At 45.6% G+C, this 72,089-nt stretch overlaps 1 protein-coding gene across 1 annotated transcript; it reads right to left on the reverse strand.

Moving 5' to 3' along the window:
• Positions 1-1,527: 1,527 nt before the first annotated feature.
• On the reverse strand, positions 1,528-42,586 carry TTC34 (tetratricopeptide repeat domain 34). Its single transcript, XM_065421150.1, has 7 exons — positions 40,983-42,586; positions 39,231-39,456; positions 33,652-33,844; positions 24,999-25,165; positions 13,721-13,991; positions 12,454-12,668; positions 1,528-2,049 (listed from the first exon to the last, which is right to left on the reverse strand). The coding sequence occupies exons 1-7, from the start codon at positions 42,584-42,586 to the stop codon at positions 1,528-1,530; spliced, it is 3,198 nt and encodes a 1,065-aa protein (XP_065277222.1).
• Between the last annotated feature and the right edge of the window lie 29,503 nt (positions 42,587-72,089).

The following is a 72,089-nucleotide window of genomic DNA, read 5'->3' on the forward strand; positions in this document are numbered from 1 at the left end:
TAATTATATTGTCCCGTTTCATGGACTCATTGGTATTGGAGATGGAATAGGCCACCTGGAGTCACTGGTTACACCAGTGCAAAGTGAATATAAAGCACTGCTATTCTGGGGCCCCGTGTGCCATTGCTCTGCACTTTGTACACTCACTCTAGATGCAAAGTGGAGGCCGACCAGAAAGGGTTTTGTCTGGTCCATTCCCCAGCCAATGCACCATTCTCTGCACTATGTTTTCTATTTGGTCCAGTGGAATTCCATCAGCCTGTTGTGTCTTGTCTCTTAGATTGCAAGCTCTTTGGTGCAGGGGCTGTCATTTGCTATACAATTGTACAGCCCCTAGCACAGCATAGCCCTGACCTGATTGCCCACCCCTGATACAGACCAATAGCCTGAGGTTATCCTTATATAACATTCATATAGTGGTATTCCCTAGAGGGCAAACTACGGCCCGGGGGCCGGATCCGGCCCTTCAGACGTTTGAATCCAGCCCTCGAGCTCCCGACAGGGAGCGGGATCCGGGGCTTGCCCTGCTCCGCACGTGTCGTGGGTCCGTGCGGCTCCCGGAAGCAGTGGCATGTCGCCCCTACGCTCCTATGTGTAGGGGCAGCCAGAGGGCTCCACACACTGCCCCTGCCCCAAGTGCTGCCCCTGCAGCTCCCATTGGCTGGGAACCATGACTATTCACGGCCTGCCATACAATTTCCATGCCCAGATGTGGCCTTCGGGCCAAAAAGTTTGCCCACCCCGGTCTGTATATTGAGCTCTTTCTATGATTGTCCTGTGAACCAATGAATAAGGTATATTTTTAAATTGCTTATTTTAAATTTTCCTTGTCTCTTTAGCCTACAAGCAATTGTCTCTATAAAGCATTTGTGGTCTGCTCGGTAAAGGTGCTGAGCACTCTCAAACCCATATGTGGAGCTCCCCTTCTCTCAGGATTGGGTTATTGGCATGACTGAATACCAATGATAAACATAAAATGCATAGCAAATGTCTTATTTGCTGCAACAGTCATAATGCTTCCATTTGACCTCCTCATTTGACATGTACCGCACAGGACCTCTTGAGACAGCTAAAGAATGTTAAAGGTAAAGAAAATAATAGCAGTCGATAGTATATTAATACAGTAATTATTCACAAACTTTGCACAGGCATTTAGAATTTCCCTTCAATCTGATAGAAGACTATGTGCTAGCCAGAATTAATTTTTAGACTATCTTAAATTTTAATAAATGTGTCAAAAATAATTGAAAAAGATACTGGATATTGAAGTTTGCACTCCTTGATCTTTCCTTTACTTGAATTTCTTGGTCAGTTTTGCTCTAATGTTTGTAACTTGCTGCACTGAATCCCTTGATTTTGCTGTACAAAGTACAAAGTTCATATTGTGCCATGCAATGCAGTGTGTATATAAAAGATACTCAGAACATTAATTGGATGGTGCTGTATATGGTAAACTTCTAACCCTCTCCTTTGTTCTCACATAAACAAAAACCACAGCCAATGGATCCTTGGGCAAAACCGAACAGATTAATGAACGCTGCACCCGGATGCCTCTCGTTTAATTCTTGTTTTTAGTTTCTTGAGTTCATTATTGTTTTTGTCAATGATTAGACCATAATCCACAGTTTTCCAGGCCTCTTCATAACGGGGAATTTCAAAATAATGTCGTGCAATTTGGTGAAATGTTTGGGCCAAAAATTTCCTACCGGGGCCATTAGTGATGCTGCACAAGGCCAGTGACTGGTCTAGTTGCAATGCCCGAATGTACTGTTTAACTGCGGCTTCTGTGTCTGCAAGTGATAAGAGTATCTGACCCTTTGAGCAGTGATCCTCCACTTGAGCTCTCAGGCCATGAGACTCGTGTTTCTGGATCACCTTGTCCACGTCCTTTAAAGCCTGGCCATATTCCTTCAGGTGCATTAGGCAGGCAGCACGTTGCCGAAGGTAGCGTGGATTATTGTTGCTTGTTAAGATAGCCAGTGAGTAATAATTTAGAGCCGTCTCATAGTGTTGGTCCTTAATCAATGCATTTCCTTCCTGGGCGGCTACCTATAGACAGAGAAAGTGCTGGTAATTATTCCTTTAAAAATGAGCCAAACAAGTAGTATTTCAGCTACTATACACATCCATCCATCTGTTTAGTCTTTGTATGCTGTGTTGTTTCCTCTCTCTAATACGTTTATGGTTGAAGTTCTGTTTACTGCCTTTGATAGAGTCTGTTCTACACATGAATTAGTTTCTGCACGAAGGCTTTTCTCCTGAGCACTTTCAGTGCTGACCCATCTCTCCGTTCCATCGATACTATCCCTAACTTTAAGCATGTGAGTATTCCCAATGACTGCAGTGAGATTACTCATAGGCTTAATTTAGGCATCTTGCTGAATCAGGGCTTTAGAGTCCGCTAGCTTCTTCGTTAGCTTTGTCCATCACAGTCCTTTGAGCCATATCGCCTCCATAAGGCCCTGATTCACAAAAGTATTTAAGCACATGCTTAACTACATCCCTATTCATCTAAGCACTCAAGCCGGTCTTAAAGGCAAACACCAGATGCACATGGGCTGGGAGAGAACATGGGTATAATCATTCAAATATCAGCGTGGAAGTCCCAATCACATTCAAATGTAAACTTGAAAGGAATTTTGGTCTTGGCAGCCAATCCCCCATGGAACAGGGTCAGCTGCCTGCTCAACACAACCATGGGCCCGGACGTCACTCTGCAGGACCCTGCCTCTGCTCCCCTCTTCAGGGCCCCTTAATAACTCAGTCCAGAGGGAAGTTAAACATTCCTCTCCTGGGGTCCTGTTTCTTTGGTCCTTCCACACTGACCTTCCCGGCCCCAACCCCAGTTCAGCATCTCTGTCCCCTCCGGTGGGAGTCCTGAGCCCTTCTTCCCAGAGCTGGGTCCTTATCAACAGTCACTCCCAGGCTCTGACTTCCCAACTCCCCTGGGGTCAGTAGCTTCCCTGCAGGAGCCTTCCTGAACTCCCCCTCTCCCCCCATCTTCCTGCTGCCCTTTATAGGGGAATCGCTTAATCCTCCATCAGGCCCCATCAAGGTGAAGCACAGGTGGGCTGAAGCTCTTCCTTCTGTGATGAGGTGTTGGCTGGCCGCTGGCCTCCAGCCCTTAAGGGGAAGCCACCTTGTTACCCCCTAAAACAATCCTCTACAGAGTGTGTGTTACTAAAGAGGTTAAATGATGCATTATTTTCATCCAGGTTGTCAAAGAGCTTTGCTTTTCTGTGCCTTGTTTACCCAGCTGTAAAGCAGGAACAACACTGACCAGTGTCACATGGTATAGGGGTTTGTTCATATTTGTAAAGGTGCTTAATGTCTTTCCTACAAAACTAGACCAGACAAAGCACTAGAAAGTCCCTCATGCAAAAGTCCTATAAAGTATGATGGAAAAGGACCACATTAGATTTATAGAAATTGTTGCAAACCATAGAATTGAACAGAGCGTGGTAATTTATCCATGGGTTTTTGACTGCTTTTATAGAATCGACAACAGGGGACATTTTTGTGTGTGTTAAAGTCTATAGGGTGCTGAGGGGAAAAAAAACTACAGAAAAGTCGTAATTTTCCATTATACGGTGGACTTTCTCATAACGGCTAGATTAGACCTCAGAGGTCTTCTCGATCTCTAACTTCAAAGATTCTATGGAAAGACTAATGAATAATATGTAAAAATGGACCCAGACTTGCAGTTCTTGATCATTAGAGAAAGTTATTAAAAATGTCAGGATATGTCCATAGTGGAACCCCTCCCATCTGAGACAGCAAGTCTCAGAGCCCAGCTCAGCTGACTCAGGCTCATGTGGTTTGTGCTACAGGGCTAAAATTAACGGTGTAGACTGTTGGGCTGTGGAACTGGCCAGGGGGGTGGGTCTCGGAGCCCAGGCTCCAACCCGACCGGGAACATCTACACTGGTATTTTTGGTGAGCCCGAGTCAGTTCGCCCCGGCTCTGAGACTTACTGCCACCGGGTTTTTTGTTTTTTTTGCAGTGTAGACACACCTTCAGTTTTGTTCACTAGAGGTGTCATGCACGATTTTCAAGGATTCTAACAGGTTGTGTCCGTGTAATCTTTCCAGGAAAGTATCTTAATTCTCTTCATTCTCGGATGAGCTTTTGGCGGTTACTGTGAGCTGTTTGTCACCCTCGGCTGACAACAATAATTACCTAGTTGATATTTTCTTCCTGCCCCTTGGCTAAGACACTTTCCTGGAGTCTCTGTCTATAGTAGCAGCACAAAGGGTCTGTAAACCTCTTGTGAGGGCTGTCCCATGGGAGTTCTGAAAAGGTTAGCCTGGGATTCAGTGAATTTCACAGACTGTATTCCAAACATCTGCTGATAAACCTATGTTTTGATTTGGGAAAGAACATGCGCTTAGTTACTTCGATTTTTGCTAAAATTTCCAATGGCATTTGATAACTAAGAAGCCTATTACTGGAAAAGTGTCTGGAAATGTAGTCTTGTATCTCTAACGCTATTATTAGTTCAAATCCAATCTGTCCTGGTCATAGGCATTGACTTTCTAATGTGCCGGGGGGTGCTCCCCCCGGCTCCGCCCCAGGCCCCGCCCCCACTCCACCCTTTACCCCAAGATCCCCCCTGCCCAGTCTCTTCTTGCCCCGTTCTGCCCCCTCCCCTGAGCACGCCCCGCCCTCGCTCCTCCTCCCTCCCCCCCAGCGCCTCCTGCACGTCGTGGAACAGCTGATGGCAGTGGGCAGGATGTGCTGGGGGAGAGGGAGAGGCGCTGCTGGGGGGGCTGCTGGTGGGTGTTCAGCACCCACCATTTTTTTTCTGTGGGAGCACCCTCGGAGTCAGCGCCTGTGGGCCTAGTAGTGACCACAAACTGTTACCTAAGATATATTGAGAGACATCTTTCCAATGGCGAAATGATGAGCTACATTCCTATGTATCTGTTTGGTTGTGGGAGCAGTGAGGGTATTGTGCAGGGTATTGTGCAGTTAAGCTTGGTATTGTGCAGTTTTGCAAGTTTCCTCCAGGGACAAGAACGCTGCTACCCAAAAGAATCAGGGTCTAATGGGAATGACCCTGTACTAACAAAATCCATAGGCACTTTGCCATTGACTTCAATGAATGCAGAATCAGGCCCTATTTTGGGGATGTGTACTTTTGCTATTTCTTTCTCAGTGTGTTCCTTCTGAAGTCCAGTTTCCTCTTTTTAAACTGCTATGCGCAGAAATGAAACCCCTTTAATGGAGGAAACAAACCACGAATCGCAGACAGAGCTATCTCTTGATGGAAACAATTTGCTCCTCTCTGTTTAAAGTGCGGTTCTGCTCTGAAAGATGACTGTATACAAATTACTCCCTTTTAGTCAATTGCTCTGTGCCTTAGCTGTAGACAGAGTTGTATGCTCTCAGATTAGGGATAATAAAAAAAATGTGCTACTTTTTACTTCTGGTCACAGTGCAGAGCCAGCCCAGCAGTAGAATGAGCTGAATTATTATCTGATTCACACACCCTCAACAGGTGGAGGTTGAAGATAATGGGGCTGCACAGATTCAACTGGGGATAAAATCCGATTGGCAGAATCTTTGTCACGAGTGATGATGCATGAAGCAGAAAGACCCTTGACTCTTAGATCCTCAGTTGCATTTTAAGTCTGGTGGTGAGAAACCCCTTCAACACACCAAACGAAGGGTCATTGAGAGATGATTAACGTGCAAGCTCATCACGCCACATTTACCTCGTCACTTTTGGGACAGCTCCAACAAGACAGAGAACAAACAGATCTTCTGAGAACTGTTTGGATTTTGCTGTTTTCATCTGCTTTCGGATGGTTTGCATAAAATTATTTAAGTAGTTCCCATGCATTATGTCCCTGTCACAGTTTCAGGGCAACTGTGCCTGTACTCCTCCTCCATGGTCCATCAAGGGCACTCCCTTTAGGCATCCAGCTCTCAGCAGCACCACACTTAGGTGGACGCCAATGTCACACTCCATCCTGACCAGGGATTTTAAGTCCACACAGCTGCCTGTCTTGCACTCTGTTATTCCCAGCAAGCCAGTGTTCCTGAAAAGGCCAGCACCTGCACTTTGCTTTCTCTCCCAGGGCAATGGCCAGTGTGTCATCCGCAATTACAAGTTATCACACAACTCCTTCTAAGCAAGCACATTTATTATGAAGGTAAAAGCATTATAGAGAAAACATATAAAAGACAATAAAGAACCTACATGCATGCTAAAAACCTTAACAGAGGTCACCCACCAGCTCCAACCTGGAGTTATGGTAGATTTTAGTCCTTCAAAACCCACAACTGGGTTTTCCTGGTGGTTACCAATTAATCCATCTTAAATCCAGAACCAGAACAAAGACTGGACAGATCCAGCCATTTCTTTATACAGCTCAGGCCTTTGACCTTGGCTTTCTCTAACAGGCAATCAGCAGACAACGACCCTCTCCACAGAGCATAGGTTCAAACATCTGGGTTTTTGCATAACTGGAGTTGGGGAATTTGCATTCACCTTTCCCCAGAGATTCCCCAGGAAATCCACTTAACACGTATTGTCCCCAAAGTCCTCACTTGTCAGGCACATTTTCAGTATAGTCTTTGGAACTTAATACAATAAGGTCTTGCAAGGATATTGCAGGAAACCACCATATCTGTCAGAGTACCAATTCTGCTGGCTCATTGTTTTCATTCAGCTATACCTGAAGCAAAACGTGACAAATAATTCTGAAGAACCCATGATAAGAACACAAAGGGGGAAATCTCCATGTAAACACCCATGTCTTTGTAGCAAAGATGGATCTAGACTGAGAAAGAAAGATTCGGGTTTCAGGGAAAACTGGCCATCTGATGGTTTTGCTCACCATTATTCTTGAACGCAAGTTAGCTATGAGCCCTTGTCAAAAGGAAAAAAAACAACAACAAACAAACAAACAAACAAAAAACCCACAATCCAGCAACACGACTCAGAAGGCTGAAAGAGCCACATAATTTTTTAGGTTCAGAAAGATCAATAAGGAAAGTTCCATCAGAACTATGTGCCTCTAATGCATTTCTCATTATTGCTAATACTAATAAATGAAGCAATGCTTTTACATGCTGTAGCAGAGGGAATACTTAAGTTATAAACAACACGATCACAAACGTAAGTCTTAGGCAAGGCTCGGCTAAGAGCATTTAAGCCCTGGATGGCTGGTTTCATTAGTGTCATCATGAATTGAAGCAGATGTTTTAGCCTGTGTCAAAAAGCTGGCAGTTGGGGAAAGCATGTAGACTTCTCAAGTGCTACTGGTGAGCAAACCTTCCAAACAGTGGAAGATTTCAAAAGTTATGTCACAGTGCTTCTTGATATGATGTAATTATTTCTTCAATGACCCGTTTGTTTTCAGACTGGCCCAAGGTTGGCTGGCCTTGAACATTCCAAACACATGTGGCCCCTCTGGGTGAGGTTGCTTCCTGATGAGTTTCTCTGAAATTTCTATCAATGGCTCCACCTGCAGAATCTTTCGGTGGGAGATGGATGTGCTCAGCTGGTCACAGGACTGGGCCCTCTCTTAGGCCTGATGCAAGAAAAACTTTAGCCCATATTTAACTGTATGCACCTGCTTAAATCCCATTGATTTAAAGGTGCTTAAAATTAAGCATGTGCTTAAGTGCTTTCCTGAACTGAGGTGTTAGGGGAAAAGGAGGTAACAAATGCTGGCCTTCCTTATTCTCTTCCAGCAGCTTTAAGCATTGTTTTCATTACTTGGTGTGAATTCTAGTGCTAGTGGAAGGCTTTTGACTAACAGCTGTGGAAAATGGAGTCCTCTACTCCAATGGTTCTCTAACTAGGGCCGCTGCTTGTTCAGGGAAAGCCCCTGGCGGGCTGGGCTGGTTTGTTTACCTGCCGCGTCCGCAGGTTCGGCCGATCGCGGCTCCCACTGGCCGCGGTTCACCTCTCCAGGCCAATGGGGGCTGCGGGAAGGGCAGCCAGCACGTCCCTCAGCCCGCGCCACTTCCTGCACCCCCATTGGCCTGGAGCGGCGAACTGCGGCCAGTGGGAGCCGCGATCGGCCGAACCTGCGGACGCGGCAGGTAAACAAACTGGCCTGGCCTGCCAGGGGCTTTCCCTACACAAGCGGCGGCCCTAGTTTGAGAACCACTGCTCTACTCATCCATAGTATAGATACAGCATAAACAAGCTTGCCTCCCACCAAACATTTACCCACTTCTAGGGTAGATTTTTTTGTGCACCCAAAAATTCCCTTCTATGGAAAGGGCCAGGACAGGGCCTATTAGGAAAGCTTATTTAGGACTTCAGTAGTCTATAAGCCCTTTACTGGCTCTCTGAATTTCACCGCCAATGCATGGCTTTTTTTGAGGACACTGCCAGTTGTGATGGTGATTTTTATGTCACACTGACATGGCTCAACCAGGAACTGGGTTGAAACCCCACCACCTCATTTCACACAGGTTACTGCATGGGCACTATATGGGCATAACTTCAAATTATTGCCAGCCGGAGCTGGATTAGAACTGGTTATGACTCAATGAACCCACTTAAAAGATGCGTCAACATCCGTGGTCAAATCTGAGAGCCTATAAATACTCCTTTTCCTGATATGGAGCAACTCTCTGCTCCTAATGGTCTAGGCAGAACTCAAGGCCAGTCATTCCTACATTAAGAATGTGGAATTCTATTATGACCAGGCTCATCAACACGGAGACTCACACGCCTGCACCTAGAAATGCATGACTCGGGGCCAGATCCTCAGCTGCTGTAAATCAGTGGCACTCCATTGACTTCAATGGATCTGGCCCTAAAGGTGCCAGGTGGTTTATCTGAAAACATGTCAGACCTCTGTTTGCCTATACAATGTAAAGGTCACCAAATGTAACATATTTAGAGCTCTTTTGAAAGCAACTATCCAATATATTGGGATTTTCTTAGCTGCCAGATTTTAACAGGAGGTCAAGATAGAACCAGGAACCAAAAACCCCGCAGCTTTATGTCAGGAGCGTCCTAACACGACAGAATTTTTCCCCTGAGTGCTAGATCACATTGCCCTAAAAAGCACAGGGCATTTCTTTGAAATACATGTTTGTACAGTTAAAAGACAATGCTTCACCCCTTTAAGGATAAATATTTTCTCAATGACAGAGAAACCACCTGTGCACATTTCTGTTGCTGTCTTGAAGACCTTTTCCTGTTGGCTCCAATCTTTATTGATTAACTTTGCATTGAACTTCGTCGAGCAGGAATCAAGTTAAGCTCAATACAGCAGAGGCAGCTCCGATTGTTAAGTGAGTTTCTGCTTTCACTCCTCCGACAGAAAGCAGGTATCCCTGACATTGCTGGATTAAACAAGCTGGTTGGTGGGAAATTATGAATTACTCCCCTCAACCAAACTCACAGGAAGAGTTTGTGAGAACTAAATTATACTCTTCTGTTTCCACTACTGGAATAAACATGTTTATTATAGTTTATTATAACGGAATGGCAGAGGGCCCATTTGAATGTACAGTACCGATAAAACACACTCATTAGCAGCCCAGTTTGTACAGCTGCTTCTGAACAAAGACACTTATAAAGCAACTACAGAAAGGGTGTGCAGGAAACACCATGGAAAGCAGGCTTAACTTTGCTTTACAGCAAGTTGCTTTGCAGTCAAGAAACATCTTTCTTTTTTCCCCATCACCAACCTGACCTCGACTGTTTAAATGTTTGCACCAGGAAAAATTAGGGTGAAAGCAGACTGCCAACTCCGTATGCAGATAAGCTTCTGTCCTCTTTCAGATTGTTGTTAAGGCCTTTGGCTGAGATTTTCAAAGCAGTTTGGGGCTTTGAATTTCAACAGGACGTATGTGTCTAAATCCCCTAGATTGCTTTGAAAACCAAACCAAAACCTCTGTTTTCCCAATGACTAGCACTGCTCTCAAAGCCAGATCTGAGTTTTCCTGCATGCAATAGTGTGTGGAATGGGCCAGCATGCTGCCTAACACTGAGAGCCAGTTTCAGATGTTGCTGGAATCACACCAGCTCACAATGGGGCTCCACTGGGCTCTGAACGTATTACTGTGGGGATGCAGTTGCAAATAGCTCAGGGGAAAAACCCAACAGCTGGTAACCAGCAATAAATTTTTAACCTCTGACATCAGAAACTGCAGGGTCGGACAGAGCAAGCTCCTTTTCTCTGACCTTCTGGAGTCAAATAAATCTTTCAGTCTCTTAGGCCCAAATGACCTTTCCGCTATTTTCAGACTCCTCAGCACCGGTATTCTTTGACTGTAAATACCCTCTGTAGTGGGAGGGTTTTATTATTTGTAATTACTTTGCTTAAGTTTTTAATAAGGGCTTCTTGCTAAGTGTCAGGGGATCTCTTTTCACCACCCTTTCTCATGCAGATAGCTTTTCATTTGTTTTAACTTCTTGGACCAGACTCCAGGATAACGACGACATATTTCTACAGCCTCCTTTGTCCCCAAACACTTTAGCATCAACGTGTGCAATAATACTTTTCTTTCTGAGTAGTTAGAGCAGGGACTGGGGGAGTGGGGTCAGGACTCCTCAGCTCTATTTCCAGCTCTGCTACTGATTCCCTGGGTGACCTTGGGGTGACTCACTGAATAGTTCTATGTCTCAGTTTCCCAGTTTATAAACTGAAAGTAACAATGGAACCAACCCCACCAGGGGTTTAATTAGGATTAACTGATTCATCTCTGTAAAGCACTTTGAGGTCCTCTTTTACTTATTTTAGCACAAAGTCTGTCCAATCGTTTCTGTGCTTTTACCAAGAACTTCCTTTCACACACGGGTATTTAAATTACCATGTGTGCCCAACAAGGGTTTACAGGTAAAACACCTGGAAAACAGCCCAGTGGGGATTTCAATCACTGAACCATCCGGGGGTGCTTAGTTCACAAGTTTCATTCTGGGCTAATCACTAATAAAAATAATTGCAGCAAGTTGAAATCAAGACGAGTGTTCTGTGAAAAGACCTCCAGGTGGCTGAGGTCCAAATGTGCACCCAGTTCCACCGTGCGTGAGATTACAAACAAAATATTCAGAGAGTCTAGTTTTATTTTTAATACTCCTATCAACTTGCTTCTTTGAAACCAGCCCAGCTGCCTTCTCTCTGGCAGGGGAGAGGAATATTTCAGATTAAATCAGCCACTGGCAAAGGTTTTGTTCCGGACCCATTGCCAAAGCTGCCCACAAAAGGCAGGAAAAAGCTGGCTCTCCTGCTTCTGAAGATTTCATTATCTGTAGCACCACTGAGTGCCCCAAAAGTCAGGCTGGTTTAAACTGTGCAAAAAGTAGATTTTTCTTATCAGCAACTTGAAGGAACTCCTGTGCTTTCAAAGCAGTGAGCAGGGATATAGCTATGAGACTCCCATACAGACAGAGTGACCTGGCCACTTGGGGAATTCAGCTGTAAACCTTATCTTCACTGAGAGGCACCTTCTCTTGGGTCTCCACAGAAACACTTGATTGCACCTTTATCTTCTTTATATTGTTGATGGTTGCAAATTACTTCTAATATCTCCTAGCTCTTCCCCCAGCAGAGTGAACTTTGTATATTATCCAGAGGAGAGAGGCTTTTTTCATGGTAATGGAGTGTATCTAGGGACTGGTAAATTAATACTTGTTTACTTATGTCCTCCTGCTGGTTCACTAAAATACATACAAAGTACTCCTCTCAAGATGCATTTAGAGTATCAGCATGTTCCTTGTTTTATAACCCAGGAGAAAGCATAACAATATAGCTTCCCACCAGAGCGCACACAAACCACAGTCCATAAATTGAATAAAAGGAAGCAAACTGATTCTGATTAGGAAGGAGCATTCTCAGAACACAGAGATTCTGGGTAATTGGAATTGCAGATGCTCAAGTGAATATTAGCGCTGCTCATCATCAGACTGACCTTCTCCTGGTTTATCACTTTTCAGAATAAGTGATGCCTTGATGCATGCAATACCTTGGGCAATGGTCTTGTAAAATTTCTATTTATTGGTCCGTTTCACCCTCCCACCCATATGGCCCTTGTCACCATAGTATTTGAACTAAATAGGGTTAGGGTTGGTCAACACTTGGAGTGGAGACTTCCAAGGAATTCCCATGAATGGTGCAGGAGGTGGTGCTGGTGACTCAGTACAGACTGAATCAGGATCACTGATTATACTCAAGCAATAAAAACAGTCATTGGGTTCAAACTGAGACTCAATCTCCCCTCCAGAATCAAGAAGAAGGAGGAGGAGGAGGAAGGCAACTATTCAGTCCTCCGTTATTTAACCCCCTCTCACTCCTCGGCAAGCTTGGAGTTCTGCAAATCACAGGGCCTGGTGCTAACTAACAAAAAAAGTCCATATGTTACCCACCATGCTGAGCCTAATTTTGTCTCTTTCCCAAGCCACTAGCAGTCGGCACAAGGCTCCCAAAGTGGATCTGTTTATTGTGGCTTTAGAGGAGGCATCAAAGAAAGATGTACCTGCGAGAGGTTCTGTCGTTGCTTAGCGTCTAAAAAGTTCAAGAGGAATCCCAGCTCCCCGGGGCCTTTCTCAGCTAAAGTGCTCAAGGAGCGAGCAGCCGGCAGCATGTTGCTCCTCTTCAGTTGCAGCACCGCAAGTCGAGCATTGGCAGATTTGTCGGCTATCGCCTGGCCAAACGACTCCTGAAGATGTAGAAGGGCGTCCTCGTACCTCCCTGTTGGTCAATACCAATAAAGTGACTAATTAACATAAACCCAGCCCAGAAAGATACACCCAGGAAACCTACAACAATTATATCAGTGTTACAGCCAAAGCACTCTGTTGTTCTAAGCTGGCACCGAGGGTTTTGATTTTCACCTTCTACTTGCAATAATCAACTTTTAGACTATGGCAACAGATGTTAAGCATTTGGAGTTCTTTTGTAAGTGAATTGGTTACTATGGAACAACTAACTGAGAATCTGTAACCATGTCTGATTGTCTTGGGTCTTCTAAACATTTCCTTTGTTTTCATCAGTATAAAAAAATGTGACTTTCTCAACCAGTTCCCTGTGACTCACTATGCTGTGACTATGATCACGCCATCTCTAGCCTGTTAAGTTTTGGGACTGGAAGGGACCAGGTCTCATCTATGTTCAGCACTGAGCACCACACTGGCACTAGTCAGATGCTACATAATCCCTCTTTTCAGTGCAGAACTCAACTCAGCTTTAACTATGAAGCTGCCACTGGCCCCCCCATAAGAGTAAACACCTGCCAGCCTGTTCAGTAGTTAGGTTGGGAGGTCTCAAGAGAAGGGCCCTGTCTGAAGTGTAGCTGGTGATGGCTTCTGGGTCAGCACTGGTGATGACCTTGCATGGGGATAATAGGCACCTTTCCCATTCCAACGCTCTCTTGGAAGAGATATAACACGGAGGTCATGCCCACTGAAGATTTCATAGCCTTTTCCCAAGAGGTGGGGTGTTAGCCTGAATGTCCATCCCATTCTAGTTTGAGTTCTCACCTTCTGCCTCCTTACATTCACCTGCAATTCCAGGGCGATGAAATATTCTGACATTTCTCTCCTAAACGGTTGTATAGTGTGGCTGTGAAACACTTGCTGCCTTCTATCCCAGGAATCTCGACATTCCCACAGTAGGCAAAGTGATTCCCGCATGCAGCGTATGTAAAGTACTTTGGGGGTACACAGTGATGCATAGTATCATGGTATCTATAACCGAACTCTTACAGTTAAAATGACCTGCTGAACAGGAGGAAAAGAACTTACCACCTGCAATTAAGATGTCTGTATATAAGATGTGACATCTTGCTTCCTTGCTGTTAATTTTAATTAAAGATCCACCAATCACAATGAGATCCTTGAGAGTCTCTTCCTTTGGAAGGTCCTTATTGGCAACAAGTTCGGTTAACACAGTCCTGCAGTGGTCAAGTAGCCACTGAGTGATGAGCACTTGGGCTTCATGCTTTAAGGATAGGATCTCTGGGATTACCACTGCTGCATCCTCTTTGAGGGCTGAAGTCAAATCCTGCACTGCCTCCTACATGGAAAACAAGAGCTAATAATAAAATAATAATAATAACAACAATAATGATATAATAATGTGTTAATAATTGGCCCCTCTCTAGTGACTTCTATTCCCAAATCTGACACTGGCACACTGTGGGATCTTGGGCAAGCTGCTTAGCCTTATTGTGCCTCGATTTCCCCATCTGCAATACTGGGATCATACTATTAATAACCTCACTGAGGGGTTCTCAGATTCAATGAACTACTGCTTGTAAAGTGCTTTGAGATCTTCAGATGTGAGGTGCAAGAGAAGGACAAAATGTTATTTCTGAGAAAAGAATAAGCTACGTAACCAGAGCCCTAATTTTGCAACCAAGAGATAGAAGGAATAGAAATTCTTACTAGTGACCTGCTGAGCTGCTTCCTAAATGGAGCCATCAGCAGTGTGGACTTCGGATCTGTCTACACTACAACTGGGAGCGTCTCCCCCATCACTAGCATATGTCTATCTAGCACTAGCAAGGTTCAAGCTAGCACGCTAAAAATAGCAGTGTGGATGTTCCAGCTTGGAGTCTCAAGCCTAGGGGTGATGGGGTAAGTCTGCAGTGTAGACATACCCTTAGTGTCTGACATTCTGCTGTGCTCCAGGAGGCCTGATAGGGTGTGTGCATGGGAAAGAACCAGCTAAAATTCCTCACCACGGCATTCAATTCCATTCAATGGGTCAGCGCATTGATCCAATGGCAGTAAAGCCCACCAGCTTTAGAGATCTTCTTCACCTCGCTCACACTTTGGGTAGACAAGGAGAGAGGAGGAAATACAGCATAACCGTGCGAGTCAGATGGAGTGTCTGATGACCCTGGATTCATTAGAATTCCAGTCCTGGTAGTTTCTCTCTCTCTTTCTCTGTCTCCCAAATCTCAGTCTGACTCCATCCAGACACTCCCCACCCCCACCGCTAGGAGAGAGATAGTAGAGGACAAGGGGAATGAGTAGCAAGTAGCTTATTCCTCTGGTAGGCTGGAATGGATTGTTACTCCACCATGCAGTCCATTAGAAAAACACTGTTTGAAAAGTTTAATTAGATTGAACAAGAAAGATCATTACAGTTCACTTTTATGCTCCTTTAAAAAAAATTTCCAAAGCCAAAATGGTATTTAATTAAAGCTTTTTAAATTAGTTTGTAAACCAAAGAAACAAATGCCTTCCATTTCAATAAACCATTCAATAAGTAATCTGACTGGCAAAATTAAAGCCTATTGCTTATTGTGATGTGCCTGCTATCTCAAAAAGCAGGCAAGCAAGCAATCATGGGACTATCATTAGGCAACCACTGGGGACCTCTTATGTGGAATATTTTGCATTTAAAGGCCAATTAATAATAACATTTTCTATATCAATTCTGTTTAATATTCATAAAGAGGTTTTTGGAAATCACCTTCATAACGGTCTCTTTTGGTAGGATCTGGGAGGGAGTATTTCTCCTCATCACCTCTACACTGTCCTTAATACATTCATGGAATCTGTCTGTAAACGTAACCTAACTCTGTTAGTCCCAGGACAGAGAACGTCCGGAGTGCTGTGTAACAGTACCGGTCCAGCCGTTGATCTGTGGATAATGCTGCATGTTGATTCATGCAAGGGACTTGGGAGCTAGGACACTTGGGTTCAAGTTTTGTCCATCACTCACTATCTAACATTGTTATCAAGTCATTTAGTCACTCTGTGCCTCAGTTTACCCCTTTTGGTATACCAGTAATATCTGTCTACCCCAGAGGGTTGTTCTGAGGCTTACTAATGGTTTGTCTATGTTGAAATAAAAAACCTATGGCTCCGAGTCTCACACCTCAGGTCAGCTGACTTGGGCTTGCGGGGCTCAAGCCACAGGGCTATCCAATTGCAGTGCAGACGCTCGGGCTGGAGCCCGGGCTCTGAGACCCTCCTCCCTTGCAGGGTCTCAGAGCCTGGGCTCCAGCCCAAGTCCAAACATCTACAATTCTATAGCCCTGCAGCTGAAGCCCCGTGAGCCTAAGTCAGCTGATCTGGGCCAGCCGTAACAGTGCCACAGGTCTTTTAACTCAGTGTAGACGTACCTTTAATGTTTGCTAAGGGCTCTAGGAATGCAAAGTATTGCTGCCCTTTCTTCTGCCGCAGGAACTGACTGTGATCAGAGTCTAAGGCAGGCAGCAAACTCAACTGCTGCTGACGCAGCTCCCTCTCCAAGATCCTGTCTACAGAACCTTGAATGATTAAAAACTAACAGCAACATAGCATGTCTTCCCAAGACTGAACATTTGCTCGCATGCTAAGAAGACAAACTCGGAAGACCACGTGTAAGTACCTTCTTGTGATGCCTGCCATGACGGTATTATGCCTGCCACAAGTGGAGCTAGTGCACGCCCCAGCTTTAACTAGATTCCTCCATGGCAATTGCACCGCTACACAAAATGTGCCTGTCCTTATCTGTGGTGATTAATGTAGGAAGGCTGGGAATGATGTAGAAATGGACAGTTCCATTTGGCAAGCTTAGCCACCTGCCATACATCCTCTAGCACATTTTAATGAATGATTTCCGTGCAGTGTGTTCATATCTGGCATGTACACAAAAGGGCTCAGACCCAGAGCCTGGGAGAATCTTATACAGTATGGGTGAAATTCATTCCTGCATAGGAGCTAGTACAAGTCCTAAACATCAGTTCAATTAATTAATTAAGTGGGGCATAGGTCTTGCATGGGGCGTCTGCATAGGGGTGACTTTTACCCTTTGAAATTTTTCTCTGTGCCTATCATTTTGCAAAGCTTTGCAAGCAGATGCTAAAGATCTCTGGTCTCGGCAGGTAAATAATGTTAGGCAAGCTGTTCTCTATGGCTGCAGGGTTGTCCTCTTATGAAACAGCTTGCAGGCTCAGAGTCTTAAAGTGTGGGCTCCTCAAGCGTGAGGCTTCCCCCCTTTTTTGTCTATCCAGCACTGAACATACACTCTGAGCTTTAATAATCGTAATAATATTTCTTGCCTAAATTGGAGATGAAATCCACTTGTTCCCCTGCCCCTGGCTTCCCTAACATCCACATGAGCATTTTGCAAATTGGGTTTTAAAGGAGTTACAACAGTGCATTTGCTGTTTTATACTCTGAACATTTGGGAAACGGCAGGCTTTTAACAAGCAGTTGAGATGACCACCCAATGGGCTATGAAACATCTTGCCGAAATTGAAAGCAGACCTTCCAAAGACCTTGAAGGGGAAAAGCAGACAGCACGTGGAGAACTGGAACAGATTGAGCACTAAGCAGTACTGCTAGCTAGACAGCAAGTCCAGGGCTTTGTTTCTGAAACTTTCTTATCTTAATGGCATCTTTTATTTCTTTCTCTTTCCTCAGCCTTGAGCCCTTAACAAAATCAGTACATGCTGCATCAGGTCCGAGATTTTATCCAGCAAAGGATCAGATTAGGCAGCTGGTTTCTATTATTTCCCCCAAGCTTTCTTTTACATGGACAAGAACATTCCCTGTAACAAACAAACAGCAGTTCAGATTGCTGGATGCCTGTCTCTGTACAGCCACAATTTGTACAGAAAGGGAGCGTGATCTAGTGGTTTGAGCATGAGACTGAAAGTCAGGAGTTCTGACATGAAGTCTCTTCCCCACTCTCCTGCTGACTTACTTAGTGACCCTTGGGCAAATTACTTAACTTCTCTGTGGTTTGGTTTCCCCATCTGTAAAATGGGGATGATAAATACAGCCCTACCTCAGGAAGGGGGTTGTGAGGGTTGATTAATTAACCTCTGTGGAACACCTTGAGCTCCTGGGATTAAATGCTTTATAAATGCAAAGCATCATTACTATTTAATATGGGTATTGGAGTTGGTCATGATATAATTTCTAAATACTTAGGCTGGCACATAATCTGGCCCTATCACAGCCATGCAGGAGAGTAAGGGGGGAGTAAAACACCTCCCCGCTTGGCCTCCCTAGATAGCCATGCTAGCACTCCCCATATCATGGCTGGGCCATAGGGATGAGGGGATAAAGGTGGGGCTGCCTTGACCTGTCTCTGAGTAGGTAGATGGGGAGGGTCTGAAGGTAGTTGGAATGTTAGTTCCTTTGCCTCCATGTGCCAGGCAATGGAACTGGCAGGGCGTGGTGAGGAAGTCAGCTGCACCAGTAAAGCGGTGGTGCAAATGATTTCCCCGTGGGAGAAAAAAAGCATCAGGGAAGGAGCTGAGACTGAGTCACATTTACTTCCCAGAACTCCTCCTGGGGTGCTGCAGATGTGCACTGCCCCTTGCCCAAAGCTTTCAGCAAATGTGCAATCTCACCCTTCATAGCTACAGACCCCTGGGGTTACAGGGCCACAGCTGCAATAAAAATGCTAATGACGTGACTTTAAAATTTCTCACCAATAACCCCTTAGATTACTAAGCCTAACAGAGTGGTCAGATTCTAACTGACATAATAGTTTAACACCCAATTCTACAGCACTTACTGATGTGCCTAGTTCTATTAACTTCTCAGCCTAGAAGGATGCTTCTGAATATAAATCACAAGAAATAAGCTTCATAAAGAGTCAGGAAATATTCATTTGAGGGCTGCAGGTCTGTTTAGTTCCTATTTGCATTTCACTCCTGTTGCACAATGAAATTAAAACTACTCAGTTTCACATTTGTTTACAAGATTCTAGTCAGTTTCACTTTCTAGTTCTGGCACTCTGAGGGTGGTGCAATTTTGGGGTTGCAAGCTTACAAGGGAATGCGTGAGCTATTCAAATATTTTCACTGACTTTTTGTTTTTTAAAAGAAGAAAACATTCTGGTTGGTACTCTTTGTTTAAAAAAAACCAAAAACCTCTTACATTTTATTGAAATGTTTGAGTAAGACTGCAAAAGGTATAGTCACAAGCCATCAACAGTGACAATATTTTTAAAATATTCATCTGGAAGAAGGGCCAGTTGTTATAAATGAGGCATCTTTCTTCCAATGGAAAAAACAAGAACAAATCAAGAGTCAGTTCTTGACTTGATATGAATGCTTTGGATAAAAAGCAGGAGGGTCTGTCTATATGAAAGTCTATGATGTTGGTCCACGTATCTGTTTTTTCCTTGTTTACTCTCATCAGTTTAATGAACAAACCACAGATCATACAGCTTCAAGCACCTCCTCGTCTCATTCTATTAGTGTCTCTGCATAAGACACTGATCAGTTTCCATCTTTCCAGGAAGCGGCCCTGATCCTATAATGAATCCCATCTCCTGGGCTTCCTGTAACGTCCTTAACCACATCATAATGGTGGAGTTCCCTTGGATAGTTGAAATACTGCTATGAGTACAGGCTGTAATGGTTTGTATCTTTGAACTTGTATCTTTCTTTGTTAATACTCAGAAAAGAAGTGCAGATGTCTCCCAAAACACAATGAATAGATTTTCCGTAAAATTGAATCACAGAGATATATTGCATTTTGTTAGCAATTTGTCTCCAATAGCTGGCATTTGCCCAATGTATGGGCATAGTTTCTTGCCTGAACATATCTCCTTCAAGGAAAATGTGCATCAATGGTGTTATAGCTGGACCAAGCAGGGAAGGAGACGAACATAGACACAGAGAGAGCTAAGAGAAACACAACTTCCCACTGTCCTCCTTTATTGTTCTGACTGCAAAACACAGTTGCCAACTTTCACGTGGTAAATAAGCCCCCCGACTTTCACAATAAGCCAAAAATCAAGCTAATCCCATTTCAAAACAAGGCCAAAACAAGCCAATCCCTAAGAATCCCAACACTCTCTGTGACTAGATCCCCCCAGCGTGCAGTCAGGGACTGTGGTGGCCCTGCTGTGCACCCCTGACTCTCTCTCCCCCTTGCCCCTACTTGCCCCTGCTTGCCGGAGCCGATCAAAAAAAAAAAAAGAAGCAACAAGCTACAACAAGCAACAAGCCAAAAACTAGCCAACAAGCAACTCACAAGCTAATTAAGCCAAAAACAAGCCCAATTTCTGTGTTTTTTCCACGGGTTTGGCATGTCTGCTGCAAAACTGAAACCAACACAAAAATGAGGCTGTACACTGTGTGTGTGTGTGTGCGCGCGCGTTCAGACATTTAAAGGGACAGGACATCAGAAATGGGAGCTAAGTTTTGGACAGTCATATTTGACCAAAATAGCTGAATGATTAGTATAGATGAAGAGGGGTGGCACAAGGTCATGTAAATCCAGCATCAGTCCTCAGAATAGGACCGAAGAAAGTACACAAGTGGTGCACAGGACTTGTTCTCACACCCTCTGCATAGGGGTGAATTTCACCCCACCAAAAGAAATTACTAAAGCAAATTCCACTATAATAATTGCTCCAGTTCTTCAGAATTAAAAAACAAACAAAAACCCTTAAAAATATCACACAGAGCTAATAGTATTGATATCAACCAGTGTGGAACTACACAGCGACAGATTTACAGGGATCTCCTCAAACCTAGACATCCTTCCTCAGAGACCTTACCCTTTGTTGTCATCTTTTTAACATCATTCCTGGAGTCACCACTCCTTCAAGCAATAGCTCCCTGGATCACAGCACAGTATCTGAAAATCAGTACCGGTAGATGCCATCCAGCTATTTGTACCACTAATGGGTAACAGTGCTGACAGGGACACTCTACACCAAGATGGTGGCATTTTTGTTATATATTTTGGAAGGTGATTGATTGGGTGAAATACCTAAAAATCTGTCTTTGGACACACATGCCACTTGTACTCAAAAGGAGACATTGCAGCCTGCTCGTAAGTGTTAAGAATGTTTGGTATGTTAGTTCTCGACTCTGTGAAAACACAAACGTCTCTGAGCATATGAAATGTGGCAGAAGGAGGGTCACTGGATCAGCTTAGGCCAGCGTCTTGTTTTAATAACAGAGGGGCTATTGGCTAAAAAGGGATTTTAAGATTGTCAGGAGAAATCACATCTCTGCAATGTAAACCATCTTGGCTTGGCTGCTTCTGGTTACAACTTGTTTGCAAAGTCAAAGGATATTAAACCTGCTTCTAATGAATGTGCATACAATGTTCCCGATGTTCATTCACTTGGGAAAGGTTTTTGCATGGATTGATAACTGCAGTCCAAGCCAAAATAAACATGAACACTGTGGATCACTTTCAGGGGGCTTTATATCATGTAGTTCATCTCCCGACAGAGACATTTTTCACTTTTTACAAGATTTTGCTCTGACGTCAGGCAGGTGGTTCTGCTGCACAATACCCATGACTAGGGTGTTATTTACTTGTATACAGAAAGGTGGCATGATTACAAATAGGGGAATTGTTAAAGATTAGAAGTGGACAACAGAGAAATCACAAAAGAGTCAGGACATCTGGGTTCTATTTCCAGCTCTCCCATTGACTTGCTGCACCACTTTAGGCGAATTAGTCAACATCTGTACAGTGCTTCAAACATTGCAGGTGGAGTTTCAAAAGCATTTATCATTGATCAAACTCCACTCCCACTGAAGTCAACTCCCATTAACCTCAGTGGGAGCAGAGTTAGGCCAATGCTGACTGCTTTTGAAAAATGCCACTCCTAAAGCACTATGCAAATGCTAGATACTACTAGATAGAGTGGGGAGGGGCAAGCATCTTTACTTTTTTTTCATTTCACCTCTCACACATAGGTTGCCTGCTGAATTTTGAATACGCCAATCCCCGAGTTGGAATATCTTTGATGGAGACAATCATATAAATCATACAGCTACTGGAGGTGAGCAAATTCACAAATGCACCCGTGAATCTGAAATTGCCAAATTCCATCCGAATAGCCATACATTGGCTCAGCTCTGTGTATGACCTGGGGCAAGTCACTTAGTCTCTCTGTGCCTCCTTTTAGAGATTTAGAAAAAATATGTCAATACTAATACTTGTCTAATTATTATTGTTATTATTAGAATTGCAGGATTACCTAGGGACCCCAAGCATAAACCAGGACTTTATCGTGTTAAGCGTGGTACAAAAAGACAGTCACTATCTGCAAGAGATTACAGTCTAAGCAAGGACCTCACGAGGGTGTTGTGAAGCATTCTATAGAAAACATTGATGGAGCCAAACCAAGACCCCAGATCCAAATTCTCCTGGGCGGGAATTCATTAAGGATCCCATTTAGAGCCCACTGAAATCAAAGGAAAGACTCCCATGGGATTTGGACCACACTCTCAGTACTTCACTACCAATACCTTGCTCCGCTCTAGTCAGACCCATCAGAGGGGTTTATATGAACTGAGTGTGTATCCGTGTGGGGGAAGGATCTTGGTCCATTCCCTAGTGAACAGGTGTCCATATCCTAGCTGGCCCCCTTCAGGGCCAAGAATTGAATAGGCCATGGAGCCTGAGCTATCTTTGCACCACTAGAGGTGTTTTTTTCCAACTGAAGGTTAAGGAACACTGGTTAGGCAATATGTAGGGGGCTTACATGGATGCTGTCTAGGCCAATGCTGACCTGTGGCTAAATCAAGGATTTTAGTGTCTAGCTCACTCAGTCTGGCACTATGCAGCTAAGCACAAAACGTGACATAAAGCCTGTGCTTTGTTTGACTACATACATGGCAGCACATGGCTAGAAGTTCTGCACGTTTTTCCCCTGCAGAGAGCGTTGCTGTTTCATCAGTGAGAGAGAGATGCCCTATGGACTCTCTATCAGATCTCTGAGCCTTCTCTCTGGTATTTCATTCTGCAACCTACAGGAAGGACTTCATGGGACAGTTGTGTGAGAACTACGTGGGTCTACACCATACTCAGCATGAAGTAAGCAGCACAGGGCGCATGCTTAGCACAACCGAACGCCTGCACTGGGCAAAGCTCACCTTGTGCAGAGGGTCAGCACAATGCCTATGACAACCACTCTGCTCCTTAAACTGGCACTTGAGCGAGCCTTACATGGGGTCTGAACCTGGCACGATCACTCTGATGTGTGGAATTGGTAGGAAAAAAGGCTTCTCAATGCCCTATCATACACAAATAATTACTTTCCATTCCCAAAACCCAGGATGTGCCCTGTACCATGCTAACCACTTCTCTTGGATGGATGTCTAAAGGAATGATCTGCCAACAGCCCGGCAGGGTTTGAGACTCAGATCAGAGCGTTGCTCAGATAGAATAATGTTCTTGATAAAGTGCTTCCCTGGCTGTGAGACTCCGTGCACTGGAAGAGCAGTCACAGCATTCCAACAGCCAATACAAACATGATAAAACGCTGGAGGAAAATGAGGCAACTCCTCCATTGCAGAGAGTGAGGGAGAGGAGCTCTGCGGATGCCAAAATAATTGGATAAATAGACCAAGAAAAATATTCCTGGTGGAGGCAGGAAAACACATTTAGACCTAGTAATTCTAAGCACATAATTCAGGAAGGAGTTGCTGTCATGAAACAGTTTCTGTTCTGCTCCTCTGGTATAAATCCAGCGTTAAGCCACTCAGGCCAATGGAATTACTCTGGACTTACAGAGGAGTAAATGAGTGCAGAATTTGGCTCAGCAGGTGTAAATTGACATAGTTCCAATGAATTCAATGGAGTTGTGCCAGTTTATAACAGCCAAGGACCTGGCTCAGTACCTCCAATGTTGCTTTGAGATCTACTGATGGAAAGTGCTATATAACAGCCGGGTATTATTATTATTATTAATACTGGCCCTGCAAGAGGCAGATGACGCAGGCAAAAGTCTGACATGTGCCACTTAGCTTGAGGGTAATGAATGAAGCCCTGAAGTGTGACATACCACAAATCATACATGGATGTGCTGTGTAGATGTAGCAATATTGGACATATTATGGTTTGGCATCTAGTGCTGCTATCCTCTTTTTCCACTGGAACAGACAATGCAGCAACAAATGTCAGAGGGGCTTTTTTGTAGCATTGCATATGATTGCATGGTAGTGACTTAAATGAGGATGTGACTATGAGTTCTTCTTCCTCTCCTATAGACACAGGCAGTTGAGTTATTAATGGAGGGGGAGGAAGAGCAGGATACCGCTTTGAGCGATGGCTTTGATCTTGCATCACATGCTGCCTGAGAGCAGCATGTTTCTGCTTTGGAGCCTAGGCAGTGAATGATGGGGGCAACAAATCTACAGAACTACCCTGAGCCACATTGGATCAGGCCTTTTGCATGCAGCAGAGCATTTGAATAATCTCAATGGGCGTCTGCACACACAGCCCACATATTTGACCATTTACAGGACATTTTTAGATCTTAAAATAATATTTCATCTTCTTGGCCGTGTTAAGTGCAGCCCACACATACACAGTGTGGCGCTCTGGCCCCTATAGATACTGAGCCACATGTAGAGGCGAATGAGCCTGCTATGATCTTGGCGCTAACATATCCGCCTTTTTCCGCTCACACAGGTGAGGCTTATGCGCAGATCCAGAGATGCTCCGTTCAAGCTCCATTGCTAACAACCCATCCAGGACATTGTGCAATACAGTGATTCTCACCCAGGGGTATGTGCACCTCTGGGAGTATGCAGAGGTCTTCCAGGGGGTACAGCAACTCATCTAGATATTTGCCTAGTTTTACAACAGGCTACATAAAAAGCACGAGCAAAGTCAGTACAAACTAAAATTCCATACAGACAATGACTTGTTTATACTGCTCTGTATCCCGTACACTAAAATGTCAGTACAATATTTATAGTCCAATGGATTTATTTTCTAATATGGTAAAAATGAGAAAGTAAGCAATTTTTCAGTAACAGTGTGGCTGTGAAACTTTTGTATTTTGATGTCCGATTTTGTAAGCAAGTAGTTTTTAAGTGAGGTGAAACATGGGGGTACGCAAGACAGATCAGACTTCTGAAAGGGGTACAGTAGTCTGGAAAGATTGAAAGTCACTGGTGTAATATATACACGGACTTAGGCCCAGGCATCAATACATATAGGGCCCAACCTTCACCCCACTTGAATTCGATGGCAGATTTCCCATTGATTTCAGTGGGGGCATGGTCAGACACATGGAGCCTGAGATAGTTCTTGCAAATATTTTATATTTATTGGGCAACACGTGACATTAATCCAACAATACCTTTTGCTGGTTCAGGGCAAGGTAAATGAATCCCCTTCCGCTCAGGGCCTGTACGTTTCTAGGGTCCTCTTTCAGGATGGCATTAAAATCAAAAATAGCGGTTTTCTTCTGGCCAAGGCGTCCATAACATCGGGCCCTGGTGAGAAGGGATTCTTCAGCGTGGCCACCTGGGCAAAAGAGAAATGTGCAAATCAAACAAAGGATGATACAGCCGTCTAGTAAGAGAGCTCCAAAACTGGGACTGTGGGTGAAATCACACCCCAGGCAGCATGCTCTGCTCCACAAAAGCCCTATTTAGAGGACTTAGGTGGTACGTGGCCCTTTTGCACCCTCGTGTAGCACGACGTAATGCCAGCCAGCTATTCAGCTCTGAGCCTGGGGTAGAATAGCAGGAGACTGTGTTGGGGCTCGGTCCTCAGTGGTTGGAAAGCTGGGGAAAATATTTAAGCAGAATGGTGATGAAGAAACCTATGCAAAATTCTCCCCAGTGCACAAGAACCTAAACACCCCTTTCAAGCCCTCAGGATCTAATCCTACTTCCCACTTAACTCAATGGGAATTTTGCTGTTTGATTCAGTGAGACCAGTATCCAGCTCTTAGCAGAGTGTTTAGTGGTTCAACAGCGCCTTTCACCTGCACGAGGGGAATTACATGGGACTGAAGTGGTGCTTAGGGTTGGGCTGGCTCCCCACACCGAGGTGACTTTCACCCTTCAAGACTAAGTGTGTGAGGGGCACTAAAGAGATTATTTTGCACATGAAGCCCAGCAACATGATGGCTCCAATGTTCAGACTCGCATGCAGTGGTTTATTTGCACTCAGTTGCCAAATACCGATGCTGCAATCAGCATTTGCATCCTGTATTTCCTTGTGCTTTATCCTGTTGCTAAGTTTAGTTCTGCCCTCCTTATGCTGCGTGGCATCCAACTCTGCGACTAACACCATGGACTCAATAGATGGCTCCAAGTGAGCAGAGACTGCCTCTTGGACAAGTGAGACTTTACTCTTCACTTTCCCAGTGATTGTTGCTCTTTGGAGTTTTTATCAAGTAACTGTCCAAGGTCTCTTGGATGTCTCCTCTGAAAGCATAATTGGTTCTTAATGCCTATTTGAACAGTGTAATTTGTTTTGATAATCTCCCCACCCCTCCATAACCTGATGTGTCTGAAAAATGAAGGAAGGAAAACGGTAACTTCCTAAGTGAAATTTCTAAAATGATTCCACCCCAATGGACATATTCCTGACCTCCCTCCCACATTGCTGCACTTGCTACAGTTACGATAACCACAGGGGACTTGAAACCTTGAAAACATCTGGGGCGGGAACTGCCCCGGCATGGAGAGACGCAGCTGTTTGGTTTCTGTCAGCTTCAGCATTTTCAATCCGCTGTTAGCTGCACCCCTGCCATCCCTGCTGCACACAGATAACACATGATGCAGCCAGTTACACGGAAAAGCGATCACATCTCTTGTGAGCTTGGCTGTTTGCATTTTCTCTCTCTCCAACCTTCCATATGGAAATGGCTCTTGTCACTGAGGATGAAAAGCCAGTATCAATAGCGTGGGCTAGATTGGGGCTTGGATTTACATATCAGTGATGTGGGGTAGGAGCCCCCTTACTTGCGGAAGCTACCCGGACCTAGGGCAGTAGATAGAAGGAGAGTGGTTGGGATGCGTGGGAAACGGGCAGAGCCCCCTATGCGCTGGCTGGCACAGGGGGGTGGTATAGGTCAGCCATAAATTACTATCCCCTGGAAGCAGCAAGGACGCAGGCAGAGAATCGGGACTCAGTTGGGGATGTGAGTATAACCTCCATTCTAGCTGAGGTAAACAAAAGTGTTCACAGCTGTTCCACCGCGCTAGAGATGGTGGCAAGGTTCATATCCCTATGTTACATCATGATCATATCACATGGCTGTGGAATCTCCAGAGCCATTTTCCCCGTAGCCCCTCACCCAAGCTCTGATTGTCTCAGCTGCTAACCAAAGCTGCTTTCCCTTAGTGACAGCACTTTTACTAACGGCATGTTTCTTGCATTCCCCTACTCAATGCCTTGGCCAGGATTCGTACATCAGCGGAATCCTCGTTCCCCAGCAGAGGTGGAGAAACCAGGCTTTGCACATCAGGCAACGAGAGAAAGAAGAATATAGAGTCTGAGGCAGAACTCCAGTTAAATACAGCAGTTGAAATCAACAAGCAGCCAAGGTGTGCACTACCCAGAGAACGGCTGTCTGACCTTCGGAGGAATAGGTGTGCCCTAGCTCCTTAACTGTAACGTTGGGGGGGAGGATCCTTATCTCACAGTTGTGAAAATTAATGAATGCTTGTGAGGTACCCAGATATTTAATTGATAAGGGCCATATAAGTACCTAGATGAATAGCTGCAGTAAACTTAGCCATTAACATTATGATTTATTTCACCCGTTCAGTAATAAAGTAATAATAAATGCACAGCTTCAATGCTTTCCCTTAAAACGTTTACAGCATCTGGCTCAGTGATATTTAACCAACAATTATATTTTACTCAGTAAAACAAAACAAAGACATTGGTGATCAAAGGATTTAAAAAACTAATAATAATGTTTTAGCTTTTTAAAACATTTATTTTATTTGCTTTTAAAGTGTGTACATGGGGAAAATAAGCTTTCACCGAAGTTTTCCATAAGGATAGAGGATGATTTACTGACACCTAGTGGAGATCCACAAATGGAGTGCTGCAGGACAAGTTTTATTTAAAGTCTGAGGCATTCAATTTTAGTTAGATCAGTGCAAGCAGATCCCTGTGTCTGTGTGGATCCAACTACAGGACTGGGCCCTGAATTGGTAAATATGGACAAATTACTGATTTCTCCCTTCACCCAAAAAACAACTTTACCTGCTTTGTAAAGTATTTTGAGATCCTTGAATGAAAAAGCAACATGCAAAGTATTTTTGTTCTAATTTGGCTTTAAACAACAATAGATGATGTTCATACAAAACCCTCTAGGCCGCCTCACAATTAATACAACTTGCAGTAACATAATGATGACCATCCGGCAGTTTTAAATAATCATACATGGATTACAAATGATCGCAGCCAGCCAACAAGAGAAAATCCCTTTCACCACCCCAGAGACATACCCTCAGCCTTCCCACAAAGCATGCCAAACAACTGGATTTTGCACGGTGTCCAGAAGGCCATTAAGCCTAGACTATATTGGACCAAGGTGGGGACAATTTATTGTTATTACTTAAAGGGCGGCCCCACAGGTGTAGATTTGTGCAGCTATTTTCATCTGTGTTATGTTTTAAAACAGATATATAACAATGAAAAGAATAATTGTATTTGAAGAAGTTCCATAGAGGCAGCAATCCTTGTCCTTTTGGTGGCTAGTACATAACAAAAAGGCCTAGCTCTTACGTAGCACTTTTCACCCATAGAGCTTAAAGAGCGTTACAAAGGAAAGTAAAAATAACTGACACTGGGGCACAGAGAGGAAGTGACTTTCTCAAGGTCACCAAGCAAGCAATGGGACCCTTGTCTGCCTTTTCCAGTGCTCAGCCCACGAAGCCACACTGCACAACTCTGCATTTGCCAAGAACTGTTTGTGAAAGGATCTCAGAGTGCCACAAAAGTCTTATCTGAGCCTGACAGCACCTCTGACAGGTCTGCAGGTCCAACCATTTAAAGCCACTATACTAAAACCGACAGGTTAAAAATAACATGTACAGCAAGTCGGTGGCTGAGCTGGCATAGAACACAGGAATCCCACAATGGTAGTTTTGTTTTCGTTGATGCTGTCATCGCATAGAATATTGAACTGTAGTAGCATTCATTTCAAAGAGCAGCTGAGGATGGAGACCAAGATGGAAAATATTTACTAAATCATCCAAGTCCAACGCTCTCCATCTACCTGCCATTATCATAACATGTCAGTGTTTGAAACGTCCTGTCAAAAAGCCAGAGCCAGCTAAAGGCTCCTGGTGAATAAAATGAGCTAGCACTAAATAAATAAAATAATATTTTACTTCTCAGATGAGCCTTCCCACATGAAATGCTTTGCCAATTAGTCTTGGGAGAATAATTTCAGCATGCTGTATGCTGGAGATAATCAATTTCTGAAAGTGACTAAGAAGATATGGGAAAAGGCATCTCTAACAGTGATCTATGAAAATAGATAGCGGCTGCTTTTCTTAGAGCAGATGTGTAGCTGCAATTTGTGTTATAATCTAATACTTTGATTGCAGCAGTGCGCTACATTGCCAGTCAGAAACAGGGGCCCCAGTGTGCCAGATGATGCACAAATGCAGTCCCGTCTCCAAAGAGTTTACAAAGACAAAAAGCAAAAAGAACGTTGTGACAAAGCTGGAGAAGGAAGGCAGAGGGTACCACCAGTAAGATCATGCAGTTACATAGATCAGTCAGGGGCACAGATTGCTGGCCCTAGATAAAATAAACAAATCAATACATAGTGGATCTCCCCAGCTAGCTGTCATTGCTTTCTGATTATGGGCAGGTGTCCCAGCAGAAGTGGGTCTCCTGAAGGGATTTGAGGGAGGAGCTTGTAATTAGCTACATATGAAATTTTCAGATGAGGCCCATGTTTTTTGTTGGCTTATTTGACACCCAGAGTCTCTGAAAAATTGGGGCACCAAGTCAGCAGCCACATTTGCAAATGTAACTGTTAGGAGAGAGGTGCAGTCAGTGGAAGTTCTGAAAACCAGGCCCAAGATCTCTGAAGCTGGGCACCCAGAACTGAAACACTCAGAGTTAGTAGATCCTCTAGAAAATATAGGCCTAAGGGAAAGACTCACATTGACATCACTGAGCTTGGGATCAGGTCTTCAGTAACCTGCCTAAGGCCATACACACTGGGCAGACCTGGAAGCAGAATGCAGGTCTCCTGGGTTCCAGGCTTGGGGCCTTGTCTAATGGAGCACACTACCTTCCTCATACATTAAATACATAGATACTTTATTTTCTCTGTTTAATTTTTATTGCTTGCAATTTTAAAGGTAGGGGAGATTAAAAGGGTTAAAAAAAACGTTTTTGCTTGACAGAGATGACCACCCAAGAGACTCAGAACAGACAATAATCCCATTGCTTAATATGCCACTAGAAAGTGTTCAGATATCATGGTGCTGAGGGCGGTATAAGAACCTACATAGAAGAGAAGAGAACCCAATTCTCTTCTGGTACAAATGAAACCAGTGGCGCTGTGGTCATTCACCCAGCAGTAGGCTTAGAGTTTTTCCAACACTTGCTTTGTTGAACTTCCATCTTAGCACTCCGTTGGCCCTCATTTTGGTGGGTTGTTGGTCAGTTTCCATTTCATGTTATTTCATTTGATGGCCGCTGTTTTAGTCAACATTTGCCAAATTGACAACTAGCAAGACCTGCTTTTCAGAGCAATGCAGAAGGCTCACAAAGGTGACAGCTGCTCTTTTGTGGCTGTATTTATTTATGTACCAAACCCTCTTAGGTTATTTGAGGTTCCCTCAGAAGAGGGATTGCTCAGCATTCCTTTTCTGCATCTTTGTCCTTGAAAATGTCTGCATGCAGTTAAGAGAAATCCCACAATTGCAGTTTGTTTGGTTTCTGCTATGTGTCATGAAATTGCTTTGATCAGGCAGTTTGGGTTGAGTTTCCTAGGAAACCTGGAAAGCTTCTCTCTAGGAAGTTATAATGGTCCCCTCTCCTCCTTCACTCATTGGTGGGAACTGGACCTGGACCTGTCAGAGGAAACAGTGTGGTGCTGCAGCCAAGGAAATTAGAGGTGTTGTTGGTATTTGGCACCAAACCAAGAGGGAATGGCTTGAAAGCACCTCACCATTATATCCTAGCAAAGAGCAGCGTTCCATTCTAGTGCATAGCAAAGGGAGACACACTACCTAATGTAGCTCCAAAGGGGCATGATATGGCAACTTAGCCAGCTAGTTAGGAGGACACCTCTGAAGGTTTAGTAGATATAACCTACAAGTGGCAGGAAATTGGGAGAAAGAATACCCTGGATGAGAGGGGATACTGGGAGGCAGAAGCAGAGCCATTTAGCAGTGAAAGGAGTTGGTTGGATCAGATGGGATGGAATCAGAAAATGTACACTACTCTGGTTTGGATAGTAACCCAGAGGGGTCTGTCCCACTGTCTCGCCATATAGTGCCATAGGTCAAGACGTGTGAATGTGTGATATTAGGATTCCCTTTCCTCTGATCCCCAAAAATCAATCATTTGGCTATGAAATGTACAATATATTCATCTGAAGGCTGCAGAGCGTGACTCTCTCATTCATTCACACACCTCCTTCCTTTCAAAGCAATTTCGATAAGCAGCTTCATGTACTAAGGATTGTGATCAATAACAGTGGTGTCCCCATATTGGATCCATTGTCATTTTTTTTCCCTTGGGAGGTCAGTGAGTGCAGCTTTTTGCACAGCTGCCTGGAGAGATGTGCCAGAGGATGCCCATTTAGCAATTCCTTTTCAGTTACAAGACGTTCACCCTCAAGCTATGCTCCAAACTTCCTCACCAAATGTTATTAATATTTGTGGGGCTGTAATGATCCGCGCCAATAAAAGACCATGTCCATTTCTTAACAAGCATCTGCACCAGCAAGTGGGAAGCTGATAAGCCAGAATGCACTGAGCTACCTCAAGGCAATTAACAGTTTTCCTTTTCTTTTCATGATCTCACTTCTTCTAGATGCTACTGTCATAACATTTGCTCTGAGTGAAAGTCAGATTTCCATAAGAATAGAGTTCTGCTTAGAATGTGCCAGAGACGTTTCCAAATTAGCTCAGCCCCTGTCTTTGGGGAAAGCTGAGATAATGTTTCACCTCTAATGCATACAGCCAGGTGTGTAACCTTTTAGCAAGGAATGCAACGCAAAGGAGCAGGGAAGCTCAGCAGTGGGTAAGCAGGATTTGGGTGGCATTTACAATATTTACCATACGTTAACACAGAGGAAACAGAACATATCCCATCAACATTACTAACATGGGAGGTTTCAGGGCACTAAATGGTTTAGCAAACTGAGAATGAGATGTGGAGCTTTCTCTGGCTACGTAGTCTGGTCCAGACTGGAACTAATCCAGCAGCCATTCCAAACCACTTGCCATCTGTGTGAAACAAACCCTGTGTGAAACAAGGCAGCGATCATGGGGAGAAGTTTCAAAAGTGATTTAGACACTAAGGACCCTACGTCAATAGGACTCCACTGTAAAATTTTCAAATGGGCTTAAATGACATAGGTCCCTAATCCCACTGGTGAAGTGGAGCCTGAAACCCTGGGCTCCTCAGTGACATACTCTATGAGCCAAAGTGAACAGATGACCACAGCCTCAAAACACCATTACAATCATTTATGAGAACAGCCAGAGTGAGTCAGAGCAATGGTCCATCTAGCCCACTATCCTGGCTTGTGATAGCAGATGGTGTCAGATGCTTCAGAAGAAATGAACAGGTGATCCATCCCCTGTTGTCCAGTCCCAGCTTGTGGCAGTCAGAAGTTTAGTGACTCCCACAGCATGGGGTTGTGTCCCTGACCATCTTGGCTAATAGCCATTGATGGACTTATCCTCCATGAACTTCTCATTCTTTTTAAAATCCAGTTATACTTTTGACCTTCACAACATCCCCTGGCAATGAGTTCCACAGGTTGACTGTGCGTTGAGTGAAGAAGTACTTCCTTATGTTTGGTTAAAACCTGGTGCCTATTAATTTCATTGGGTGACCCCTGAGTCTTGTGTTATGTGACAGGGTAACTAACACTTCCTTATTCACTTTCTCCGCACCTCTCATGATTTTATAGACCTCTGTCATATCCTCCCCTTAATCGTCTCTTTTCTAAGCTGAACAGTCCCAGCCATTTTAATCGCTCCTCGAATTATTAATTACTTATTTTACAGCAGTGTCTAGAGGCCCCCATTGTGCTGGGTGCTGCACAAGGACACAGAGAAACTGTCCCCTTATAGAGCTAGCATTAGGCATAGACAAGATGTGGGAGGGGAAAGAGAGGTGAAGTGACTTACCCAAGGTCATGCAACAGGTCAGCAGCAGAGCTGAGAACAGAAACCAGATCTCCTGAGTCTTAATGTGCTGCCCTCTCCGCTAAAGGATGATGCCTCCCTCCTGCTAGCCGTGGCTGGGTTCTGCAGGGGAATGTCCAGATGACCAGGATGACCAGCACGACTTTTCACAGAATCATAGACATGTAGGGCATTTCAAGAGTCATCAACTCCAGCCCCCTGTGCTGAGGCAGGACCAGGTAAACCTAGACCGTCCCGGACAGGAGTTTGTCCAGCCTGTTCTTAAAAACCTCCACAACCTCCTTTGGAAGCCTATTCCAGAGCTTTACTCCCCTAATATCTAACCTAAACTGCTGGGAACTAAATGGAGCCCAATCAACTCATTTCACACCAGCCACAAAGTAGTTGTTGGATGTTAAGGACTTTGGTCATTGTCTATCTGGGCCACTTCAAAGCCAGTAACTTGGAGGAGCGTGATCATGGCATACAGAACCCTTCTCCTGAGCCACTTACACCCCCCCCCCCCCCCCGTAAAGATTTTGTTTGCATTTTATCATCATATTTAGAGGGAAGCAGAAATAATGGATGAGGATTGACGTCTGTCCACACACTGGCCTACTTCCCACAGAAGGAAACCTCTCATAAGCCTACCTGATGCAATGATAGCAAAGGAAAGGTTGGCAATAGCTTCTTTGACGTAAGTATCTCGCTGCTTATTCTTCAGGATGGTCATAGCCCTGGAGTGGCAGTGAGTTTGCATCAGCTTCCGGTCTTCATCTTTGAAAATATCCATGATCAGCAGGAGGCAGGAAGTGTCTCCGATTTGGATCACTTTCTTTAGCAACTTAAGAAGGACAGAGAAAAAGGGGAGGAGGGTTAAATTGACATACATGGAAATCAGAAAGGATCAGAGGCAGCTGGAGTCTAGGGTGACCAGATGTCCCGATTTTATAGGGACAGTCCCGATTTTTGGGTCTTTTTCTTATATAGGCTCCTATTACCCCCCACCTCCTGTCCCGATTTTTCACATTTGCTGTCTGGTCACCCTAAGCTGGACTGTGGGCATAGACGTAGGTAAACACTCCTGAGTCTGACAGTCTGGGATTGAACTAGAGCAGTATTTCTCAACCAGGTCTCACGATCCCCAGGGATGGGGGTGGGGTGGAGGGTCACAAAGTGTCAACATTTTTATTCCAATTCTAAAGCAAGGAAAAAAACATTTTCCAAATAACTTCAGTGCAGCCCAAACCTTCAAAGTATGTGAGGTCAAATACAGGAGTTGTAACTTCGCCCCTTTCACATCCACACAGGGGAGCTTGCCACCTTGCTCTCCTACCAACCCTCACCCTTCAAGGTCAAATATTCCCTGTCAATCTCTTGAAACACACACAAAAATAAATTCGATGGGCTTTGCATTGCTATGGTTAACACACTTTTTACTTTCCCCTTTATAATAAATGTAAAGGGGAGGAATGACATAAAAATGTTTGACTTTCCATAAGAGACTGTCAACCTTTCCAGGTTGACAAACACTGAACGAGAGCCTATCATTAAGGCCTGGACTACACTATGACTTTAATTCGGATTTAGCTGCTTTAATTCGAATTAACGCTTGACCCGTCCACACAACGAAGCCATTTAATTCGAATTAAAGAGCCCTTTAATTCGATTTCTGTACTCCTCCTCGACGAGAGGAGTAGCGTCAAAATCGGTATTGTTAATCCGAATTAAGGTTAGTGTGGCCGCAATTCGAAGTTATTGGCAATTCAATGTTATTGGCTACCCACAATGCAACGCTCTGGAAATCGATGCTACTACGGTAGCTTGGACGCACACCACCGAATTAATGGTGCCTAGTGTGGCCGAATACATTCGAATTTATAAAATCGGTTTCCTAAATTCGAATTATATAAATTCGGATTAATCCTGTAGTGTAGACATACCCTTAGAAGGATCTCCAATCTCAAAGTAGACTCCACAGCATGAGGAAATAACCAGTTTGGCAATGCAATATTTGAGCGTTCAAATGCAACAGCATGTTATTTTCAGGATAATCTCATGTCCTAGAAGAACATAAGAACGGCCATACTGGATCAGACCAAAGGTCCATCTAGCCCAGTATCCTGTCTTCCAACAGCGGCCAATGCCAGGTGCCCCAGAGGGAATGAACAGAGCAGGTAATCATCAAGTGATCCATCCCCTGTCGCCCATTCCCAGCTTCTGGCAAACAGAGCTGATGGACACCATCCCTGCCCATCCTGGCTAATAGCCATCGGTGGCCCCATCCTCTGTGAATTTATCGTGTTCTTTTTTGAACCCTGTTATAGTCTTGGCCTTCACAACATCCTCTGGCAAGGAGTTCCACAGGTTGACTGTGCGTTGTGTGAAAAAAATACTTCCTTTTGTTTGTTTTAAACTTGCTGCCTATTAATTTGGTGGCCCCTAGTTCTTGTGTTATGAGAAGGAGTAAATAACACTTCCTTATTTACTTTCTCCACACCAGTCATGATTTAACAGACCTCTATCATACCTCCCTTAGTCGTCTTTTTTCCAAGCTGAAAAGTCCCAGTCTTTTTAATCTCTCTCTGTGAGCACTACTCTCTCTTGCTCTGGATGGGCCATGAAGCATGGAAACAGCAGACATTTTGAAATAAAGGCAGGAAAAATGTTATCCAAAATTCCAAGCTTTGGAGTAGATTTGCTTTGAATTTGGGGAGAAAGCTTGGGTTGGTTCTTATTAGAAATGGTAAAGAAAAGGGAAAAGAATTGTGAAAAATTTCATAACCTTCAAAGAGAGCTGAACTGTACCATAATGGCCCCCAAAGAGATTCAGTCTGGTGGAGAGACTGGGGGAAGAATCTCAGTTACTTATCTGGGCCACAAAAGCAAAAATCAAGGAGTTGATGAAAAGTCATCAAAGAACCACCCCTGGGTAGTGCTTTTTACAGCTGAACTGACAATTAGGGTAAATGTGTAGGTCCAATTATCACAACAGAGGGACTCTTCCCTCTCATGTCCCCTATGGTGCTGAAGGCCACTGTGCTGCTATCTTTTGGATGATAACACATAAACCGATCATTAAAGATCCTATTTACAGTAGTCACAGGAAGAACAATGTTCTGGCTAAATGCCAACTCAGAAAAATCACATTCGGCTATGGTAAGTTCTCTGTGCACTTTCAGCCAGGTACTGTACTGACTGTTCAAAAAGCGGCTTTGCTCTGTTACACTTCGCCACAGGTGAATGCATTTTAGTGGTGGCTGACATGAACTTCATTTCATTCGCAAAGGGCTTTGGGATGGAAGGTTGCTGGGTAAAGGTCAGGTTATCTTTATTACCTCCTTTTAGAAAGTGTGCTTTCCACTGCACCAGCAAGGCAAGTCCACCACTTGGATAGGCATTTTTTCATATAAAACATGGTGCAAATAGAATAAAGAGGCATTGAAGTCAAAATGAACGTAGTGATTTCAGATGCTCCCTTCCCCCCCCCCCCCAATTCTGGTGAGAAAAAGGTACCAATTCTGATGAGAAAAAGCTGACACTAGGCTCCATTCTTCACTGCCATATGCATGCAGCTGGGCATGTGTAAAGCAGATGTCAAATCTCACCACCTGAGGATGGCACCTACCCTATACACTTCTGCAGTGATTGACACTTGCTGCAAAACAAGTGCAGGCGGAGTAGTGCAGGCATGTTTGCTGCCACATTATGGGGCAGGTGGCAGTGAGGGAAATCTGCTGCTGTCTTTCAGACACTGATCTTCAGGATTTTCTCAGTGTTCCTGATGGCTATCAAAGCTTGCAAGACTTGGAAAATTGTGGAAAGGAAAGAAAATCTTCCACAAGAAGTTTTATGCCATCAGTTTCAGAGTTCAAGTGTGATTCCATCATGGAATATGCCCCTTTGGGTAACATGTCCTGGCCAAAGAGTAAAGCAATGGATTTTCAACCACTGTTTTTGTGCACATCCAAAAGGAAAAAAAAATTGTGACTCCAAATAACAAGTACATTAAAAAGTTTGTTCAAAGTCAGACTTTCCAAGGACTATATGTGAACTCCGATGAGTGGTATCATTCACTCAGAGCTCTCACATTCTCAGCACATAGCACAGACGTTTTATACTCCACAGGGAAAAAATAACACATTTGGTTTGGTGGAATACTTTTCTCCTTCTCATCCGGAGGATTTATTACATAGTTTAAAAATGCAACAGTGTCCTCTGCTGGCAAACTCCGGTCATTTAACTGTTTAATCTTGGCAGTTATATCTACTTAGCAGAAATAAAAATTCTTGAATCCCTTCCAATTTAACAAGCAATCTCCTTACGCCCACAAGCATTTGTCTCTTTTATCCAAGGACCCCAAAACACTTCTGCTAGTGATTATATACTAAGCTGAATATTTTTCTTACTCTATTTATATTTTAGTGGCACCTGCAATATGATAGGCTCCGCCTAGATCTGCAGGAAGACACACTTTCTGACCAGGGAGCTCCCATTCTAAAGTAGGCAAGTCTTATTAATTATTATCACATTTGGATCAAATGAAATGCGGAAGTTAAAGAACTTGTTAAAGTTCATGCAGCAAGTTAGTGTCCATGAATCCCAGGTGTCCTGAGTCTGAGAGCTTTGCCGTAGCCGCTAGATTCAGTGCCACTGCTTCCTCTGTGTATCATGGTCACTGATTTCCTCCTCCATACATATATGTGTCACTGATGCTTTCCCCCTGGGATGCCATACATTGTTAGGAAGTTACAATGAGTGGATGCGGTTTTACTGTGGCAAAACACTTCTTCCTAGAGTTTACAAACTTGGTTTCAGTGGGAACTGTGTGTATGCAATGAACATGATAACCAGTCTGCAGGTGCTGAGAGGAAGATTCTGAATATCAACTTACCTTGGAACTTGGGTGCTCTTTAAGACAAGCTGTTACCTAAAACCAGAGAAGGGATCTCTGGTTCTCTTAGTAAGTACCAACCAGGGTCTGAGCTAGAAATGGAGTTCATTGTACCCCAGTCACTCGCCTTCCTGGTAGCTTTTCACCTGATGGGTCAAGTATTAGGTTTCCTAGGTGGGGTTGGTGTGAGAATTAGATATTCTCAGATTTCAGGTGAACGTAGGATTTAAACTGCATTTCTCAATCAAGGATTTTCACCTGTGAGTAGAGTGAATCCACAGAGACTTGGTGGCAGACAGTAATTTTTTACCCATCCACTAGGGAATAGATTTCATAAGATTACTGCTTTATTTGCAGGGCCATAAACACAGACATGTTCTCTGCTTTCGAGAGACATGAACCCGCTAGCCTGTGAGATCCTAAAATAAGGCAGCAGTTCGCAGATCTTCTTGCTGCCTCATGTAGGCACCAGGAAAGAGGCACAGAGACCCATTAGCAAGACTAGGTAGCTGCAGAAGAAAGGCAATAGCCTATTTCCTTCCCTTTTAAGGGAAAATTACCAATCCCATCAATGATATTACCACCACGGCAGCACATTCAATCATGCTCTATCTAGTTAAAAGGCTCTGATGAAAGGTGTCATTAAATGCAATGTGATGAATGGGCTGCATTTGGTTGCATCCTTGTACAGCCTGTGTTACAATCCAAGAGCTTCCCCTTCCAAGCCTGAATTTGGATCATAAAAGTTCTGTTAGTGGCTGGGATACTTAAATCTAATTTTAGCTCTGAACTTCACCATGTCTCCAACCCTGAGTCTGCTGCTATGGAGTCTTGCTGCACACCAGAGATTTTAATTTAAGATGTGAGATGCACTTGACCAGGATTGTATTATTTTTGGTCACAATAAGGATGTTATCCCACATGTGCATGGCACTATTTGTGCCAAAGGCTCCACACTGCTGGGTGAAGGGATCTGTAAGTAGGTCCACTGTAACTATCCACAGGGAAGTGACGAAACCCTGGGAATTCATCTGAAACTTTGCACTCCCCAGAATTAGAGCGGGTTGACAAGTTTTGAATTTGAAAATCTCCAGCAAGAAAAGGGACTCATTTTTCACGAAAATGTTCATGAAAGATGAACCCGTTTTCCAAGCAGCTCGCCCCAGAACTTTGCCAATATCCCAGATCACGACGCACGAATTGTTCATTTCTCGCAAACACCACTCAGTGCGTACATACGGCATCCCTAACATCAGCCAACGAGAACTGTGGACTCCCCAGTCATTTCACCCACAGGACTTTGTCTCGCCCGTGTTGCAAGCCAGATGTTTTTTACCTGAGTCCCATCATACAAGAAGCCTTTCTTCAGCTGCAGCAGCGCCAGCCTTGCTAGGATGGGAGACCTCTGGGGATTCCTAGAGAGGGCTACCAAGAGGATTCTGTGAGCTTCTTCCACCCGATCCAGCTGGTACAGGGCATCGGCACACAGGATCTGAGATGCTTCATCAGAAGGGTCCAGCTCCATCAAGAGAGAAGCCAGCTGGTGAACCCCGAAGGCATCCCTGCATAAACAAAGGAAGAACTGATTGTAGTTCTGGTGGTTCTCTATCGGTCAGACAGTGCAGCTGGTGCTGGATAAGCCCCGTACTAAAATGGCGGCCAAACTTCACTGTCTCCAGCAATGGAGAACTTCCTGTCGCTTAAAGCCACATTGTAAACATTTCATCAAATGCCTATTTATAAACGAGCTTATAAGTACAGGTAAAAGCATGGCTCCAAAAGAAGGTACAGGTCCATGATGGGGACTCCTAGACACTATTCAATACAAATAATAAAAATAGTAGGTAGAGAAAATCATGTATTATCTCAGTTGAAGAACTCTATCCTGCTAAAAATTGCTATAAAACACTAACACGTGTATATGGGAACAGCCTTGTTAGACAGCCTCCTGCTTTAAGAACACTGGAGTGGGACTTAGGAGATCTGGGTTTTAGTCCAGGCTCTGCCATTGGGTGACTATGTGGAAGTCATTGCCTTTCTGTGCCTCGGTTTCCCAATTTGTAAAATGGCGATAATGACACTGACCTGCTTTGTAAAGGGCTTTGAGATCTACCGAAGCAAAACACTATATAGACTTAGCTATTATTAATAAGAGACCTCTCTAAAGTATCCCCAATTGTATAGGCCAAACTGTGCTGTCAGAGTGAGGTACTCCATTTGCCACCAAATTTTTAACCCATTTCTTTTCCAATCTTTAGAGCTGGTCAGAAAATAGTTGAGTATTTTCCAGGAAGAATATAGAAAGAAATGAAAAAAATAGTGGTTTTGAAAATGTTTTACAGCAATTTTCTGTTTCTTTGGCTGAAAAACTGAAAACTGGACACAAATGTTTTTGGTTTTCAATTCATCTTTGAAAAAGTCGACAATTTATAAAGAAATAAAATTTTTCACAACCCCTTCTGCTCCCCCCTTCCCCCCCTCCCCCGCAAAAAGCCATTAAAAAAATCAACTGAAAAATACAACTAGCTCTGCTAATCTTATTTATAGCACCCTCCCTGGGAGAAAGTGGAGCAGAAGCTTAAATGGATTTAGATGCCTTAACTCTGCTTTGATTTGTTTTTCCCCTTAAGTGTTACATTCATTAATTTAGCATTGGCCAACGGTACCAGACTGCCAGCCCTGGATAGGAACTTACTCTTTTATCCTCAAACCAGGTGCAGCACAGATAGCAGAAAATCAAGCCTCCCCTGCAGTCATTCACACCTGATCTGGTAGGACCTCTTTTAGGGCGCATAGGGGAGTTGTCTCCATGGCCCATTCAGTGCTTGAACTCTGCTGTGAGACTTCCAGTGAGGGGGCCTATTAGCACCAAAAATGACTGTTTTGGTGATGTGGATATCTACTCCATGAGAAACCAGAGTGAGATCCCTCCATCTCATTTCATCAAGGACACTGAGCAGCCCTCAGATGTTAATGGCTTTTGCCCACTACCAGTTTAGGCTGGGTTCCCACCAACTGGTGGCCTAGACATGAAAGGGTCTGTATCCCATTCCCATCCACCTGAACAATCAACCCGCCCAAGCCATACCCTTCTTTTGTCAGGAATCCATTCAGTCCTGCTCCTTTCTTTTGCCTGAAGGCTGAGCTGCCTTTTGGAGATGGCTTTTTCTGGAGTATCTTCTGCCCTTCTTCCTGGAGCACCTTCAGGAGCAGCCCTCTTTGGTTCCAGGGCACATAGGACTTGACAGTGAGGATGGTTTCGTCTAATCTCAGTCGACAGGCAGTGATATAATCCAGGGCCGTGAGGTAAGGACTGCCACCCAAAATCCGGATAAGTCCCCGCCCGCACAGGGCTTTCACACAACTGTTGGGGTGTGGGGAGTCATGCTCGATGACCTTCTGGAAGTCCGGCAGGGCTTGCTGACAGTCATTGGCGTGGAGGTAACAAAACCCTCGCAGGACCAGGAGGCTGTTGTAATAAGTATTCTGGTCAGACTCCAAGAGGTGGCTGCAGATCTTCAGAGCGCTGTTGACGTGCCTGCTCAGCAGCTGGCAATCTGCCAGCCGGACACTCAGCTCACGCCTGGACCCTGGGGCGATCTGAATGAGGAACTGGAGAGTGTGGATGACTGGGGAAAGCAGTTCTGTGCCAGCATCATCTCGGAGCTCAGGCCGAGTACGCACAGCTTCCCTGTAGGCCGCAAACTCTACATCCAGGACAGCTCTGGCCTGTTCTGTAATCCTCTCAGTGTCGCAAGATGAGAAAAGCTCATCAAAGTGCTGCTTCGCTTGGCCAGGGCTTATCTTGAAGGCGTCTATCAAGTCCTGCATCATCTCCCGTGTCCGCCCACCCAAGGAGAAGTAAGCAGCAGCCCGGCCTAGGAGGACACCCAAAGCTCTCTCATCTCCGAGCTTGCTACCAGCAGATAAGGCCTCCATAGCCTTGCTGTAAACTGCCACACACTCCTCGAATTTATGTTTCTCATAAAGGTACGTGGCCTGTGCCTGGCATACCTGGATGCCATTTGGTGCCACGGCAACGAGGAAGTCATAACAGTCACCCAACTGGCCATCCAAGGCCCTGCTATTTGGGCCCGTCTCCCGGTGCACTGAGAGGTAATCAGAGAAGGTCTGGATCACCAGTGGCAGGTGTTCCCTCTGCCTGCTGCGTACATATGCCACCGTCTCAGCCCGGTGCGTCACGAAAGCTTGGATATAGTCCACAACTCCGTTCCCAGATTGCGTCCCCGACAGCACCCAGGCCAAAGCCCTCGTCAGCAGCAGCTCCACTGAGTGTTTGGGATGAGTGCTGAGCAGGGCATTGCACCGGCTTACCACCTCTTCATAGCGCCCCTGCCTGAGCATGGCCTCCAGCTTGAATACAGAGGAAGCCAAGTTGTTGGGGCTTAGGGTGGATAGGAAGACTGCAGCTATTCCCACGTTGAGTGACACAATGGCCAAGTTGTTGCAGTGTATCCTGGGAATCTGACTTCTGCCTGTGCACCACGTCTCCAGGGTAGCTATCACTTTCTCCCAGGGCCCCTTCCCAAGGGACTTTACTTTCTGCACTGCCAGGAGCGCACTGCAGCTGAATGCAGCCATGTAGAAAGCCGTGGCTAGCGGCAGCTCATCGATAGCTAGGTGCTGGTCCCCTTCCTTGCAGAGCCGCGTGGCAAGCTCCTGAGCTGACATTCTGAACACTGAGGCATTTACATCTTCAGCAAGGGTCGTTTCACACGCAGCCCTGTCGGGTGCCTGTAGCACAGAAATTAGAGCAGTTAAAACTAAGCACATTGCTCGTGGGTATCCATTGTTTTTTCTAAGCCATCAAACTGACAGACACAAACAAGGGCCTCAGATGCTTTGAAGGTCACCGTAAAAAGAGCAAAAAATTTGGTCACTGAAAAGTATGCACGTATAACCAAAAAACGGTCCCTCCCCCAAGAGCTCACGATCTAAGGATATGATGGTAGACCTTGGGTGGATACAAGAATCAGGGGGAGCACAGAATATGCTACCCAGATCTGCATGTGGAACAGAGAGGAGAAATTCGCCCTCAGTATTTAATGCTGAATTTTGTTGTTAAATTCCATTTGACAACATATATGAAATATTTTCAGTGTCAAATATTGGAGAGGAGGAATTTAAACATACTTGTGTAATAAACAAACCTAACATTACTCTGCTGCTGTCTTCCAACGATCTCCCTTCCCCATCAAGCACATCTTTCTCTATCCTCCAAACCATAGAGGGCCGTTCCCTCCCTTCCCCCAACCATGCTTTTGGACCCGTTGTATTAATTTAGATGGAACATATGGGCCCAAAGAGTCAAAGGTGTTAACAAAATCCAGTCACTGTCCAACATTAAACAGTTTTAAATGAAGTTTGAGGTTTGGTATGCAGAGACCTCAGCTTGGTAAACCCAGCATTATAAATCATTTAACCCTTTTATTAAAGATACAGAAAGCAAGGGAAAATAGTTAAAGCATTGGAAAGGTAAAGTATTAAGTAAGGCTTTCATTTTTAACAACATCTCTTGTTCCCTTTCCCTTTTGCTGCAGAGAGTTTTTAGAAGGAGCCACCCTCCCCTTGTTTGACAGTCTATCAGATGGTATCAAAGATGGCAATCATAGGGGAAAAGAGAAGAAGTTAGCTGAGATGGGATGAAGCTGCTGTTATTGCTGCTGTTGTGAAGGTCCAATCCCGTTGCCTAAGAAGATAAAACAAGACAAATGCTCACAAGAGTGGAAAGAAAAGAACAGCAAAGCTGGAAAATGCAGCTTCTGGCTTTGGTATTGACCCACACTGCAGGAAAACCAGGCCCAGCACATAGTCTTATCAGCCACTCCGAGACCTGGCAAACAGCACCATGCCCACAGAGCAAGCCTTCGGGACAACAGTCTCATATCTCACCCCAGAGACCGCAATCTGCCCCAACGCCACATCAGAGAACTAGTTCAGGTCTAATTTCTGAATCCCCAGCTCTCAATAAAGTCATCATCCCTTATTGGCTTCTGTGAGAACAGAGGGTACACAGCACCTTTTACCTGACCAGCAAGTGCAAAGGTATATAGCCAGCTTTGGGCCCACAGAAGATACCATTTGGGGCCCTGTACTTGGTGCCTTTTATAACTTGTTTATCCAAAACATTTGCTGCATCATCCAAACTGAATGTTTACAGTTTTTTTTTTAAAAAAGAGGAAATAAAGTGGATGCTCAGAATGCCAGTTCTTTGGTGCTGGGGCTGTCTTTTCATTTTGTGTGCATGCAGCGCCTAGCACAATGGGGGTTAATTTCCAAATGCCCTTCCCTGATTCAGGAGTTTGCTTTGTCCGACTCTGCTCTGATCTGTGCTCCTCCCATCCCTTTGTCTGACCCCCTCCCTCCTCACCCCACCTGCACCATCAGACTCCCTCTGACAGCTGGACACTGGGAAAGAAACAACCCCCCCCCCACTGCTTTGCCTGCTGTTTGCCATTCCTCAGACATTGTTGCTTTTCTGGGCACTGGGGGAAAGCGGGGAAAGGGAGGAAGCAATTTCCAGCCTGTCTTTGTTTCTGAAGCTGGGGGGTTGGGGGTGTGTGTGTGTGGGGGCAGACTATTGGCACAAGTAGCCAAGTCTGCGTGAATTCTACCTAGCTTTGGGATTGGAGGGGATGGGGGTCTCACATCCTCTCCTCCCACTATGAAAAGGTGGGAATCTACAAAGGTTAGACAGGGACCAAACCCAGAGCGGCTCACTCCCCAGACAATGGGACAGAAGAGCAGAGGAAACAAAGGGCAGGGGGCCGGGGAGAAGGGCACAAGCAGGGCCTGGGAACTCACGTCTGAACACGCTCGCTGCGGTGGAGGTGCAGGGTGATCTCGGAGATTCCTTGCGGCTGCACTCAGGAGAAGTGGCTGCCGCTGGGAGAGATGGGGTGAGAACTGGCTGGCTCGGTTCATCCTGCCACATGCCCTGTTACCCAGGAGACGGTAAACACTAACACAGGCTTCTGTTCCCGCAGGCAGGGGATGGCTGCACAGTGCAGGCACACAGTCCATGGCTGGAGCACTGGGGGGCTTGAAGCCTGAACTGCCAGATCTATCTATCTATCTATCTATCTATCTATCTATCTATCTATCTATCTATCTATCTATCTATCTATCTATCTATCTATCTATCTATCTATCCCCATACACCTCATCTATCTATCTATCTATCTAATGACCCTTGCAGTCCCTTCTAACCCTATGATTCTATCTCTCTGTCCTACTAGTCTCATGCAGTGTAGTTGTAGCCGGGTCGGTCCCAGGATATTAGAGAGACAAGGTGGATGAGGTAATATCGTTTATTGGACCAGCTTCTGTTGGTGAGAGAGACCAGTTTTTACCTCACCCACCTGGTCTCAGCTAGACATTGCTGCTGGGCTGAGGTAGCTACGACCTAGCTGCAGTTCCCCCCAAAGGAGGTGCTTCGCTGTCATGGCAGAGGCTTGTCATTGTCTCCCTTCTGCTCCCCATGTGGAGTCGGGTGAGACAGTGATGAAGTGGTGCCCAAAGTCATTCACCAGGGCTTGGCTGAGCTCCCTGACATGGCAGCTTACAATGTTGTGGAGGAGGAAGAGTCGGGCCACAATACAGCACCTTTCTGCTGAATATCGCAAGGCGCTCTGTAAATGTGGGTCATTCAAATCCCACAGGGAGTTGGCTTCCTAACTTTCTTGGGCTCCTATGAAGATGCCAGCCTCTGTCATTATTCAGGAAAAATGCCCATTGCAATCAGTGGTGGGGTCTGGCCCATGAAAAATGGAGAGGGCACTTCAAGATTTGGTCTAGGATGAACGAAAAAAAATTAATCATTTTTTAAAAATACGGTTTTGTTTTAAATGTAACCATTTGGTCTGACCCAGTATGGCCGTTCTTAGGTTCTTATGTTCATTCCCTGGTGGATTAGACTGCAAACACAATGTGCAGTATGTGGATGGACAGCCAGGAAGGGAACCTGACATGTAAATAGAAAATGAAACTGACCACTCTATTTTCACTGTCCAAAATAGTGAAATGTGGAAAGGGAGCAAACAGATTCAATAGTGCACAATGGATTTTTGACATTATTAGTCACCAGGAAGGTATATTTTTCCGGATGAGGCTCGCCTGACAGTGCTCCTTTAAACCAGGACTGATTCTGACGTCCAGCGTTTCCTTGATCTGTATTCTTTGACATTCAGAGGGGAAAAAATTCCCTATGATTAATATAGAATTTTTTGACAGTTTATTAAGAGATTGCCCATTACTTGGCTTTGATTACTTTCATTTTAATTACCCTAATGAGCCATCAAGAAATAATTTAGTACTGCTGTCACATTAGGCCATAGGTGATATTGCTAGGAAAGACCGGAAGGCATAAAAAGGAACAGTTCTGCAATAGAAATCACATTAGCAAGGGCCGAGTTGATCAAACACATGGGCCTCATCCCTCCTTCACTGTGGTTCGAGCTCAGCTTGTGGGAATGAACACAATGAGGCTGGTGCTCTCGATGGGTTGCAGTCCATGTTTCAAAAATCATTACCCATCATTTGACTTCGCTGTGTAAGGGAGGGAAATTTCATATCACTGGTCTGGGCATCGCTTCCAGGGACATCTTGTCCCGTGGATATAAAGCTCACGAAGAAAGACAATGTCGTCCATTCATTTAAAAAAAAATAATAATCTTAGCACCAGATGAGATGAGGATTCCCTGTGCTCGGTGCTGTACATGCACATAACAAGAGACAGTTTAACAATCTAAGTGGACAAGACTGGAAAAAGGTAGGAGGGAATAATAGAGACACAGAGAGGTGAAGCAACTTGCCTAGCATCATGATATACAGAGTCAAGAGCCGAAATAGACCTCAGGTTTCCTTGTTCCCAGGCCTGTGTCCAAGACACTGGATCATGCTGCTTCTCCCATATGGTAAAGAATTACTGTGATGCAAATGCTCAAACCAACACAGAGAAAGAGCAAGAAGAGTGTTTTCCCAAACACTAGTTAAATATTAAATACTTTACAATAACTTCTCCTGTTGTCGTAGCCAGGTGATTAATTTTTAAAGGGGGCTGGAGCGGGTAGGAAGTACAGATGGCATGCTAGCTGGGGTGCCCTTGCAAAGAGTGCTGTTCAGCAGCATCTGGATGGAATTACTTTCCTCAGAAAAGATACGGGCTGGGTGCTAATAAGAACTTATGATGATTGTTGTATTTGTTTCTGGAGTGTCTGCAATACTGAACAAAGCTGGGGGCTACATATATAACAGGACCCTGCCTAGAGAGGTTACAAGCCAAAGGCATAACAGAAGCATTATAGGAGAAACAATAGAACTCCATCATGCATATTTTAGACAGTATAATAAATCCACGTGCTACAGACATGGATGGGAGTGGGGATAAAACCCCATGATCTTTGGGACCAGAAATATGGGCCTCTACTACTTCAGCTGTCACTGGTTGTAGGGCTTTTTTCCTTTCTAGAGGATGTGGCCACTAGAAGGTGACAGTGACAAAGTCATCGTTATACCGACGAGGTGACTCTTCAGACGTTTTTTGAAGCTTAGGTGGAGGTTGGCAGGAGTACGGAGAGGCACTAAATACATACACGGAAGTGAGAGGGGGATGGACAGAGAGAGCGAGGGGATGTACTTCGGGGACCTAGTCCTTAGCCCTTTGAAAACAAGGGAAAGAATCCCACTGACTTTAAGGGATTCTGAAAACACTTTAGTGTCAAGTTAGGGGTGAACTAGACCCTCAGAACCTGAACAAGGCTTCCTGTGTGTGTGTGTGTTCAGCATAGTCATACAAAACCATATAGTATGTCCCCTACGTATTTGTGAGAAAGATGAAGAGTGTGTGCTGAGGAATGGACTGAGGAGGAAAGACTGAAGAACTTCAATACATATGATTTAGCTAACTTGTGAATCAGGGTAGCTTGACAATTGCATCTATGTGACATGAAGAGTGCAAAGTCCAAGGAAAGATAGGAGTTCCTTGCTTGGTGCAAGAGGCTGTAACCTAGGAGCAACGAGCTACATTTAGAAAAAGGAAACACCCCAAAAATGACTTGTGACCTGTCAGAGTGAGATTATCAATTGTGTTGCTTAGAGTCAAGGGGCCAAATCTTGCTCTCATCTACACCTATGTGAGGGTTGAGGACAATGGAGGGACGCTGGTGTCAGGGAAAGAAGGAGTTGGCCTGTATTGAATAATAGATGCCAGGTGACTGAGTGCTCATGAGACTGAAGTCAAGAGGCTCTGCTGGATGTCATCAGCTTTGAAGCCACATGATGAAATTTCATCCGCAAGTGTGTTCAGTTCCGTGCTCACTGCCTACCCTGAGAAGTAGATTGTGGGGAACTTGGATGTAAAATTGAGCTAAGGAACTCCTTTCTTGTCAAGGAAATCTGCACCCTGAACATCTTCTCCATGCCCCCTTCCTAGTGCTGTTACAGCAGGAGACTAGGAGTGAAATCAAAATGTTCTGTTGGGAAAATCAAAACTCAATGTTTCATTTCAGCAGAAAACCAAAGGTTGAAATATCGGAAGTTCCTTGTCTCGATCAGCTCTTCTTTTTTCTTCCACTGACTTGTTGGTTGCTGTTGGGAAAGCTGCTTTACCCCTGTGCGCCGAGTTATGCGTCAGAACAACAGGGGCAACAATACATCCCTGGGGCATGTAAAGGTGACCCAATCAATGTTTGTGAAGTGCTTTGAGATCCTTGGCTGAAAGCTGTGACAGAAAGGAGAAGTCTTATTTCATGACTCAACCCCAATTTCTCTGCAATGTTTTAAAACTTTTTGTGCTGTTTACACTTCAGTAAAGCCCTGTAGGAGTGGTCTTTACTGGATGACTTGTCCCATTCAAAGTGCTCTGCTCCCACCACCTGTTTTTGCCTTGTCAGCTGATCCAAGCACTCCTGTTCCTTATGTATATTTAATCACAAATGAGTCAGTACATGAAACAAAATTGATATATATCTATAGCTATATATAGATGGGTGGGGGAGAAGGAAAGCAGAAACCCTTTACTATTTCCCTATGCAACTGCCCAGTAACCCATGACTTTAGCCCAATTACAATTACAATGCATATGATCCAAGCAAAGGATGAAAAGATGTACTGGTGAAGAGCATTTGAACAAGATTACAAGAAAGTTATGGTCACTCTGTTCGAGAGAAGTAACCCTTTTATTAATATTATGGAGATTAAACAACAACAGCACAAGCCCCCGAGGGTCACCCCAAAGGCTTTGCTGGTGCAGTTATTGTTTGGGATGGAGCTATGGGACACAACGATGCAGCAGCATAAATTAATTAGCTCCCTGCCTCCAGGTGCTAAAGGGGGTGAAGCAGAGCTCCCAACCAACCAGTGAGGAAGCCCTTCACATCCAAGCTGGGTAAAGGGTGGGGTTTGATCTTGGAAGAAGGCCCCTGGTTTGGTCCCAGTGTCTTCATAGATTCTGATAACAACTGCTGAGTGACCCTCATGCTAATCTGATGCAGTTGCATGTAGTCGCTGAATATTTGGCAACGGGCAACATTTTAGTTCCTGGGTGTCCCCTGGCAAGGCTTAGCAGTAATCAGTGATCATCTTTAACCACCTTGCATTCCAGGAGCAAAGCAATTGTCCCTACTAAGAAGAAAAAAATGAGCACCTAATTCTCTGAGCCTCCCTTGCCTCTGTGGAATGGACCATTCCATTAACCCTCTATTCAGCCAGTGGTCAGTTTTTCATCTCTTTATAGTTTTTGTAAAACATGATCCAGAGTGTGGAAGTCTGGGTCGTCCCGTGGTGTGATATGACTTGCCTGATTCTTCAGGGGAAGCATAAAGTGCATTGCAGATGGATTGGCACCTCCCCAGTCATCGCTCCCCACGCCTTTCTTCCTCCCAATCCCCGCTGCTCTAAAATCCACGTGTGTAGAAATTCCTGTTTGAAATCTCATGATCTGGCCTGTTCCAGTGGCATTTCCCATCCAGTTCTGCAGAAGTGAGAAATTCTGGGCCAGTCTCGCTCCCACTGACTGAGAAATAGGCAGATATTGAGGAACTTTTATGAACTGAACCTCAGAGCCTTGTACCCGGCATTTATCTACCTCGCTTGGGCCTGATTTTCAGAACTGCTGAGCACCTACAACACCAGCAGCAATCCATGGAGAGGAAGGTTTTGCCCTGTGGTTCAGGCACTGTGCTTGGGCTTGGAAGATCTGGGTTTAACTCCTGGATCTGCCACAGGCTGCTTGTGTGGCCTTGAGAAAGGCAGTTAATCTCTCTGTGCCTCCATTCCCCCATCTGCAAAATGGGGAGAATTATCTTTCATATCTACCATCCTTTGCCTGTCTTGTTTATTCAGTTTGTAAGCTCTCTGGGGCACACTCGTGTGTGTGTGCTGTGTGTGTGTGTACATGCACGCACACAAGGGGGCCCTGAGCTCAGGTGTGGCTTCTGGACATTATTATTGTCAACATAAATAATGCTCATGTTTACAACCCCAAACTGGGTACTCAACTCCTCTGAAAATTAGTCGCTCACTCATCTGAGCATTGCAAGACTAGAGAGTGAGGAACTGGTGTTAATCAACCTATTTTACTCCTTACATTTCAATGTTGAACTGCCAAACATTTTTCTCTCATTCTTTCCCTGCACTGCAACTTTATAACCAAAAGGGATAGAAAAGCAGGTGACTGTGAGGGGTAACTGATTTGGTTACACTATGTTCCCAACTTATATTGGTTTGAACTAAGTTTATCAATCAGGCATGGAAACATTAATCACCCCGAAAAAATAACACACAGCGAAATGACTTTTCAAAATGTCATTGGTATAATTATCATCTTGCCCATTACATTAAATGCCACCATTTATAACTGTAATGTTTAAGTATGCAAACAGTAATTAACTTGGTAATGAACTGAGGACCCCTGTGCCTCTCCTCCCTCAGCTAATTTGCATGTTAATTATCATTAGCGACTGGGGAAACAAGTTATAAACAGCTTAATTAGCAGCTTAATCATTTTTACAAGAAAATGCGCCACACTTTGATACATGAGCAAGAGTTAGATTAATGAAGTCAGATGAGAATGTTTTTCCAGCGTCGTTCCCGGACACAGCACTGTGCTTAGAACTGGGAGACCTGGATTACCCACAGACACACACGCATCTCAGGGGTTCGGGCTTCATTTCACAAGCAGGGATTGTGTAGGTAGAGGGCTTTCTCCGCATCTAAGGAGGAACTGGCCTACTTCTCCATGTTGGAAAACAAACAGTCCATTTGCAACCATGGTGGAGTTTGGTGCTTTGTGATGACAGGCCATAGAACCATGAGACTTTGGGTCTCAGTGATAGTTGTCTGTTAACTGTGTTATTGCCAGTCCTTTTTGCTGTCATTTGATTGGCAGACTGCTGTCAGATGCCTGGTCCAGTCAGCATCATGTTAGATACATTGGGTGTGCCTGTGTAGTCCACACCCACTCAATGTGGAGCTCTGTCCCCCTCTCCTGATGGATGGGCCATATGTGGAGATTGATGAGCCTGTTACAGCCTTGGCTAATGCAGTTGCATGTAGTAGCTCAGGCTGTCGAGGTCTGTGCTTTTAGAGCCAGAGGTCCTAGGTGCCCCACACACAGCGATAGCTTCCCATTGGGGTACTGAACCCGATCCCCCTAAGGACTTTTACTGTACGTACATATGGCAGCACAGTAGATCAACGCATTCTCAATGGCTATAGCCTGGCATATTTCACAGCACAGCCAATGCCAGGGTTGCACATGGAAAACCCTGATCAATCCAACAGCTTAGCTCAGGGGTCGGCAACCTGTCAGAAGTGGTGTGCCGAGTCTTCATTTATTCACTCTAAGTTAAGGTTTCGCGTGCCAGTCATACATTTTAACGTTTTTAGAAGGTCTCTTTCTATAAGTCTATAATATATAACTAAACTATTGTTGTATGTAAAGTAAATAAGGTTTTTAAAATGTTTAAGAAGCTTCATTTAAAATTAAATTAAAATGCAGAGCCCCCCGGACCAGTGGCCAGGACCTGGGCAGTGTGAGTGCCACTGAAAATCAGCTTGCGTGCTGCCTTTGGCACACGTGCCATAGATTGCCTAACCCTGGCTTCGCTGATATATTCTGCCTTGATTTGCTGGTGCTTGCTATATATCAGCACAGGGTATGTATAGGTCTTCTTCTGAATGTGCACTCAGCAGCTGGGCAGATGTGTTCTTCCCTGTGTGTCAGTGCTAAGGCAATGCCCAAGAGGGCAGGCACTTACCCACTCGGGAGTGCCACTTTTGGGATAAGACATAAACACTGAAATGTGGGCCAAGATTTTCCAAAATCATTTCCCGCCCTTCAAAGGGGCCAGATTTTCAGAAAGTGCTGAGCACTCACGCTGTGCAAATCAGGGCCTTTTGCAGTCTCTCGAGTTGGGCACCTAGCAATCAAAGGTTTCCAATTCACTAGTCTCTTCTGAAAATGGTGGCCAATAATGCCTCCTTGTGGATCATATCCAGGGGGGGTTTAGGGACCAAATAAAAGCCAGAAGGCAAATGTCACAAAGTGGCTAGTTAGACTCTTTAATAACAAAGAAAATTTGTTTATTTGATGGAAAGTTTTGAGGCTTTTTTCCTCCCTGTAAGCGATTGATTACAAAAGAGGCAGCGTTGGGATTGTTATTCAGAAACTTCTGATTTCTGCTTCTTTCTCTGCCACTAACGTGCTGTGTGGCCTAGGACTAGTCAGATAGGTCTCCGCCTCAGTTTCCTTATATGAAAAAAGAGACAGGCAATTAGATCTGCTTGTGGAAGGTATTTTCTGTGAACATTTTTGAAAGAAATATACCAACAACTTGCATTTTTTGAAAATATTATTTGCTGACATTTTCTAGTGTTTCAATGAAAAGTTGCAAACCAAACTCTTTTGATTTTCAGGTTTTTTCTCTCTCCTTCCCCCTCAAAAAAGGGAAATTTTAGAAAGAAACAAGTATTTTCTGCACAAATTTTTGTTTAAAAAAAAGAGGTAATTTTTCATCTCTCTCACACAAAAAATTAAACAAAAAAATTTCAACCAGCTCTAGTTGCTGTTATTATTATTATCATTACAATGGGGATGGATTTAATAGGAAGGAGAAATAATTAGCCCAGTTTGGTCACATTGCTAGTGCCATGTGCCCCCATTTAGTCTAGACTAAGGCAGGGGGTTACCTGGCATTGCTTTTCTGTGTGTGTGTGATGAGGTGTCTACCTCACACAGGTGAACAAAAGGATAACAGACAAGTAAGAGCCCGATTATCCCACCTGGCTACACCTGCAGGTGCCAGGCTTGATTTGTTATTTGACCCAGCTGGGCAGGAGCTGGGGTTTCTTCACAAAAGAAGAAGTGAAAGCTACAGAGGAGGGCCAGGAGAGTGACCCAGGACAGAGACACCCAGGAGAGAGGAGGTAAGGACAGGGCCAGCTCCAGGCACCAGCTGACCAAGCACGTGCTTGGGGCGGCAACTTAGAAGGGGCGGCCAATGTTAGGGTGGCAGGGGGCACTCATGGTGCGTTTTTTGTTTTGTTTGGCGGGGTGGTGCTCGAGGGGTTTTTTTTGGTTTTTTCGGCGGGGGCTTTGGCGGCGCGGCGCTCCGGGGGTTTGGGTGGGGTAGGGCGGGGTGGCGCTGGGGGGCGGGGCGGTGCTTGGGCAGCCCGGCGCGGCGCTCAGGGTGCGGGGGTTTGGGTGGCCCGGCCCAGCCCTGTGCGGCACTCTGGGGGGCGCGGCCCGGCGCTCGGGGGGTTTGGCCGGCCCGGCGCGGCGCTCGGGGTGCAGGGGTTGGGCGGCCTGGCGCTCCGGGGGTTTGGCCGGCCCTGCGCGGCACTCTGGGGGGCGCGGCCCGGCGCTCCGGGGGTTTGGCCGGCCCGGCGAGGTAAGGCGAGGCGCTCGGGGGGTTTGGCCGGCGCGGCGCTCGGGGTGCAGGGGTTGGGCGGCCTGGCGCTCCAGGGGTTTGGGCGGCCCGGCGAGGCACTCGGGGCAGGGGTTTGGCCGGCGCGGCGCTCAGGGGGTGGGCGGGGGTTTGGGTGGCGCGGAGCTCAGGGGGCGAGGGTTTGGGTGGCCCGGCGAGGTGCTCAGGGGGTTTGGGCGGCGCTCCGGGGGAGGGCGGGGGTTTGGCCGGCCCGGCGAGGCGTTCGGGGCGGGGGTTTGGCCGGCGCGGCGCTCCGGGGGTTTGGCCGGCCCGGCGAGGCACTCGGGGCAGGGGTTTGGCCGGCGCGGCGCTCAGGGGGTGGGCGGGGGTTTGGGTGGCCCGGCGAGGTGCTCAGGGGGTTTGGGCGGCGCTCCGGGGGAGGGCGGGGGTTTGGCCGGCCCGGCGAGGCGCTCGGGGTGGCGGCCCGGCGAGGTGCTCGGGGGCGGGGGGGCATTTGGGCGGCCCGGCGAGGTGCTGGGGGGGGGCAGCCCGGCGAGGTGCTCGGGGGCGCTGGGGGGTGGGGGCGGGGGTTCGGCGGCGCGGCGCTCAGGGGGCGGGGGTTTGGGCGGCCCGGCGCTCCAGGGGTTTGGGCGGCCCGGCGAGGCACTCGGGGCAGGGGTTTGGCCGGCGCGGCGCTCAGGGGGTGGGCGGGGGTTTGGGTGGCGCGGAGCTCAGGGGGCGAGGGTTTGGGTGGCCCGGCGAGGTGCTCAGGGGGTTTGGGCGGCGCTCCGGGGGAGGGCGGGGGTTTGGCCGGCCCGGCGAGGCGTTCGGGGCGGGGGTTTGGCCGGCGCGGCGCTCCGGGGGTTTGGCCGGCCCGGCGAGGCACTCGGGGCAGGGGTTTGGCCGGCGCGGCGCTCAGGGGGTGGGCGGGGGTTTGGGTGGCCCGGCGAGGTGCTCAGGGGGTTTGGGCGGCGCTCCGGGGGAGGGCGGGGGTTTGGCCGGCCCGGCGAGGCGCTCGGGGTGGCGGCCCGGCGAGGTGCTCGGGGGCGGGGGGGCATTTGGGCGGCCCGGCGAGGTGCTGGGGGGGGGCAGCCCGGCGAGGTGCTCGGGGGCGCTGGGGGGTGGGGGCGGGGGTTCGGCGGCGCGGCGCTCAGGGGGCGGGGGTTTGGGCGGCCCGGCGCTCCAGGGGTTTGGGCGGCCCGGCGAGGCACTCGGGGCAGGGGTTTGGGCGGCGCGGAGCTCAGGGGGCGAGGGTTTGGGTGGCCCGGCGAGGTGCTCAGGGGGGTTGGGCGGCGCTCCGGGGGAGGGCGGGGGTTTGGCCGGCCCGGCGAGGCGCTCGGGGGGGGGGCAGCCCGGCGAGGTGCTCGGGGGCGCTGGGGGGGGCGGGGGTTGGGGCGCGGCGCTCAGGGGGCGGGGGTTTGAGCGGCCCGGCGCTCCAGGGGTTTGGGCGGCGCGGCGCTGGGTGGGTGTTACGGCAGGGCGGCGCTCTTCTTTTTTGCCTGGGGCCCCGAGGAAGGGGTGTATGAGTCTGATGTAAGTCCCCCTGAGTTGAAGGGGACTCTCTGGCCACTGTAGCAGTATTAGTCTGTTATCTTTTGTGGGCAGTTGCTAGACAGAGTCTGACATAGTTAAACTGGTCTGCAACATTCTATCTAGTATGGTGTGTGCGCACAAACCCACATGCACCTGTGTCTTGGACATACACAACTGTGTGTGCTTTGTGTGTGCAGTAAGGAGGTGAGAGTGAAGCGCAGAACATGTAATTCCTGGCCACAGCCATGCTTCCTCCTAGGAATTCATGTAAGGCTTGTTCTGCTTGGCTTTACTCTTGAGGTGGGGACCTTCTTTGCCAACATTTCCCTTGTCTCCCATTTCTAGGCATTGTTAACTTGCTGGGAATTCTTCTTTCATGGTTTCTTCTTTGTTATCTTTAAGTGGGCATCTGACCATGAAGCTATATAGATATATATTTTTATCAGGGCTTTGGACCTCCCTGCAGCTACCCCATTTTACTTCAGCTGAGCGTCTTTATAGAACTAGCTAAAACACCCAACCTGTCCTTTCTTTGCAAGCAGTGAATCTCATGTAAAACCTGGAATGGGTTTTATAATTGAATGAATAAACTCGTAAACCCTACCTCAATAGTCAGATGAAGACTAGATAGCACTTTCCTGTGGGGCTTTATGCTTCTATGCTTTTTTGGGACTGGCTCTGTTCAATATCTTCATTAACGACTTAGATATTGGCATAGAAAGTACGCTTATTAAGTTTGCGGATGATACCAAACTGGGAGGGATTGCAACTGCTTTGGAGGACAGGGTCATAATTCAAAATGATCTGGACAAATTGGAGAAATGGTCTGAGTTAAACAGGATGAAGTTTAACAAAGACAAATGCAAAGTGCTCCACTTAGGAAGAAAAAATCAGTTTCACACATACAGAATGGGAAGAGACTGTCTAGGAAGGAGTACGGCAGAAAGGGATCTAGGGGTTATAGTGGACCACAAGCTAAATAGGAGTCAACAGTGTGATGCTGTTGCAAAAAAAGCAAACATGATTCTGGGATGTATTAACAGGTGTGTTGTGAGCAAGACACGAGAAGTCATTCTTCCGCTCTACTCTGCTCTGGTTAGGCCTCAGCTGGAGTATTGTGTCCAGTTCTGGGGACCGCATTTCAAGAAAGATGTGGAGAAATTGGAAAGGGTCCAGAGAAGAGCAACAAGAATGATGAAAGGTCTTGAGAACATGACCTATGAAGGAAGGCTGAAAGAATTGGGTTTGTTTAGTTTGGAAAAGAGAAGACTGAGAGGGGACATGATAGCAGTTTTCAGGTATCTAAAAGGGTGTCATAAGGAGGAGGGAGAAAACTTGTTCACCTTAGCCTCTGAGGATAGAACAAGAAGCAATGGGCTTAAACTGCAGCAAGGGAGGTCTAGGTTGGACATTAGGAAAAAGTTCCTAACTGTCAGGGTGGTTAAACACTGGAATAAATTGCCTAGGGAGGTTGTGGAATCTCCATCTCTGGAGATATTTAAGAGTAGGTTAGATAAATGTCTATCAGGGATGGTCTAGACAGTATTTGGTCCTGCCATGCGGGCAGGGGACTGGACTCGATGACCTCTCGAGGTCCCTTCCAGTCCTAGAATCTATGAATCTAGTCACCTTCTTGTTAGGTAATGATCTCCAGATGGGAACTCTCCCTGTTGCTTATGTAATGAATAAACGGTTGCCCTGAGAGATTTTTTCCATGTTAATTTGCCAAGAGGGCTTTGTTTCTTGATCAAATGAACTAACGTGATGAAGGGGTGATGGAGATATTTGTTTGCAATATCATAAAAGCATTTGGCTGCAGAGGAACCGTGGTGTTAGACTGGGAGGTTTGGTATCTGACAGGGGCCATGGTCCATTAGGGCCAGTCGCCAAATCCCACAAAGTTCACTTCACTGCAGGCTTAAGCCAAATTCAAGCATTCTGTTTGCTTGAGTGCCAGAGGAATCTAGTGACTCAGTCCTTGGAAATAGCTAAATTTATTAAAGGTAACATGTTACACAACATTATCGGCTCAAAGGCACCCCGGTGTTACTCCATTTTGACCCTATTGGCTGACTGTGTATTGAACTGTATCCAGTAGCAGTCTTCCCTTTGGGGGCATCTGGAGGCAACGCCATGCTCAGAACATGAGAAGATAAAATCACCTTCACCCGTTTCTGTGCACCATTCACAGCTGTTACCAGGATCCAGCTTCCTTCTTCCAGATGAAGGATCCATGGCAGGGTGCTCCGGGTGGCAGGGGGCATATTTCAGCAGGGCTTCCACAGTCACAGCAGCAATGGAGTTTCTGGGAGGCACCCGCACTTGGATGAAGAGATGGATAGTCACTGCAGGAGCACTTTGCCAAGTGCCCTCTTGCAACAAGTGTAAGTGCAGCTGAGGGGGTCACAGGGACTCACTGAGCAGCAGCCAGCCTGAAGAGTTGTGGAGCTAGTTAGAGAGGTTTCTGATGTTTTTCTCTAGGGCAGCTTCATTTGCAGTGTCTACACGATATAAATCATTTTGGAATCACGACCTGTTCCCAAACTGGAGCACTGGATGCTGGATTCTAGGGAAAACTTTCTCATGAGTTCTGAGTGTGAATGTAAAGTAGCACCAAGTGACTTTGCTACTGAAAGAAAAAAGTATCCTTAGATACCACCATAAAACAAATGAATTTTGAGACCAAATTGGTACTTAACTGTTTTCAGTGGGTTGTGTTATGGGATTATATATCTGGTATAAAGATACAGGGATTGCATATACAGGTAAATAAGGTGCTTTGATACCATAATGAGAGTATAGTATAGATACCTAAACAGACAGAAAAATCCCTTGTATGTGAATTGATTGACACTGTAACCACATGGTAAGTGGAGAATAAATTCCTGGTGGAGAAAGTTGATGCCAGTTTATATACCCTAATTTTATGGTGTGTGAAAAGAAATATCTGAATTGATACAATTAACTAACAAGCTCTAAACCTTTGGGGTAATGTGACTGTCTGTTCTTTTCAAGCCAGGATTGTACTGTAGGTAATTCTCTCTGAATTTCATCCTCCTGTTATTCTAAACCATTACCAGTAGAGGGTACCAATGCACTATTTGTGTCTATACAGATAGTCACCTTTGGAAATCCTGAATCTTTCCTTTGTGTGGCTAAGCTGGAGCCAGCACAAAAGCAGAAAGCTGTTACCTTATGGGGCTTGGGAGTTTTGCTCACAGAATTTGCACCAAATGGCTGGTCGCAGGAGCCTAAATGTGATGGTCAGAACAGAGGGGTTTGTCGTGGAAACCCGAGACTCCAATTCTTTTCAGACTTGGAAATTAATTTATTTTGTGTCCTCTTCTAAATCTGTGCTGTGGGGCATCACTGGCCTGCCCCTCTGATCTCTCTCTCGTTTCACATGGGTCACGGTGCGGGGTGACTCTCTGAAATTTCCCAGATCAAATTCAGCTCAAGCAGGAGCATGGCTTCTTCATCGAAGCATATCTCAATGGGCTTGAGCCACATGTGTGTGTGCCCAGAGTAGCCTGGGGGAGAGTTTCAGAAAATCAGGCCCTCTTGTGGGATGTCTACTCTCGTCTACTTCCAATCAGTTGGGAAATATCACAATAATGGAATTTCTTATCATATCCGCTTCTAGTGCTAGCTGGGGCTCAAAAATGAAAAATAACAGGTGAAGAAGGGGTTAACTGAACTGTATGCACCTCACAAAAGTTGTGGTCTGGAGTTTGGGTGAAGGTTTCCAGAGAACTAGTACTAGGTGAGCTGGTTCATCCCGAATTAGGACCTAGAAATTCAGCCAGTATTTTGTCATCTTCAAAGACTATGTAAATTATGATGATCAGTGCAGAACATCTCTGAAGAACACTCAGGCAATCTCCAGTTTTGTATTCATAAGTATCCTGTTCCCATTAACAGAATACAACCCTAAGTGGGCCTGAGGCATGGGTCTGTAATAAAGTGTAAATGCTAACTCCTGGTCCAGCTCAAGCCAGAGGAAGCTTCGCCATTGACTTCAGTGTGTCCAGGCTCTGACTCCTAATGTTGGTCTCTTTTGTTGAGAACAGTAGGAGTTTGAATCCATTCAAGATCAGCTGTAGCTGTCCACTGGCATCTGTGTAATGAGCTGGTGGCTTTGGTCTACTGTGGGCAGGTATAATTGAATGTCACAAGAAACCCACCCCCAAGCATTGTACTAATACACAGCACTTTTCATCCCAAGATGTCCATCCACTTCGTAAAGGTGGGTTTTATTATCCTCATTGTACAGATGGGGAAACTGAGGTGCAGAGATTTGCCCAAGGTCACATGCTGCGTTAGTGGTAGACCTGGGAAGCAAACCTAGATCCCCTGACTCCCAGTCTGCGGTCCTGTTGCCTGTATCATGTTGCTTCCCTAGTTCTACAAAGAGGCCAAGAACTGAATGGGTTTGGCCACTGAATTGGCCTATCAGTTCTAGGGCTAATCTCTCAGGGCTGGCATGTGGTGTCAGGGAGAGAAGGTTGTGTTGCTGCTGCCTGTGATGCACCTGATCTGTTAATGAACAGATGGCATTAGCTTCCGCAGCTCACAAACTGGCACCTTTCACGAGCACTAAATTAAAATATTATTATTGCACCTTCATGTTAGGGTAATGCCCAGAGTCCTCAGCCAGGCCCAGGCCCTGCCCTATGAATATAGACACAGATGACCTGTGCGCCAAAGAATTTACGTTCTGAGAAGGTAAATGATGTATGAAGGGTGGGAAGAAGAGGAATATAATTCATCTAGACCTATTCATTTGCATTATGTAATGTATTATTGCTAGATAAAGAGTCCACTAAATACTGAGAAATGGTGACTTTCCTGTATCATGCAAGGAGGTACGAACCTGATCCTCAGCTGGGGGAAATCAGAGCAGCCCACTGAGGCCAATGTGCAAGTCAAGGGAGCTTCTCTGGTTTACACTAGCTGAGGCTCTGGCCTGGTGTTTTATTTCCTCAGTCAGTGGCCCACGACACTTTCTTGCGAGGTGCGGTGCCCTCCAGAACGACATCCGGTGCCCAGAGAGCATCCCGCACTACGTTCCACATGTTCTTGATCAGCCCATGTAATCCGACAGCGCTGCTGAATGTTTCCTTTGTTACCGAACCTGGGGTGAACCTCTCTATCTTAATTTAAAGCCATGAAACGACAGCTCAGGGTTTCAGCATCCTAATTTAAACTTCCTCTTCAAGGCATTTATGCTTACGCAAATAGATAGACTAATCATTAAGAAAAGAGACAAGATGCTGATAGATAAAGGTGCTCAGTGGATTGTTTCAAGTAACCTGTTAATGCCAGGAGAAAGCCCCTCTGACACCTAGCACAAAGCCAGAGGCAGCTTTGCTATAGAATCCATCCTGGAGTTTTGTCTCACTTTCTCTTGTTCGCACTTTGGCTCATCAAGATGGCTGCTGGTAATCAGCCTGGATCTTTTGTTCCAGAAGTGTAAGTTGTTTCCCCTTGCTGCTTTTTTGTCTTGGCCTGATATTGTCCTTTGTCTTTGGGGCAGTCTTTGCTTTGAGCATGTGCAGTGCTTCCCACAATGGGGCTCTAGCCTTTGGTTGGTGTTGCTAATAAACCCGTTGTGGCATCCTGGCTGGCTGGTGTGGCGATTTCCAAAGCAACATATTTACTCAACCAGTTCTGGACCTGATCCTGCAAACCCTTGGTTTCAAGAAGCACGATATGCTAAATAAAGCAGGAAGAGTTTGTGGGATTGGGCCCTTAAGCCCTCCTATTTCCTGCCACTTGAGCAGAGATGTGAGTACATCCAGAAGAACACCCAAGGGAGCTATAGGAAGGAGTTGGGGAAAAGGAGAAAAAACAAGATGGCGGGAGCACTCTGGACTCCATTGATTTCACCGGGCTTTGGATCAGGCCCTTTGGGAGTCTTCTTGAATAAAGAATCTAATTTAGTTGCACTGGCTACTCGTTTGCTTCACCCCAACTCCACCAGAGAGCCGGCCTCTGTACACACATGCCCTTGTTAGAAACCCAACTAGGCAGTCGTTGCCTTCAGGGTTGTTCACCGACGCTCCTGGTCTGACAAAGAACCACTGCGACACCCTTTGACGTGTCCTGCTTGTTCCTAGAGGCAGGACTGTGCTGTGGCCACCAGTTGCAGCACTGCTGACCCTTCCCGTGCAGCCTTCCAAAGCAGTGAGCGGCTGTTACAACCAGCCCCCAACACACTGCGCGCACACACGCTTCTTTCCCCAGCAGTCAAAAGAAGGAGATTAAAGAGAAGTAAAACATCAGCATTTTTCTTTTCCTTCCTTCCTTCCTTGGCCCAAACCACAGGCTTGTCTTCATTCCTCTCTATTGTGATCATGCTCAGAGGCCCAATCCCACGGTTCTAGACACAGTGCAAACAAGTCCTTGTCCCAAACAGCTTACATTTTAGGTGTGAGATGAGAGGCAGGCAGCTACTGCAAATGGGGGAGCACAGTATAACCATGAGCTGGGCACACAAGGGTCAGACCTTTGTGGGTATTTGAAATCAGCAGCTAGATCTGAATCCTCCAAGGTGGCTCTCTCTCTGCCTTCGGACATTATCCTGAACTTAGTCCTGTTCCAATGACCGATTCCATCCTGGATCCAAATGTGGGACCTTGAGCCTATCCTTTGATCTCTTGTCTTGTCTGTTGCATGGATTGGGATTGCCAAGAAACAACAGACCATTTAAGACAACAGCCTGTTCATTGTACTAGGATGTAAATACTAAAACGGGGGGGAAATCAAACCTAGGGATTGATAGATGCCTGTAGTTTATAAGTTATTAAGCACTAGGTAACAGATTTGATTAATTTTGTCCCTGGAGGGTTTTTCTTTTCTTTTCCTTTTTTAAGAATTGGAGAAAACAAAATATTTTTCTAATTAAATAAATCTACGGTACCCGCTAATGGGGCCCGTCTGTGCGCTTGTCACAGGGCACTGGGAGAAGTGGAATAATGATTTTATTTTTTCATTAAATAGAATTATAGGCAGTTACTCAAAGCAACTGTGAGCCTAATTGAAAGAAAACCATTTCTTCTTAATTTACTTTCATGGTTCCGGATGATAAAAGAGTGTGTTCGCTGGAAAATTAAATAAAAAACACAACGCGAGGAAGCTTGAAATACTGCTCAGCAGGCACAGGTGGGATAGACGAGCCCGCTGCTATCATGACTTCCTTTTAACTTTAACTCTAAACTTTGAGTGAGTTTAGATACCAGGGTTTCCACTGAGAAGCCATGCTCCCTGCTCCAGCCCCTTCCCAAGGTTTTATTCAAGCCTTCCCTCCTTTGCTTCAAAGACAAATCGCTTGAGTCTTAATTTAGTCATTCCCCCAAATCAACCATTCAATAAGGTCTCCTGCTGCGGTGGTGAGCCTAGAGTTACATTGTGCCTTGGACTACGTGCCGGAGAATGGCAGTCAGAGGGAGTGAAACCCCGCTCCTCATGCGCTGCATAGGCTACCCTACCCATCCCTTCGCTCCACACACCTAGGAGTAAATGGGGCCGCTCACGTCCTCTGAGGAGCAGATGGGGATGACTCCACTCTTCTCACACTCATTGCTCTCAGCTACTCAGGCCAATGTTCTAACCTGATGCTGGGGTAGGCCAGCAGGAAATTACTACCCCGCATGAGTAAGGGAGAAGCAGAGCAGGAATTTTGACTCAGAGGGGTACCTATGAGGCACAAGGCCTCCAGGAGCAATGAAGAGTATGTATCTCCCCTGTTCAGGACTGCACCTAAAGGCACAATCTGGCCCATGGAGAGCAGATGTGAAGTAGTGGTCCGAGCAAGAGCCTGGGATTCAGGACTCCTGGGTATCAAAGTTTTACTTGCGGGGTGGGTGGTCAAGAGCTAGTGAATTGCACTACTGGGACATGCAAGTCAGTGTGCAGGGCTCTATTTCTTTTGCTGTTCTCGAAGCCCTTCAGTTCCCAGCACAAGCCTGTGGCTGTCCAGGGTCTGTACCCTGGGAGCTCTCTGCACCCTTGCAAGTAACTCACAGGATGGCCCAATCTCCCCTTCCATCACAGGGACTGGAGTGGGGAAGGCATGATCGTTTTTATCCCATGGCAACTGGGTGGGACCCCCAGAGACCACTAGGCTGGGCTTGGGGGTGCACTGCCCCATGCAGGCATGCTTCCCCTTGAGTGAAACTACCAGGCTCCCTGAGTGTGTGCATTGCACTAGCACTTGAGAGGTTAAAGTAAGGAAGTGGGAGCTAATTAATTCCATTGTGAGGGTCCCTACATGGCCGGTCTACTGCCTGAGATATGACACATCTGCTCGGGGTCACAGAAGCGAACAGTGGCTGCAGCACTGACAGGAGAGTCTGTTTCCACTAACTGTTCCTGCTACTTCTTACACTAAATGCTTCCTAAAAAAGGCATCAGATAATGTTTCCCTGTGACTGCTGTCAGACTCTCACGGGGCTGCCATTTGCTCCATCTTTTGGATCTACTGGGTCCAGGATGAGATTAAAACCATCCTCCAAGGAAGCGAGATGGCTCCTTTTTAATTTAGGAAATTAACTTTAGCTCTTCTACTGATGAAATTGAAGAGGCACAAGCTCATTCCAGGGCTTCGAATGGCCTTGGGTCTGGTCAGCCTATCGTGAGGTCAGGGCCAGCTCCAGGCACCAGCGAAGGAAGCAGGTGCTTGGGGCGGCCAATAGACAGGGGCGGCATGTCCGGGTCTTCGGCGGCAATTCGGAGGCAGGTCCCTCAGTCCCTCTCTTCCTCTTTGAGCTGCCGCCGAAGAGGAAGAGAGGGAGCGAAGGACCTGCCACCGAATAATGAAGCGGCGCGATTGAGCTGCCGCTGAAGTGCTGCCGATCGGCTTTATCTTTTTTTTTTTTTTTTGCTTTGCCGCTTGGGGTGGTTAAAAACGCTGGAGCCAGCCCTGCGTGAAGGGGTGTGGGAGGGAAAGGAGGAGTTAACACTAGGGTGACCAGATAGCAAGTGTGAAAAATCGGGATGGGGCAGGGGGGAGTAATAGGAACCTATATAAGAAAAAGGCCCAAAAATCGGGACTGTCCCTATAAAATCAGGACATCTGGTCACCCTAGTTAACACAGTGATGCTGAGAGATGCAAATAACACACGGATCCTTTTTTGCTTTCCAAAAACTAGCCTGAGGATTAGGAAGCAGCTCTGGGGTTGGAACCAGATATTTCATTTTTATGGGGATTGCTGCAAGTCTGAAATGGAATGAAACCCAACGCATTCAAAAAAATCCCACTCAATAAAATTCAGAAAAGAAGAAAATCTTTTTGGGTCAATCTAGATGTTTCCTTTTGATGAAACTGAAATGTTTTGTTCTGATTTTGACTTTTTATATATAATAGATTTTGCATGAAAAGTCGTTCCGAACTAGAAAATTGAATGTTCTGTTCTGCAAAGGTGATGTAGAACTTCTCCCAACTCTTTTTTCAGTTTCTTTTGAAACAAACGTTTTTTTGGTCAAAATTGTCATGTTTCACTTTTGACAAATGGGCATTTTCCAATGGAAACGTTCCACTGGAGAACCTCCTTCTTTAGGAAGCTTTGGGATAGGGATGGGGGAAGGCAGGCAGCTTGGCTCAGATCATTAGTAACATGATATTGAACTTCCCATCTCTAAACCAGTAGTTTGGATCTATTGAGATCAACAGTGACCACATGTCATTACCATTTGGTGGCCTATGTGAAAAGAACCAGTAGGTTTCAATCCCTGTTTAATAGAGTCCTATAGAAATTACATTAACCCTTATTTGCTATTGTATGGGGCAGTCTGAAAAATCTATGGAAAGGTTATAATTTTTAATTAAAAATCTATACACTTTTTCCATGTGGAGAATGAGTGAGCATGGCATCAGAAAGTGGAAATTCTCAAGAGACATTGGTGAGGTCTCCAGCCCTGTATGTCAAACTCACTTTTTTTCACTAACTTTTGAGTTCAGCCAAATTGACTTCATATCTCCAGACCTTTAGAGAGCTGCCAGTAATTAGTTTGATCTCTCCATGATGATCATTACAGTAGCACCAATGAAAGTCAGAGCCTCATTGTGCCTGGTGCTGTACATACACCCTGCCTCAAGCTGTTTATGGTCTAGCCAAATAGATGATCTGGGCAAAAGGTGGGAGACTAGTAAAAAGGTAATCATTTCCTGTTACCATTAATAATCATACTGAGCATACCATACCATTTCTGAGCATCCAATCTGAAAATGCTCTGATGAATAGCAATCACCTTTGCATACCTGATAAATGCCCCTTTCAAAATAAGGTTTTCTGCCAAACTCTTTAATACCTCCTTAATGTGAAGTGACATTTTTCTCCTTTGTAATCACTGTATTAAAGTTTAATATAAAGTATTAATAAAACATACCATCCCTAATGGCAAGCGGCAGAATAGTCTGAACATGGCTGCTGTGCAAAAGATATTTGTGTGACCAAATCATAGTGTGTTTAACCCTTTCTGTGCAGTCCAAGGGTAGGGGGCTCCTTCGCTATTTGGTGATCCCAAATAGTGTGTTCTTCAATGCAGGAACCTCTGTATTAAACCACGAGTGCACAAGCCAGTAACGTATTGGTCATTTGTCTGTGGGGATCGTTCTTGTCTTAGAAAAAACATCCCACTTAGAGAACTCGGGTCACTCAGATAAAGGAGATGATCAAAAGAAGACTGTTCTTCTTTTGAAAAGAAGGTGTTGCTGTTTTCTGCCCCTGTGGATTTTTAAAACCTTCATTTAAGGCCCCAAATAGAGGAAGAATAAAGGATGATTTGTATCGCCCGAGCCGTTCCAAGGGGGAAAAGCAGGAAACGGTGCTTGAGTCTATTTTCCTGAGTAGTTAATGTGACTAATTGCTGGCAAGCTTTGCCTTACTGTAAGTGTGTGTGTGTCGCCTATTGAAGGCCTATGGGTGACATTAATGGACAGAGCACCACTAGCATAAAACTCATAGGACTGAGGGGGTGGTGGAGACTCCCTCACTTACCTGTGATTAGCAACCTCCCAATGCTAAGCAAGCCACACGCCAGAAGCATTTTAAGTGTATAGGGCTAGGGATCTGCAGTGGCCACACTGTTCGGTGCAAGACCAGGGAGGCGCAGGAGCAAAGCTGTCTAAGCTTCCTGCTTCTGGGGACTGACCCCAAGGAAAGCTAGGGCAGCCTGTTGTCTGCCACAGCCCCATGGGGCCTCCCCAGCAGCTGGTGACTAATGGGCATTATGGGGCATAGGGGTAACTGGGCTACATCCCCTTTCCCTTTGGAATACCCTATGGAGAGTGGGTGGCATAGGATTGCTATACTGGGAAGCTGTGTATTCTTCTGACACAAGGAGAATATTTATGAGACTGGCTTTATTTTTCTATTTTGTGCCACAAAACAGCAAATAGAAGAGGGGAAGGATGGCCTTGTTATGGTGCTGGGCTGTGGCTCAGGAGATGTGGTTTCAATTCCTTCCCTTACCACGTACCTCCTCTGTGACCCGGGCATAACACTTAATCTCTCTCTGCCTCCATTCTCCAATCTTCTGCCTGCATGTTGCTTCTTTCTCCCTCCTTTGTGGGTCTCACCTATTTAGGCTCTTTGGGCTGGGAAGTGTCTTTTACCTTGTGTGTGTACAGCACTGAGTGCATAAAGTCCCTAATCTCAGGTGAGGACTCTACGTTCTACAGGAAGATAAAATTCCCCCAAATAAAGAGAATAGCTTAAAAAAATCACATTTAAAAAAAGCACACTGGGTTCTTTTTATTTACCTTCTGGATTTTCAAACTTCAAAGTTCCAGTTTTCAAACTTTGTTTTGCACCCAGGAGAGTTAGAAGATCCTTTTATTTTTAAGTGAAAGCTGCAAGTCTCCTGTAATCCCAGGACTCTGGCAACCAGAGCTTCTAGGGACCCACCAAATATTGTGAGGCTCATAATAAAATCAGTGGAGCTGGCAAATCTAAAGTCCCAGTTCCACTGAAGGAAAAGGACACAGGAACCAAACATTTCTGTTCACGTTTGTTTTCTGTAGTCACCCCAGCTCCTTTGCTTCACTTTGTTTTAGCCTGTTCTGAGGATATAAAAATATCAGAAGCAGAGACCTGCACAATTGACTATTTTATAGACTCACTGGGGAAAATGGTCTCACATGAAGATAAATCTTGGCTAGGAGGAGGGAAAGGAGAGAGAAAATAAAGATCCAGGTCCGGGACTGCATGAGCGAGAGGTGCCGTCTGAGCGTAAAGGGTGACTTAGATACTAGAGGGATGGCATTGAGAAGCGGCAGGCGGAAGGAAAAAGGGGAGGGGGGCTGAAGGGAAAAGCAGGAGACATGGTAAGTTAAGTAAATTCACATTTATTTCTCCAAGAATTTGCTTCAAACGCTCTTCCTGCCCTCACTGAACATTCGCTGTTTGGACGCCATCCACTCAGGGGAGGAACAAAACCGCTCTGTGTTATGGCACCAGTGGCCAAGGTGAACACCAGGTCACCGGCAGGCTGCTGCCTTCGGTGCCTGTGCGCTCTACCTGAGGCGCTCTGTGTGTGGAGAGGGGTGAATCAGTGGGCATTCGGCCCCCCACAAGCAATCCCTCAGGCTCCATACTGGGCCTACAATTCAGTCCTGTAAACTAAACCCCAGTGCTAATTATTATCCATCTCCAGTCCCAGGGAATCTGTTACTAGCAGCTACATACTGCAGAGACAAGTCACCCTGGACTTATTATGCTTTAAAATCTCTCCACAATGGTTAATGAAGAATGGGCAAGCTAGCCCACTGCTCTGTAATTTGATATCCTCAAGGCCCTTCGATGCAATCAGAGAGGATAATGCTGCAAGATAGTCCCCCCCATTTAAATTAGGCCCCCGAATATCAGCACCAATGAAAGGGTTTTCAGCACCAGGGAAGACAAAATTATTTTTACCCTTAGCCTAACCTCGCCTTCCCTGCATGGCAGATAGCAGATATGCTCCAGCTTATTGAAACTACAACAAACCTATTGTCTGGAGGCAGTCTACGTTCAAATGAACAATGAGAGACATTGTTGGCGATCTGTTACTGGAAGTTTTAAAATGTATGTTGGTATAGCAAAGAAATACAGCATCTGCAGTGTAACTGTGGAGATCTTAGGGCAGTGTCTCTGGGAGCACCCTTTCCCCACACACAAACTACTCTACTGCGTGCAGGCCTCTGTCCTCACTTCTATGAATTCAACATCTTCACTTCTAAAGGAGTGGCACACCTGTGTGGTAGAGGGCAGAATGAACTCTGTTGTATGTCTCCATTAACAGGCAACACACAACTCAGTCTTTACAAAGACAAATATGGCAATGCACGCTGTGCTACCAGGCCAAGAGCATTGTAATTTTATTTTGTTGAAAAGCTAAATCCAAATCAACATTTCTAACACCGCTTATAAAACAGACTTACACCAAGACTGCTCAAACCAGCTGTGACAGTGGGACATTCCTTTTCTTTTTCTTTTTTTAATATTGAGGCCTGGTCTACACCTAAAACTTAGGTTGACCAGGTGACATCAGTCAAAATTTCACTCCCTGAGCACCATGGCTAGGTTGACCCAACCTGCAGTGTATGTGCAGCAAGGTGAATGGAAGAATTCTTCTATCGGCCTAGCTACCATCTCTCGAGGGGGTGGATTTACTATAGCGACAGAACAACCCCTTATGTCACTAACAAGCGTCTAAGCTAAGCAGCCTAGCTGCTGTGGCACTTGTAGTGTAGATGTACACGTATGCCCTGCTGACTACAGTAAAATGGCGATTTGGTGTTCCAACACCAATGCCAGATCCCAAAGGACAATTGTCACACGAGGGGCCAGATCCTCAGCTGCTGTAAGTCAATGTAACTAGGCTGATTTTCATACCAGCCACTGAGGCAAATAGTGATGGATTGTAAAAGTGTCTGGATCATTGTTTTGTCCAGCTTATGGGTATATGTGTTGGGAGGAAGAATCCAACCCTGTGTAAGGTTGTAAAAATAAATTACAACACTTAGAGAAACAAGGTAGGTGAAGTAATATCTTTTATTGGACCAACTTCTGTTGGTGAGAGAGAGGAGCTTTCTAATATCCTGGGAGTGACGTGGCTACACCCACACTGCAATAACAACCCTTGTGATTTATACAGCCCTTCTGCCCATGGTAAGGGGTGATATGGATCCCAAACTGAGCAGCGGGACTTCAGCCCTTGAGTGCAAGGCGCACACCCCTGCTGCTAGAAAATCTACCAGGTGACCGCTCGCTGCCTGCTGTGTGCCAGGCCTGCTGTGCTGATGCCCCCTCAAGGGTGGCTCTAGAATTACCAGCCTACAGTGGGACATAGCTTCCATATTGGTGTGTGTTTGGCTCATGCCCTGAAAAATGGGAGTTTCTGCCACGTGTGAGCTTTTATCCTCCTGTATGCAATTAAAACCAACAACCTCGGGAGACAGCTTTCTCAGGGACTGGCCCAAGACTGTGGAATGAACTTGCCCAGGAACGAAGGTCCATCACAAATCTCCCCCACCCTTTCCTCTGAGTGCAAGGCACAGTGGTTTGACCAACCTTCTCTAACAAACCTAGAGCAATATGTGTGTGCATTAAGGGCTGACCTAAAGTATGTTGAAGCCAGTGGGAGTCTTTCCATTCATTACAATTGAGTTTGGATTAGACCCTGTATTTTTTTATGGAGGGTTTTCGTCTTCCTCACCCTCAATTTTACTTTTATTCCAAAGAGCTTTAGGAAAGTTCAAAGGGACAACAGCTGATCTGAACTAACGGGAATCTCCTTTTAAGCTAGTCTGCTGGACACAAGGTTTATTATTATTTTTATTTACTATTTGTATTCTCATAGTGCATAGGAGCACCTGTCATGGACTAAGATCCCATCATGCTAGGCTCTGTACAAAACAAAGGACAAAAAGACAGGCATCAGCATTGTGCTTCTTTGGTCCCAAGCCCCTTGCTGCAGTTTGGAATTCTGGTCTCTAGCTGGCAGCTCTTCTCCCTACGTTGCTCGGATAAGTCTCTCTTTTAGGAAAACCAACTTGGCTACTAGGCAGAGGTCACTGCAACAGCACATTCTGGTTTAATGATGCAAATGGACGGGAGAGGTCACCAGTCCAACACTCCCAATCACCACACTGGAGCCCCAAACGCCACGTACCAACGCAAAGCATCGAACTCCCAAACCCGAAGTGTAGCAATCATCAAATCCACTCTGAACAGTGTTTTCTGTAACTTTTAATAGACTCCAGTATTTCTACTCTCGGCTTTTACTGGGCAAGATGTAATTTTCCAATAAACACCGTCCCTTCCAAAAAGCAGCACTTCTGAACTTTTTCCAGGATCCAAAGGCTTTGGCGACAGCCTCAGCAATGGGAATCAAATTGTAAAAACACAATCCCTCCTTTCGCTCCACGCTCGCCAGTGTTAGTCCAGGTCAGAAATGAGAGGCACGCTCGCTATTTGTTTCTGCTTCTGTTGGCTTTTAAAAGCACAGGAGGGTAAAGGAGCTGGATGGTTGTTACTTTCACAGCTTGCTTATGTACATAGTGCCATAACCTTTGTGTCTTGCTGTGAGCAGCTGCGCTGCGATTGTATTCGTCTGACTGTAAACTGTGCGGTAATATGTAAAACATATTGTGAGTGATGATGACTAATTGGAGAACATCTTGCAAGACATTCTAAACTTGTGTAAAATGTCATCCAGCTGTAGGCTCTGCTCTGTCCTGGATGGGATCTGTGTTACTCAGTGGAACTGGCTGGCTCATCAATAGCTTTGTGGAGAGTGCAGAGTGACTGAGGGAGGAAGGAGGCAAAGAATAACTCGTGTCCCACCATGTAAACACTTCCCCACTTCTGGAGACTAGAATCTGGTAAGATACCAGGCAAAGATTTTTTTCAAAGGTGACTGGAGATTTTTTTTGGGTGCTCCACTTCAGACAACACACGGGGGCCTGATTTTTCTGTGAGGAATTTTCTGCAAATCAGTCCTCTGTACTTAATAAATTAAATTAAAAAAAAAAAGTACTAATCGCTTTGGGAGAACTTGGGCCCCAAATTTTATTTCCTGGCCCCAATTCCAGTGGGAACACAAAGGAATGGCGTTCTACTAGAAAAAAGTCCAATGTCTGTCATATTGTAGGGGCTAATATCCACTGAGCCACCGGCAACTGTTCTAGCTATTGTCTGAAAGCCAGTGAATGCTAGAGGACAAGCATTGGCTCTTTGGTGAGCACACAAGACACTGATTGCCAATTATTTTTTTTGCAGAAAATTTAATTTAGTCCTAAATTCCTCATGGAAAATGTCAGTTTTTCAACACAAAACAAAACAGAAGTGACCATTTCAGTTTTTGTAAATTGTTTTTGGTTTAAAAAAAGGGGGGGGGGGGGTTCAATTTTCAGAAACACAAAACCAATTTTTTTTTTTTTTTTTTTTTGGTGAAAACCAAAAATTTGTTACCAAAAGATGACTCAAACATTCAGACGAAACAGTCAGGAGATTAATTACAGGTTGTCTTAACCGTTTTAAAATGGTGGATCTTCGTACAAGCCTATTCTCACCCCATACCGCGCATGCCCACCATCCTACGGGGATAACAACATCTGCACACATCAGCTTGCACACACTCCCCACCACAAGGTGATATTCCTTTCTCCATAAACAAGGCTACACACACACACAGCAACATTCCCCTCCCCAAGCACGGGCCTTCCTATTCCTGCGCGCTTGTGCACACCATACACATCCTATCTCATGGTAGTATTCCCCTTCCTGCG

This window comes from Emys orbicularis, chromosome 22 (genome assembly GCF_028017835.1).
Source record: "Emys orbicularis isolate rEmyOrb1 chromosome 22, rEmyOrb1.hap1, whole genome shotgun sequence".
NCBI classification, from domain to species: Eukaryota; Metazoa; Chordata; order Testudines; family Emydidae; genus Emys; species Emys orbicularis.

Excerpts from the sequence above, each read along its gene's own strand:
- TTC34 (XM_065421150.1), bottom strand. The coding sequence starts at position 42,586 with ATGTCAGCTCAGGAGCTTGCCACGCGGCTCTGCAAGGAAGGGGACCAG. Across the intron at positions 39,457-40,982 it reads GGATTCCTGACAAAAGAAGG|GGATGCCTTCGGGGTTCACC; the intron begins GTATGGCTTGGG and ends TTGTTTATGCAG. Across the intron at positions 25,166-33,651 it reads CTTTGCTATCATTGCATCAG|GTGGCCACGCTGAAGAATCC; the intron begins GTAGGCTTATGA and ends TCTTTTGCCCAG.